Source organism: Sphaerodactylus townsendi, linkage group LG15, assembly GCF_021028975.2.
Source record: "Sphaerodactylus townsendi isolate TG3544 linkage group LG15, MPM_Stown_v2.3, whole genome shotgun sequence".
Lineage (NCBI taxonomy): Eukaryota > Metazoa > Chordata > Lepidosauria > Squamata > Sphaerodactylidae > Sphaerodactylus > Sphaerodactylus townsendi.
The window spans coordinates 7,111,223-7,181,611 of record NC_059439.1 but is presented as its reverse complement, the minus strand read 5'-3'; the positions used below and the strand labels follow the sequence as shown (position 1 = coordinate 7,181,611).

Below are 70,389 nucleotides of genomic sequence, written 5' to 3'. Positions count from 1 at the left end.
CTTACAGTACAGAAAAGCGGGGTACAAAAACTAATTCTTATTTTGCCTGACTGAGGACCAAAGTTCCAACAACACAGGAGAGGGATTGTTAAATTGCTTTAAGTGAGGTGCAGACACAGAATGGTGGAGGAAGATGGCTGACTTTGACAGACTTGCGGGCCACCTATTGAGAAATTGGGAGGTCTAAAACCGTGGGGTTGCGGGAATATGTGCCCCCATCCCACCGTTTCTCCAGTGGACACTCACCTCTGCAGACTCCAGGTCCTTATTATAAGACTTTGGAGGGAACCTCATTGCCTAAAAAGAACGGGAAGAGGTGGAAGATAATGAACTGGAGGGAAAAGTCTCACAAGGGCCCTATCAAGAAGCCCAGCCAGCAAATACGCAGCACCAGCAAGGGGTTCCCAGATCCCACAGATCCCCTGGGATATGAGGCTTGTGGGTTTGAGTCCTATCACATTAGTGATAGGACTCAAACCCACAAGCCTCATATCCCAGGATTCCTCTCTTGGAAAAGCCACCAAGATGTCAACCTTTCCCTCCCAGAGTTCCAGTTATCCAGATCCTGCCTATCTAGTTCATTTGTGCCCTAACCCTTCCCTCAAGGAGTTCAGAGCAGCACACATTTCTCCTCTCCTTTCTTATCCTCCCAACAATCCTGGGAAAACACTGCGCAGGAGGCCAATCAGCACTCTTCTTCACAGTGTGGGAACTCAAGCCTGTGTCTCCAAGACATTCAGCACTCGAACCACCAGTCACCTATACCCTGCCTTTGAGTTAACAACATTAATAGTAGTGGTTCAAGTGCTCAGTAACCTTTACAGTAATCTTGCAAGGTGACTATCATTCCCACACTGCAAATAGGGCACTGAGGCTGAGAGAGAGCAGGTGCCCTAAAGCCGTCCTGTGAGTTCATACTGCCTGGGAGATTTGAACTCGGGGCTTCCTCACTTCAGGCCAGTGCTCTAAATGCCTACTTGTTTGCACTCCATGAAGAAACCATGTCCAACCATCCCTTGCTTTAATTGTTGATATCCCTGGTACTTCACCCTCAATCTGGGACAAACTGGCATCATCCCTCTAGGGTGGACCACATTTGAAAGGTAACAGTGCTCCAGTGGCAGGACGCCACTATGGATCCCGGTGGCAGAACTGCCACTGCGAACATGGTGCTTGCAGGATCCCCTGTGGGATCTACATTACCTTGACAGACATGTTGTGAATGTCTAGGCAGAAGGAGATACGCTGGTGGAAGGCCAGCTGGGGTTCCCGTGTTGAGTAGATGTCAGTCATCTCTTTGGACTGGACGTAGCCTTTCTCATGGTTGATGCTGGCTTCTATCACACCGTCCCGGATGGCCTAGGAACCACAGACAAACACAGTTGCCCTCTGACAGTAAGAGCTGAGGCCCACAGGGCAGACAGGCAGTTATTGTTTTACTAGGAACTGGGAGCTTAATTCCGAAAAAGGCACCAGCCTTCCTGAGATGCATGAAGGCAGGTTGGAGTTATTTGGGAAAGGAATTCGATGTACCTTCAATGGTGCTTCATATATTACTAGTCCATACAATCAAGACTGTACACTTCAAGTCAAAGAGGAGGTTCATGAAAAGCCTCGGCCCTCTCCCCTATCACCACAATTGGTCATGCTGGTAGGGGCTGATGGGAATTGTAGTCCATGAACATCTGAAGCACCATAGGTTGGCCACCCCTGGCTTAATGCCATCTCCAAAAGCTGACGTGAGGCTGCCTTCATCAGTATACCTGGAAGCAGGCATGGGATGGAAATGGAAGGCCTTCAGTAAACAGAGCAGGAGAGGGGAGACAGGTGGCAGGTGTGGGGACAAGGCTTCATCCCACAGAACCTGCAGTAATCAAGAGCGGCTCAAAGAAGTCTCGGCTCCAGCTTCATCCCACCAAATCCTGCTCATACACTTGAGAGTTGGGGTGAGAAAATTAGAGGATGGGGACCTGTTATTGGGATTAAGGTGCTTCAGATCCTGGTTTTCCACAGCTTTTGAGATGCAACTAAGGATAAGCTCCCCAACAGATAAAGAGCGTTTTAAGAGCCAGATGATCGCTGTGCGTTATCAACTTTGAAAAATGAGAGCACAGGACTGGGGGATTCCCATTCGCCCCCCCCCCCCACCCTTCCCACAGCTCACCTTGGCGACAATGAACTCAGCATCTTCTGGACTATCCAGCTGCAACTTCTGGGCGATGTCAGCCAAGGAGATGCGCGAGTATGAAAGACTGATCATGCGAACCCCTGCACAAGAGCCAGAAAAGTTCAGATAACAAAGGGCTGTGGGGGTGTTCATGTATGCACTCAAGGTTATCTACCAGACATATACAAGTTTTCTTTCTGCTTAGGGGGAAGCTTTATACCCATGCCCTCAAAGGCCTTAAAAAGGAAAAGGGAAACAGATGCTTGGCTGAGCCAGGAGTTTGAATTGCAAGGCCAGGTCCAATCCTCCTTGCTGAAACAGGTGAAGGACACCTGGAGGGGATTTCTGGTTACTCACCTGTCTTAATCACATTGTGCCTCAGCCGGATAATAAGGGTATAGGTCCCGTCAGCCTGGAACTTGTCAGCAAACTGATCCAGGACCTGGTTGAATTTGGCCAGGTTTCCTGTCCGAACAGCTGTTGGAACAAAAATGGTGAGTGAGGACAGACAGGGATAGAGACGGTATCTGGAAAGGGAAAGCTTACAGCTTGGGAATTCTCTTGCACTCTGTTGTCAGGCTATGTTATTCCAAAAACAGAAAAAGGGGAAAGTGGCCCCAATATAAAAGCAAGCAAGAAAAAAACTACACAATTGAGAACTCTCCAAGATGCAAACAAAAGAACCACACACAAGAATATATGTGCATATATTCATGAGACACAAAAATCCAGAAGTGTGTATCAAATATTTTATGTCCCATCAACACTTCAAAAATGTAATCTATGGCTGCTGTATGCAGCATGTGATGGTATCAACTTACTTATGCAAATTATATATTATTAAGATTCATTTAACCTTAAAGTGTGTATTTAAATGGTATTTTTAATATGTCACATTACTCTCCATGCAATTCAATTCTAGTAAGAGAACCTGTATTTTCACTGGTGGTTTTTATTTTGTTCCAGACCACTTTGGGAGTGCTGTGTGTATAGAGGCACATAAAAGTCTTTTAAACAAATGCTTTGGACTGACGTGTTAGTGTGAGATCTGTGCTTTCACAACATGATAGGCTGTTACATTAGCAACACATGTGGTCTTTCCCAAAGACATGCAGTCATGCTGGTGTAAACATTTAGCTGGAGATGATCTGCAGAATTTACACTGTACACAAGTCAGGGGGTTTGCTTTTCTGAATGGTTCTTCCCATGGAAGAAAATAATTTGAACTTTCTCAAAGACATAATTATGGAATTCCGCAAAATGAACAGTGGGGTTTTTTTTACAATGTTTGTGTGCCACATTTTTGTGGTACAGTCTACACTTCACAGCAGGTGTACTCTAATCTGGAGGAACCGGGGTTGATTCCCCACTCTACCGCTTGAGCTGGGGAGGCTTATCTGGGGAATTCATATTAGACTGTACACTCCAACACACGCCAGCTGGGTGACCTTGAGCTAGTCACAGTTCTTCTGAGCTCTCTCAGCCCCACCTACCTCACAGGGTGTTTGTTGTGAGGGGGGAAGGGAAAGGAGTTTGTAAGCCCCTTTTGAGTCTCCTTACAGGAGAGAAAGGGGGAATATAAATCCAACTCTTCTTCTTCATGGATGCAGCAGATGACATCTCTGCTTTTTTATTCTTTGCCTCTAGACACTGCAACCACACCCTCTGGTGGAATGCATTCCATTACTGAGAGCGCCAAGGTGTTGCAATATTGTGAGCACACTCCCCAGTCTCAGAAAGCAAGTCTGGAAAGTAGTACATTGTGTAGAGAAAAAAACCACACCTGACGCCTAACATTTGGGTGAAACTTTTCACGATTCCCAGACAAAATGTCCCCCTTGAGTCTTCTTACAGGAGAGAAAGGGGGGATATAAATCTAACTCTTCTTCTTTAAAGTAGTCCACTGTAAAAGCACAAGTCATTACTGACCCATGGGGTGGCGTGACATTGTGATGTTTACTAGACAGACTTTGCTGTTTATGAGGTAGTTTGCCACTGCCTTCCCCAACTATCTACACTTTACTCCCAGCAAGCTGGGTACGCATTTTATGGACCACGGAAGGATAGAAGGCTGAGTCAACCTTGAGTCGGCTACCTGAAACCGACTTCCATCAGCATCAAACTCAGGATGTGAGCAGAGCTTTGACTGAAGAACTGCATCTTACCACACTGTGCAACAGGCTGACTACACCCTATATACATGTATGTATTTACATCTTTTGAACAGACTGCTAGCTGTAAGAACATGGAAACATAAGTTTCCAATAGATGGTTCTGTAGGAGAAAATTCTGAAACAGTTCTTACGAAAGACCATTTGGATAGGCTGCATTCTGGCTTAGAACTCCTAGCGCTGGAGTTGCACTGGCCACCATCTTGCAGGAGCTGTTAAGAAGGACCCTTAGCTGCATTGCTTACCCTGCGTCAAGAGGAAGTAGGGCATCAGTGACCTCTTCAAAGATGGCTGGCGAAACTGCAGTCTATCCGGAATCTCACCCAGGAGAAGCTCCACCACAATCAGCAGTTTATGGACCTATGGCACCAAAGGGGCGAGGGAATCCCCACACCCATTTGCCATGTTACTGTCAGAAGACTGCCAATCAGTTCGGCGCAAAAGGCAGATTTGCTCCCATCACCAACCAATACCAGCCCTTGGAGAAGCCCCCCTCCAGCTCACTTACTGTCTGCTTGAAGCCAACTGCTGTGTGCTGTGGTGCTTTCCGAAGGGCGTTCGTCATGGTTCTGCGGGCTTCAGAATATTCCAGCTGGATGGCCTTGATGCGGCCTGGAAGAGAAGAGGAGCTCAGAAGAGTTGGTGGGACATAACCAGCTGAGACTGCAACTAATAGGCAGGTTTCACTATGAACCACTGCAGGTTTAAGTGTTCCACGGGAAACCAGAAGGGAAGAGGCCTCAAAGAAAGAGCAGCTTCAGGAAGCAGGATTATGCGTTGAAGTCACTCTTGGGTTCTGTGCCACCTGAGCTGCTCCTGTCTCTGGCCCACACACAGCCTGCGGATGTCAGGTATGCTGTGTCTACAGAGACATACCTGCATTCCTCCTGCCTGGGCGACCCTAAAAAGCAGTTCATGAGATTACAGGTGGACGATCTGTAACCCAGTGGAGCCCAGCCCAGCTCATTCACAGATGGCCAATGGCAGGGCTGGCTCAAGAGTTTGTGTTCCCCCCAGATAAATTAAACAGCAGTCAAGAGGTAATGACTGTTATTACCTGTCAATTACCTGTTATTACCTGTCACACTGTCAAGAGGTAGTGACTATTATTACTTTACTGTCTCCCTTTAACAATGTCACCCATGCCCTGAAACAGCGCAGTCCTGCAAAATTGTCTCTGCAGTTATTATTGATGCAAGAATGACAGATTAATACTTTACAGCAAAGCACGAGTGAAGCTTCTACTTCTCAGAACTACGTACTGCATCCCCATGGACTGCAGGCCGGAATATCAGCATCACCTTCATCTGTGAGTTTTTTTAAAAAATAACTTTTACAGCTGCCTTTAGCAATACAGCCTTCCCAGTAAACATGAAGGTAGGACAAATCTTTTTGGGCGTAGCAGTGGCGTAGTGGTTAAGAGCAGGTGCATTCTAATCTGGAGGAACCGGGTTTGATTCCCCACTCTGCTGCTTGAGTTGTGGAGGCTTATCTGGGGACTTCAGATTAGCCTGTGCACTCCAACACATGCCAGCTGGTGACTTTGGGGTAGTCACAGTTCTTCTGAGCTCTCTCAGTCCCACCTACCTCACAGGTTGTTGTGAGAGGGGTAGGGAAAGGAGTTTGTAAGCCCCTTTGAGTCTCCTACAGGAGAGAAAGGGGGAATATAAATCCTCCTCCTCCTCCTCTCCTCTCCTCATTAAATGGATGGGCCGACAAAGAAATTAATCCACAGCAACAAGGTTTGCCTTTTGACCACTTAACCCAAAAAATTTATTTATATAAAAAATATAATTATTTTTATATAAAATCATATATAATTTTTAAGTGTTTGCTTTGCTCTTTTGTTTTATCATTGCTTGTTTTAAATCTGTCATGATCAAGAAACAGCAGAATACATGCTTAAAAATAAATCATATGTGCCTGCAGATATCTTCTTCAGCCATCGACACAGAGAAAGGAGTGGGTGGCTAAGAAACAAAAATTCCTCATATGATACCATTAAACCTAATCAAGGGTGCTCAGAAGAGCTGGATATGAACTTTGAAGAGTAACTTTGAAGGGTAACATGAAAGCTTCCACAATGTTACATACTACTGAGCTGGTTCTAATAAAGATATTACATGATTGGTGTTATTGGTTTTCACTTTTGAAACCAACACAACTGTAAACAATAGGCAACTGTGGAATTTGGTATTTCTTAACGCAATTTCTTAACGCAATTTCTTAACGCAAAACCCTAGCTTCTCGTCCTCAAGGGCAATGCTTAGGAGATCATGGAAGTTAGAGTGGCAGTGACCAGAAGTTGCAAAATGAAGAGAGAAGAGTTGATTCTCTCTGGTTGGAAAAATGGTTCCTTCCTCATGGCCAGTAGCAGCAGAGGAAAAAGAGAGAGGCTAATTTCATAAAACATTCAGATCACACGGTGCTTTCCTGGAATAAAAACAGCCCACATAAAGCAGAAAAGATGATTCGGCTCATGTTTTCAGCCTCCCGTTGAAAACGATTCTATCTGAGATTCCCAACCACAGGTCGGAGCGATATAAAGTAGCTTCTAAGATTGCTGCTTCTCACCTGTGTAGTAGAGGTACCTGGCCCACTCGTTGTTGTTCGCCTGTTCAGGAAACACTGATTTGGAGACCAGCTTTTCTGCCTGGTCGTAGAGGTCATAGTGAAGGTAATTCCTCAGCAGCAGATTCAAGAGGGTAGCTTGGCCGTCTGCATCGTGGCGGAGGGTAGCTGTCCTTAAACGAGCATGAAGGAAGCTTTGGGGGGGGGGGGGGGAAAGAAGGGAAAGAGTCAGCAAGAAATTTGGAAGAATAGTGTACAGAGAACACAAATGCTGGTGGACTTACCTCCGGACCACATCAAGTTTGTTCAAAAACTCATAGATGCGTGAATGGTAATAGTAACACTTGGCCACTACTAGATCCAGGGCTCGGCGGTTCTGGGGACTCGTCTTTTGCATAAGATCATCTGATACTTTCTGGGCCTGGAAAATTGGAGATGTACTTTAAGCAGAGAACTTGGGTTCTGAATGCAGATATGCAGGGCTTGCAGACAACATTTTTTTGCAGCAGTTTAGCCTATATCTCAAATCCTGGAAGTTCTACCTGGGCTGCTACAATTCTCTGGGTCAAGGCCAAAAAAAGCCCACTGGGTCAGACACAGAGTATGCGTGCGTGTGCATGACTGTATCCCATCACTTACCTCAGCAAGTTTCAGAGGGCAGTCATGTTGATCTACAGTAGAATTGCCAAATTTGGGGTACAGGCTTTCAAGATTCAAAACTCCTGCTGTCACATCTGATGGCAATGTGATTTACAGGCCCAACTCTTCCAGCAAGTTTCCATGGTAGAGTAGAGTTTTGAAATTGGGTCTCCCAGATCTTAGTCCAAAACTCTAACCCAGGGGTGGCCAACCTTTGGTGCTCCAGATGTTCATGGACTACAATTCCCATCCACCCGCCAGCAAGGCCAATTTGGTCACCCTCTGAAAAGCACCACTAGTGTCCATGGGTTTAAAATTCTCCACCCCTTTACAGGGGTTCTTGTCATGTGGAGAAAGGATACGCAATCGCCAGCATCAATTCAGTCTCTGCTCTCACTCTCAGCTATGATTGTGTCAACTTCCCCTATGAATATACCGTGCGTGCGTGTGTGCGTGAGAGAGAGTGAGTGTCAGGAACATTAGTGGGTTGAAAATTGGGAAAAAGCTGAAGCAGATTTTGCTCCACTCTGATTCATCACCTTTTTATCCTACTCTTTCCCCCACAAAGACCGGTTTCTGTTCCTCATTTTATCCCTACAGCAACCCTGAGAGACAGTCACCTGCTGAGCTTCATGGCCAAGTGGGGATTTGAAGGTAAATTTCTTTCGACCATGAGGTACTTCACCACAATGACTTACAAACTAGCAACTGGTTTCAGATGCCATTTGTTCCTGTCCTGGGGTATATTCCCATGTGCCCCCATTTTAAAATCTGTTAAACTGCAGAACTACAAAATGTTGAAACTGCCCTGAGCCTAAAAGGTGACCGTCTGCACCAGTGTAGCTACGCAGCTGCAAGCCGCAAAATCAAAAAAAGGAAAAGGGGCCTCTCGGCAATGGCGGGCAGCTTCTCCCTCACCGTGGAGAACGGGGTGGAAGGGAAGGAAACAAAGTGCCTCTTGCCTGGCTGTCCACTTGAGAGTGGCTCCAACCCAGGATTTTTCAAAACAATCACTTTAGTGATTGTTTTAAAAAACCAGGTTGGGGGAAATAAAATGGGGCAGCCTCATTTAGGGGCAGGACCTGTGCGAAGTACCCCTCACCAAACAGGTTACATAGCGTCCCACACCTGTGTTTCTTGGCCTGTGTGGAATGTGCCTGTTTTTTGTTTTTATTCACAGCCACAACTTGTATCCTCTAGTGGGGTGTGTGGAAAGGGAAGGGATTAAGAACAGTGACTAATGCTGCTGTTTGTTTTTGCTGAACATTCTCCCCTGGTCAACTCCTAGCAGTTCTCTGCTTTCAGTAGGGGCTGAGACACGGGACAGGTGGCACCACGTTACCTCCTGGTAGCGTTTGCTATTCATCAGGTAGATGACTAGGAGCAGCTGGAGATATGCTTCGACTTCTGGAAGGAGAGGAGTGGCAGCTGCCTTTCCTGTGCGGGGCCGGAACTGCAGATCAGCTTCTGTGTCCATAGGCTACAAATAGATGGGAAAGAGAAGCACATCAGGACAATGGGAGGCTATAGCCATCTCCTCACCCCTACCCCACCCCCGGCGCAGATTCATCATCAAGAAGAAGAAGAAGAGTTTGGATTTCTATCCCCCCTTTCTCTCCTGCAGGGGCTTACAATCTCCTTGCCCTTCCCCCCTCACAACAAACACCCTGTGAGGTAGATGGGGCTGAGAGAGCTCCAAGAAGCTGTGACTAGCCCAAGGTCACCCAGCTGGCGTGTGTGGGAGTGTATGGGCTAATCTGAATTCCCCAGATAAGCCTCCACAGCTCAGGCGGCAGAGCTGGGAATCAAACCCGGTTCCTCCAGATTAGATACACGAGCTCTTAACCTCCTACATCACTGCTGCTCCTGAAGACCAGAGCATTAGGGATTACAGCTAATGATGACAGATTTAATCATAGGGGATAACTGAGTGTTGTTGCCCAGTTTAACTGGATGATGAAGAGCCACTTCACACAGACATTTTCTCAATCAGGTACCCAGTGTAGGGTGACAGTACACAGCTTCTGCCAAGCAATCACATTTTTGTCCTATGTTCCCTCCAAAGGAGTTCAGAGCTTCTTCCCAACTCAATTTTTGTCCTCTCAACAACCCAAAGCGGTGAGGGAGGCTGAGAAACCAAGACTGTCCCAAGATCCTCGGTGAGCTCCCTGGCTGATCTGACCCACCCCACCCAGCCCGAGTCCAACACTCTAACTGCTATGTAACGTTTAGCCTCACTGAATTCCTTTTGGACTTGCCTCCTCCAGGAAATTGATGAGGAAGTCTCGCACAGCACTGTTGGATGTGAAAAAACCATTGATGGCTTTCTGAAGCACATTGGGATTGAGACGGCGGGAGGTGGAGGGCAGTGCTCTCAGGGCCCGAAGGACGTAACGAGGCTCCTTCCCAGAGACGGCTTTCTCCAGCTGCTTCACGTGCTCTTTGATATCTGCAGCGGCCAAGGAGAAAGGCAAAACCGTTAGAGCTCCACAGATGGACAGACCGGGTCACAGGGGTGTGTAGATGACTGGACACTGAATCAGCAGATCAACCAAAAACACTGGGACTTAATTAAACTGAACCTGCAGCACCCAAGGAACCCTTGCAGTTTTCCCAGGCCGCCTCTGGACTCTAAAACAGTCCCCACCACATGTCCTCTGGACAATGGTGAAAGTAAGTTGTACTTATATGGGAACCGATAGCTTATAAAAGTCAGCATGCAGTCTGGGTTGTGTAACTTAGCTTAACAACAACATGGTAATGGAACTCATTTTGTCATTGGGAACAGCATGTCTATATCACTTATTTTGATTAACAGCCAACTGGTGAGATGCTAACAGAATCTAATGGCAAAATGAAAAACATTCGGAACAGTTGCTCCTTGAAGGATTCTCCATAGTAGGGAGCGTCAAGACTCTCCAGTTCCAAAAGACCAAAGTCCACATCAGTGTCACAACTAAATTTCATTGTACGCAAGAATGAGGGCCACATGATACAAACTACATGACAAAACAAAAGAATATTCCAAGCATAACAGTATGCAGTTAGAAAAGGTGTAATTTTTCAAAATAATTCCTCTTTTTTATTTCATTCATTATATTTGTTTTCTATTGCTTTCAATGGCATGAATAAGATAAATAAAATGAAGTTTTCAGTGGTGATATCCCTTAACCAAGAGATTCTTCTTGCTAATTTCAGAGGATCATAATTTCACAGGTCATTAAGTGTTTGGAACCTTCAGAACACAGAACTGGGACCTGCTATTCTTTTGATGTGCTTCTCTGGAATTCTACTATTTTCAACCAAAATCTGTGCTTGAGTCAATTACCAAGATAAAGTACTGCTACAGCACAGAATTTTTTAGACAGAATTGCATGGCAGAAAGATGCATGGATTTGGCCCAAGGAGGCATGATGGGGAAAAAGATAGTTTCATTTGGCAACAGAATACACACCACGATGAAGTGCACATGTCTGAGCAGAAAAGAAAAAGAACACACACTACGATGAGATGCACACATCTTAGTAGAAAAGAAAAAGCTAGAAAAAGAACCATTTGAGAGGCAGCAAGCTCCACCACATGTTCCAGCAGCTGTTTGACAAAACTACAGCAGAAAAAGGTGGCTAGACTGGGATTTTATCAGAATAGTTATGGGCATGTTCTGTAAGGGTCCATGTTCTGTAGAAATAAAAAGTCAAAAATCAATCTGGTACTTTAGACACCAGTTAGCGTAAGTCCTTATTCTGGGCTGCATGTTTCAGATCACTTGACTTCAACCAGTTATTTCTTTATAGCCTTTAGCTTGCTTTGTTGTACATGTACGGTGGACAATATAAATTATCCCCCACTATTTTTGGTGGGGGATATCAATCCATCTTAGTAATGACATGGTCACTGGAAATGAACGGAATGCCAAAAATGTAACACCACGCATGATCTGCAGTCAGTTCTGAGTTGATTTCATCAATGTATTGTCGAAGGCTTTCATGGCTGGATTCAACTGGTTCTAATGGGTTTTCTGGGCTGTGTGGCCGTGGTCTGGTGGATACCGTTCTGTGTGGCCGTTCTCTGTGATGAACCTCTGAAGATGCCAGCCACAAATGCAGGCGAAACCTTAGGAACAAAATCCACCAGACCACAGCCACACACCCCGGAAAACCCACCAGAACCAGTTGATTTCATCCGTTTGTTGAAACAGGTGGTCTGTCTCAAACAAAAACTCTTGCCACGGGGGTGGGGAGGGAATGAGATGGTGCTGTACTTCTGATCCAAAAATAGGAGGCTCATCTGCTGTGGGTTTCTTCATTACAAGTGCCCTGACACACGGCCTGCCTCCTCACTGATCCTCCACAGCAATAAAGAGCAACTCATGATGCGAGTCCTCCTCCAAATTCCAGCCTCCTCTATCTTGAAAATATATAGAAAGACACTGTGTTATTTTTATATTCTTTACAGCTGGGAGGGGCCAAAGACAGATCTGCTGGCCAATTTCGTGTGGACTATCTAACATTTGCAAACAACATTGGTAGACCTCAGCTGGACCGAGTAAGACATTCTAATATTCATAAACAACAGACTAAGAAGTAGATGAGTTATCCTTCGACATTTTAAAAGTATGTAAGTATTTTGTCGCATATGGTCACGTGGGGGACTGCGCTTTTTTCAGGGAAAGCAGATCAATATACACAGGCCTAAAAAAAGAATGAAACCATCCCTATAAATAAATGCTATGAAACCAGCAACAGCAGCCAAAAACTCATGTAAACAGAATACCTTTTAAAGAATGCAAGGTTTTACTCTGGCAGCTCACCTTTGGAAATGAATTCCTGGGCTGCAATGCCGTATTAAGATGTTTTGCTCCACATACTCGCTAACATAGATTTACAGGTAAACGGAACCTGTAGCAGAATATTGCTGGTTGATCTTAATGAGTTTTGTTCCTGTTCATTGTTCCACCAAGAACCTGACACCGCTATCTGGTATATAAACTCAATTAGATGATTTCAGGAAAGCAGAAAAATGACTGAGTGAACACATCTAAGCGAGCATTCCTACCCATACTTGCCTTGGAAGAACCATGGGAAGTTGCAAACGCACCATTAGTCCAAAGTTTCTTTCCAGGGCAGGCTGGAGATTTTAACATAGCCTTCCAGACCCTAATCTGACACTCTAACAATCACACCATGTGGGAGGACTACAAGCAATCAGGAGGAAGCTGAGACAGGCAGACTCGATATCTCCAGGGAGGTGTTAACAATCAAATCCACCCCTGCCTGCTGTAAAAAAAACCATACAATGTAGCAGCATCTGACCTGACACCTGTTTCACATATGAAAGAACATTTTAACCACAGTAGCAATTCCAGAATAAGCTGTACTAAAAAAGTAAAAAAATAAGGAGTTAAACAGCATCTTAAAAACAAACAAGATTCCGCTGTGCTATAACCTGGGCTCTAGTCCCCAAGCTACTAATAAAAACCTTATTAGTCATTAAAGAGCCACTGGGCCTTAACTTGAACCCCGATTTCTTCACCCCAGCCAAACTTCCTATAACCCCCGAAGGGAGCACTGATGTGCCCCACCCACTGGATAACCCCGCCCCTCATCACTTGGGATGAGACAGGAGCCCCGCCCATAAGGGGTGTGTGACAGCAATGTAGCTCCACCCCTTTAACCACTCCTCTCCAGTTTGGCCCCACCCGTAGTCCTAACCTTAGAGCACGCCCCGCCCCGTATTTACCGCTATCCAATGCGCTGCTGCGGAGAGCGTCCGATCCTCCCTACCGCCTGCTTAGCCCCGCCCCTTCAGCCGATGCGCGCCGCTCCCTTACCTGGCCTTCGGGAGGCGGGCCATTGAGGAGGTGACTGTGGCCCCGCCCCCTCGCGGTCCAGCGCGCACCCGGGCCCCGCCTTTTCCTCACAGGCTGTGTGAGGGTCTCTTTTCCCGCTCCTCCCGGCCCCTCCCGGGCGTCTCTTTTCTCACCTTCCAGCGTGACGGCGTCCAACTCGCGCTGCGACTTCTCCCCCGAAACGGGGTCGGCGGACGCGGCCTCCTCGTGCATCTCGACGTCGGCGGGCGGAGGGGGAGGCTGAGTGGGCTCGGCGGGCGGGGGCTTGGCCTTCTCGGCCCCGGCGCGGCGGCGAGAGCCGCCTTCCTGCTTCATGGCTTCACCTTCTTGAGACCGGCTACGGCCGTGACAGAGCAACAATCGCAAAGGACGACGGGAAAACTGGGGCAGGCCCGATTAGCCGAGCGCCGAGCCACGAGCCCAAAAGAGGCGGGCGTAGAGGGCGGATGGGTGGGGTTTTCCCCTCTCCCGAGAACGCAGGCTGGCTCCTCGGGATGGCCCTTCGGGAGTTTTCGGAAACGGTCGGGGATCTTCGGCTTATGATTCGTGCATTTCCGCCTTCACCCTTTCCGCTCGGGTGATTCCGTGACCATTGGAAGATTTTCATCGTCGCCCTCTCTTTCCCGCTTTTTCCCCCGGTTAATATTTGTGAGGAGAATGCGCTTGGCAAGATGCTTGTGGGAAAGAAACAAAAAACGGCCACTTTTGCCTCAACAGAGGGTCTGAGGTGTTCGGGTTATTTATATCCTTAAAATATTTTTATGAGGAAATAATATGAGGAAATTTCTCCAGATATAAGACAGATAGCATAACCACGGGCCTCCATTTTAAATCATTGTATGATTGTAGGTATAAAGTGCTGCTGACTTATAACAGCCCAGTAGGGTTTCAAGGCGGGAGCCGTCCAGAGGTGCTTTGGTGTGGACTGCCTCTGGCATTTCTTGGTGGTCTAACCCTGTCACGCCCCTGGCATTTCTTGGTGGTCTCCCAGCCAAATACTAGCCCACGCTGACCCTGGTTAGCCTCTAAGGTCTAATGAGACCGCCAGGCTAGCTGGGGCCGTCTAGGTCAAGGTCAGGGGTTGGCAACCTTTAACACCCAAAGAGCCATTTAGACCCCTTTTCCATGGAAAAGAAAACACTTGGAGCCGCAAATACTTTTTGACATTTAAAATGAAGATAACAATGTATATATTGTTTTTTTACCTTTACGTTTTGTATAAACACATCCTCTTCTTTACTGTCTGTCTGCCCCTTCTCCCTCACTTTCACTCCTCCCACCTGCGCTGGTACCTCTTTCAAGGGCCATGGTCCCGAAGGGGGGAGGAGGTACTCAGTTTGCTCTCCAACAGGGAGGGAGGGAGGGAGGGAAGGGAACCCTTCTCTCGTCCCAGGCCCCGTCCCACATTACAGTGCTCCCTACAGTTTTAACGTCCACTCGTTGCTGATCTGCCCTCCGCCTCCCCTTCCAACATCTTGTTCCCCACAAATGTTCCCAAGCAGGTGAGATAGACAGTGACAGTGACGCCCATGATGGCAAGTTGCACTTGGGACATGGTGAGCACACCTCCTTCCTTCCTCCCTTCCTCCCTCCGGTGTTCTTTCCCCTCTTTCCCAGGTGGAGCCACAGTACAAGGATGAAAGCTGCAGGTTGCAGACCCCTGGTCAAGGGTGTGTTATGATTACTATAAAATAAAACAATTATTACTAGACATAAATTAGAATAATAGAAATTACTGCATCTGTACAATAATGTGCAGCACAAGCAAACATCTTCATAACTTTCTGTCTCTTCCATGCCTTTGAACAAGGAAGATGAGTTGAGCATGCTTTGCGAGGTACAATCCAGTAGCGCCAGAGCTGACAAAGTTTTCAAGCATGAGTTTCCGAGAGTCAAAACTTCCTGCAGACCAAAATGGCTAACCTCTGAAATTTGCGTTGCAAAGTGATTGAATATGAATACACATACATTTCCTTGGAGGACCTGCTAATGCTAACAGAGCAGGAGGTCTATGGGGCTATCAAGAAGAGACTTTTTGACAGAGAGTTTCAACAGATGCTAGAGGAAGCTAATAAAACCTGTTCCCCGATCTCTCTGGGAATACCTATGGATAGACTAATTGCAGCCCAGTACCTTTATCTCCTGGTTGAGGCCCGCTGGCATAGAGCAATCACCTTAGCTAGGTGTAATGCCCTGCCTTCTTCCTTTAGCCTTGGACGCCCCACCTTGGAATCCTACATAAAGAAAGGAAATGGCCGCGTGGCATGGGTCTCTAGGAAACAGCATCTCATATGCTGTTGGATTGTCCTTTTTATGAGATAGGTAGGAAGAAGCACATAATCCCCTTCCTGCATGGAAGTGAAGGCATTACAGATAAACAGAAGGTTATATATCTTTTAAACAGCCACAACTACGAGCTGTTGGAAGCGGTGGCTAAATTTTTAAATGGTGTTATTTTAACTCGTCAGAAATTGTAAAGTTGTAAAGGCTGTTATTATCTTGCTAAGCTAATCTTAAACAATTTATATGCCATTAAAGGTATTCGAAATCGAATCGAATACACATACATATCCCGTGCCTGACTCAGTCTTGATTTGGAGGACTCTGGAAGCCCAAGCAGAAAGTGCAGGATTTGAAATGAAGGCTAAACTGGTGCAAATAGATGTTTTCTACAAGTCCTGCATGTCAGCATTCAGAACCCAAGTTCTCTGCTTAAAGCTTGTCTCCCTTTTTCACAGGCCCAGAAAGTATCAGAGGATCTTACACAAAAGACAAATCAGACTTTCAAGTCCTGGAGCTAATGTTACCACTCAAACATTTGCGAGTTTTTGAACAAGCTAGATGTGGTCCGGAGGTAAGTCCCCCAGCATTTGTGCCCCTGTATGCTATTCTTCCAAATTTCTTGCTGACTTGTCTTCTTTCCCTTTCCTCTTCCCCCGCCCCAAAGCTTCCTTCACGATCGTTTAAGGACAGTTACCTTCTGCCATGATGCAGATGCTCAAGCTCCCTTTTGAATCTGTTGAATCTACCTTCACTATAACATCTATGACCAGGCAGAAAAGCTGGTCTCTAAATCAGTGTTTCTTGAACAGGTGAATAAAAATAAGTAGACCAAGAAGTAGACTGGTGAGACGAGGGACTCTTAGAAATTACTTTATATAGCTCCAATCTTAGATAGAATGAGTTTCAGCAGGAGACTGAAAACAAGAGCTGTCTCATATTTTCTGCTTTATGTGAACTTTTTATCCAAGGGAAGAACTATGGATCTGATCTGAACAATGTGATTTGAATCGTTTAGTCCTTCTTCTTTCTCTACTGCTATTGGTCATGATAGGAATATATGCGTGTGTATTAAGGCAAGCCATTTTATTATGTGTATTGTTATAAGCATTAGAGAAATGTAAGATTTAAGCAAAACACTGGCTCTTGCAAGAAGCTGTAAATTCACTGATAGCTAAGGGTAAAGGAATGCAAAATTAAAGCCAAAAAGAGATAACAGGGGAAAAACAGGCTTCGTTAATATAGAAACCAAAATCCTAGTACGGGCAAGGTGACATAAAGAGTATGCCCAAATATAGAAAGCAAAGGTGGGCTATGGGAGGGGGAACAGATTAAGAGCATGACAGGCACTCTACGTCTTCACAGCCCAACCAATGGATAATGTTGCAAGAGTTGCTTGGGAGGGTCTAATGGAAAAGATATAAGTCATGTCTGCGAACAATAGAGCTCTGAGACTCCTCCCTGAACCCACAGGAGATTTCCCAGAGATGCAGCTTTGAACAAATAATAAAACTTTGAAACTGAGAAATCTTTATTTAAACCTGACAGAGCAAGCTTTGCTTTGTCCATATCAGCCATGAGGAAGGAACCATTTTTCTACTCAGAGTGAAACAATGATATTCTCTTAATTTTGTAACTCCTGGCCACTGCCACTCCAACTTCTATGATCTCCCAAGCATTGCCCTTAAGGGCAGGAAGCGCTGCGGGTTTGGCTGCACCTATTCTGCTGTTAGTCAAGGCAAGTGATTCCCCTGTTGGGATAAGGAATTTTATTGTGCAAAAAGATGGAAATGAAAAGCTGTCTATCCTGGGACACAGACCGCCATGGCCACATGGCAGTTTGGCGTTCTTGTCTCCACTGTCTTCCTCAGTACATTCGTCACTGTAAAAGTTGACTCCCTCTTCTAAAGTCATTTGAGCATTTTCTTAAATGCCTCACGGCCTCCTAAACAAGGCTGCGCGTTGATTTTCACAGGCTTATACAAACATAAGAAATGGCTTTATCCTGAGCCATACGGTTGTCCACATAGTTCGTTGTTGTCGGCTTTGCCAGTAGTTCTCCAAGAAACGATCTTACCCAATCATTTGACATGAGACGACCGGGACACTACCTGTGACCTTCTACATGCCAACAATGTGTTCCAGAACACTGAGGAAAGCTGAGGGGCAGCCCAATCCGGGCTGGTGCGGTGGGTGAAAGGAGTGGCAGAAACAGGGTGGGCCTGTGCTGGCTTGTTTGCCCACCACATAGCCTGCTTGCTGGGAGTGGGCTATGGGTGTTCCGGGAAAGGAGCCAATTCCAGTTCACTCCCAAAGACCTTTTGGCTAGGATTATGCCCCCAATGCAAACATGTGGCATAGGTCACTTTTTCAAATGGAGTTTCCAGGCAGTAGCTAGGGGTTTTCCCCTCGCTGCTGGCTGAGCTGTCCCCAGTTGCTACAGAGCTCCCCCCACCCCCAAAAATCTGGATCTGTAATCTGTGCTTAAGTTGCTATGAAAGCTTTCCACAGTGTCAACACCAGAGGGCATGCAATTAAATTGTGTGGGTTTTTTTTACAGGGAGCATCTTTTGATGGGGAGGAAAAAGCTGCATGGTATGTAGCCCAATCTTGGAAGCTGTGTTAGTTCTTGGAAGGAAAACCAGCAAGGAAAAATCCACAGGAAAGTAATAGCAAATCATACTTGTCTTGAAAGCTTCTTGTTGGGGTTGCCATAAATTGTCTGAGACTTGACAGTGCTTTACACATGCACATTTTTTTGGTGTTTGAGGCGAGTGAGAAGCAGAGGTGGTTTGCCGTTTGCCTTCCTCTGCTGTATCTGCCTTGGTTGTGTACCATCCAAAACTCAAGTTGCCTAGCTTCTGAGATCTGATGAGATTAGGCTATGCTATGTCACCTTTCCTCCTGTTCTTATAACTGTGTAATTAAAATTCCAATATCAAGTGTACTTTGTAACTTGATTGGTGCTGGGGATCGTTTCAAGAAATGAACTCATTATGGTTCATTCTGCACTGAGTATGCAAAATGTCACAGTTTCATTCACAATGCCTGGTGCGCACATGTTATTGTCAGTATTCGGAACGTGGTTCACTGTGACATGCATTTTCTACCAATCTAGGGGACCCACACAGCCTCTTACAATTTTGGGGAACAATTGTAAGGAGTCTCAAAATGACTTAGAAACTCCTTCCCCTCCCCAAAACAAGCCCCTTGTGAGATGGGTGGGGCTCAGAGTGTTTGGAGAGAACTGTGACTAGCCGAAGGTCTCCCAGCAGGCTTCACATGTGGGAGTGGGGAAACAAACCTAGTTCATCCAATTAGAGTCCACTGCTCATGTGGAGGAGTGGGGAATCAAATTTGGTTAGACTAGGATACATCCTTAGCTACTACAGCATGTTGGTTCTCCCCCTCAGTTACAAGATGTTCTTAGGCTCAGGACCCTTAGAGCCCTCAGGGGATGGGGCGGTATATAAATATGATAATAAATAAATAAAATAAATAAATAAGGACAGCAAACATAAAGGCTTGGGGTTTGCTGATGTGAGTTAAATTTCATGGTGAGCAAGAACACAGAGATCACTGAGGCACAGGGTGTAGGCAATACCAAAGATGTATTTACTAACAAGTTTTAAAGAACACATTGTAGCCAACCTGACCTGTAGCAGGGGGGACAGTCTTTCTCCCGGAATGCTACCCTGGCAGACCTAGCAACACAGTGCCCTGAAATGTAGGAGTCTCTTTTAATTCAGAAACTCCATATTCGGACTGTGTCTGACCTTGTGGGCAAGAATGCCTCAAGGACTCCTCTCTCTCTTGCTCCCCCCCCCCCCCCCAATGCCTGGCCCATACTCAGGAGACAGCTTTTGTCTCTATGATGAAAGCAAGCCTAGGAGAGCCAATGCTTGTTTCAGTAAAGACCTGGGTCCTTTTCTCCAATAACTCCAACCAGCTGAGTTCTCAACGATTTATTGTAAAAGTTCAAAGCAAAGAAATAAAACATAAATGCAGTTAGAGATTGCTCAGTTGAATACAGTCTTATTTGGAAGTTCTTTGTCCCCATTCCGGGAACCCATAGTCCAGAGATCCTTCTCTGACCCCGTCTCAATATCGAATCTAAAATCCTTTGCTTTCCCCCTCTCAGGAAAACTCTGTTCCGGCCACGAGATAATTTAGGCCTTTGAAGTTGCATCCCAGCACCTCTACATCAGGTTTCCTGTCACAGTTCAAAACAGTCATATGTGACTTCCCTTTGCTGTAATCAACTCAAGAGTCTCCCTCTGACTCATCTCCTTGTGACCATCTTATGTTGCAACACCCATTAAGGGTCCTTACTTGTTTTTTCCAACACCTGGCAAAAACCCATAAAAGATAATGGGTCAGCCATCAGCTCAATGATCTGATACTCAAGATCATTACCTCACCTGTAACAGCAGGAAAAAATCCTTTCTGAAAAGGATTTCATTTGCCCAAGACATGCTTTTCCCTATAAAAGCATGTCTCAGATGGTGGTCAGTAATATTGTTCCATCAGCTTTGATCATCCAGAGCCTAGCCATTAGGTCTCTGTTTCCTGGACATCCACTACAAGACTGGTAAATATAAATCTTTGATATCCCATCCCTTCTCTCTGTGTATCCAAAACCTGTCTTTCATCTCTAAATTATATCCTAGGGAAACCTTGTATGTGTGTGTTTTTACCCCAGTAATTGAGTGACTGTGAGTGAGAATTTGTTTTATTCCATTTGTTATTTTCCCCAATAAAACAATTGAAAAGAATTTATTTACTCTGCTGGTTTTTCATAGTGAGCTGAAACCCGTATACATAGGCCAGGGGTAGGGAACCTGCGGCTCTCCAGATGTTCAGAAACTACAATTCCCATCAGCCCCTACCAGCATGGCCAATTGGCCATGCTGACAGAGGCTGATGGGAATTGTAGTTCCTGAACATCTGGAGAGCCGCAGGTTCCCTACCCCTGACATAGGCTATCTATCTATATATATAGTGATCAAGTTACCCAACGCTCTTCAAGCGACTCTAAGCGACCATGTGCTCTGTAGCTAATTTCCCCAACCAAAAAGGGTCGTTGCATCCCACAATTTTGGGTAGCAACATCATCAGCACAAGTCTTTAGGCAGTCAAAGGAGAAGCCTGGCTGAGGCACATAAATGTAAACTTCAGAGTGTGGTTTGAATTCAGTGCTTTCAGGTACAAGTAGGTTTTCATCAACCAGCCACTAAGATGGAGTCTTTTACACAAACAGAATTTCATCTTCACCAGTCTCTCATTACTAATATCCCTGATCTTAATTTTGTGGTCAGTGGAATGCTATGCTGTATATTTATGTGGGTTTCAAGATGCATTTTGTATCAGATAGGGTTCCCCTACCATGTTGGGGCTGGAGATCTCTTGGAAATGCAGGGCTCAGTTGCCATGGAGAAAATGACTGATTTAGAGGGTGGAGTGGTTATATCCTACTGAGCTCCTTCCCCAAACCATGCTTCCCTCCACTCTGCCCCTAAATATCCAGGAATTTCCCAGGTCAAGTAGACTCTGAGTTAGGAGGTCTGTAACAACTGATAAGTTTCTGAAATAGTTTGTGCCCCATAATATTCTTGCAAGTAAGCTAGTGAAATGTGGACTAGACAATGCTACTATTAGTTGGATTTGTAATTGGTTGATAGACTGAACTCAAAGGGTTCTCATTAATGGCTCTTCATCCTGGAGAGAAGTGGCTAGTGGGGTGTCACAGGGTTCTGTCCTGGGCCCAGTGCTATTCAATATTTTTATCAATTACTTGGATGATGGAATAGAGAGCATGTTAATCAAATTTGCAGATGACCCCAAATTAGGAGGGGTAGCTAATACCCCAGAGGACAGAGTCAGAATTCAAAATGACCCGGACAGATTAGAGAGCTGGGCCGAAACAAACAAAATGAATTTCAACAGAGAGGAATGTAAGATACTACACTTAGGCAGAAAAAATGAAATGCACAGATATAGGATGGGTGACACCTGGTTTGACAACACTATATGTGAAAGGGATCTGGGAGTCTTAGTAGAGCACAAACTGAACATGAGTCAGCAGTGTGCTGCAGTGGCCAAGAAAGCCAATGCAAATTTGGCCCGTATCAATAGGAGTATAGTGTCAAAAATAAGGGATGTAATTGTACCTCTCTATTCTGCATTGGTGAGACCTTACCTGGAATATTGTTCCCAGTTCTGGTCACCACAATTCAAGAAGGATATTAACAAGCTGGAATGTATCTAGAGGAGGGCAACCAATATGGTAAAAGGTCTGGGTGAATGAGCTACTAAATGGCAATGCAAGCATAAAGTCAAGCACTTTGGGGCAAAAATCTAAAGCACATTCACATGGATTTGGATACTAATAAAATGTGTTTTGTGGTACATGTTCAAGTGAAATATTCCATGCTGTCATTTGGAGAGAAGACTCAGCACATACAGAGCAACATACAATGAACCGAGGGCCAAAAAAGCATCAGGGGTTCCAGTCACAGCAAGACTAGCTCCATTTCTTTGGACTGTTGCTCCACTTAACTTGATCATAGCTTCAGTAATATCCAGCTCATCTTCAATGAAAGAAGAGACTTTCTGGGCATCTATAAGTCTTCCTTTTTTGTGGCTGAAACCATTTTCTAGAATGTGTTGTACCTTTGCAGACAAGAAAGAAGCAAAATCAGAACAACTTCATCTGTAATATCAGCAAAATCAGAACTTCTTGGTCTGTAATATGAACAATGGAATTCGTACATCTGAAAGAAACTGGCATCAGATGTATGAGATCTGTGACATACGTTTTGCTAACTTACCTTCAACACATGCCTCTTTTTATGTTTGGTGGTGGACAGGAAGCAAATCCTCAAAAATACAGCAGGATATTGTCCAGTAAGAGTGTACATACTATACAGAGCCTAACTAAAGGGTATAAATGTTTACTAGGAGTCTTGTTGGAAGGCCCTCAGTTACATTAGAAGGTACAAAAACGAGGTGTGAACATTGAAGATAGTGGACATGTCAAAACTGTAGTTATGGCATTCTGACTTTCTTGAAAATCTTCAGCAAGCATACATTCTGTATTTTTTAAATCAAACCATGCCCATTGAAGAGTACAGAGCTTGTTTGAATGGAAATCTCTCTTACCAGTGCAGTTTGCTTGGGCACAATTTTCCTCTCCACAGATTCCTCCAGAAGCAACATCTCAGATCTTGGCAATTCTGGGGAAGGAAAGAAAAAGAACACTTGTTTAAGGAAAACATTCCATTATAGTAAAGCAGAAAGCAAACAGAGAGCAGGCAAGCCTAATTAACTGCAGTAGTAACCATAATTTGCAGATCGTTGGAACTCAAAAACTTACATCCTGAAGCTATTGTTTGTCTCTAAGGTGTTACTGAACTCAAGTCTGACCCAAAAAACATGAGTGCCATTCTGTGTACAATTACAGCTAATAACTGAATAGTTGGAATTCCCCAAGCTGTGGGCTCCTCAAAATACCAATTCAATCATGCCATATTTATGAACATCTGGTGAAGATAGTCTCTTGAGCAGCGTCACTCCATGAACTTAGGTGTCTCTGAAATGGATGTGGTTTTCCTGTTTTTCTCCTGATGGGATGGCCTGCGTAGAGACCATTCACATTGCTTTGCAATTCCAGCCTTGCTTATTGATAAATTCATATATTTATCGATTCCCACCCTCAATATCTTCTTTCCAATCATTACTGTTAAAGATTTCTCTTGGTCTGCAGTTTTACTTGCCTAGCCCAAACACTGGGAATGTGGGTCCGTTTGGTTATTAAGCATGCTAAGACACAGACTACAGTTTTCAAATATGATTGAGCTGGTGCAATACACCGGCATGGATTCTAAGCAAATCGTTCTAAGAAGAGCTTGTGCAACAGAAGCAACTGCTAGTTTCCCATAGAACCTTCTGTCTTCCTGAAAATCCTGTTCCAGGGGATCAAAAGATACACAGGGACAACACTAGAGAAATTGTTGGGGGTCTCTGGTGGAAGGTGAAATCTACAAAAGTCTTGTGCAAGTGGAACTAAGCGTAAATCCCAATCCAATGTTATAAAAACTAAGAAAACTCTGGAGCTGTTTTTTGAAGCTCAAAATATGTCAAAAAATCTCTCTCAGTAGAAGAATTTGGGAGTTATGAATTGGAGCTAAGTCAGTGCTGGGACATTCAGGTGTTGACAAAGCTGGAGTAAATACCATAGCGAGGCAAGCTTTTGTAGGGATTGCTCACTGGTTGTGTTTGCCAGAAGTAGTTTTTTCTGCTTGTTTTAACTCAGGAATGAAAGGCATTTCAAGTCATTCCGAGGTTAACTTGCAGCTACCTTGAAGCTAATGAACCCTTTAGTGAAATACTTGTATCCCAGCGGTTACTGCATTTGAAAGCAATATTCCTCACCATCCAGAGCTTGAAGAAAGTACAGGACAGGTTCAGCGATGTCTTGGCAAATGGCTCCAGTGGAATCTTGTAAGTTGTCCACTAATTCTTGCAGCTCTGGCCTGCCAGTCCCCCCCCCCCACCCCCCCCCCCCCCCACCCCCCCCCCCCCCCACCCCCCCCCCCCCCCACCCCCCCCCCCCCCCACCCCCCCCCCCCCCCACCCCCCCCCCCCCCCACCCCCCCCCCCCCCCACCCCCCCCCCCCCCCACCCCCCCCCCCCCCCACCCCCCCCCCCCCCCACCCCCCCCCCCCCCCACCCCCCCCCCCCCCCACCCCCCCCCCCCCCCACCCCCCCCCCCCCCCACCCCCCCCCCCCCCCACCCCCCCCCCCCCCCACCCCCCCCCCCCCCCACCCCCCCCCCCCCCCACCCCCCCCCCCCCCCACCCCCCCCCCCCCCCACCCCCCCCCCCCCCCACCCCCCCCCCCCCCCACCCCCCCCCCCCCCCACCCCCCCCCCCCCCCACCCCCCCCCCCCCCCACCCCCCCCCCCCCCCACCCCCCCCCCCCCCCACCCCCCCCCCCCCCCACCCCCCCCCCCCCCCACCCCCCCCCCCCCCCACCCCCCCCCCCCCCCACCCCCCCCCCCCCCCACCCCCCCCCCCCCCCACCCCCCCCCCCCCCCACCCCCCCCCCCCCCCACCCCCCCCCCCCCCCACCCCCCCCCCCCCCCACCCCCCCCCCCCCCCACCCCCCCCCCCCCCCACCCCCCCCCCCCCCCACCCCCCCCCCCCCCCACCCCCCCCCCCCCCCACCCCCCCCCCCCCCCACCCCCCCCCCCCCCCACCCCCCCCCCCCCCCACCCCCCCCCCCCCCCACCCCCCCCCCCCCCCACCCCCCCCCCCCCCCACCCCCCCCCCCCCCCACCCCCCCCCCCCCCCACCCCCCCCCCCCCCCACCCCCCCCCCCCCCCACCCCCCCCCCCCCCCACCCCCCCCCCCCCCCACCCCCCCCCCCCCCCACCCCCCCCCCCCCCCACCCCCCCCCCCCCCCACCCCCCCCCCCCCCCACCCCCCCCCCCCCCCACCCCCCCCCCCCCCCACCCCCCCCCCCCCCCACCCCCCCCCCCCCCCACCCCCCCCCCCCCCCACCCCCCCCCCCCCCCACCCCCCCCCCCCCCCACCCCCCCCCCCCCCCACCCCCCCCCCCCCCCACCCCCCCCCCCCCCCACCCCCCCCCCCCCCCACCCCCCCCCCCCCCCACCCCCCCCCCCCCCCACCCCCCCCCCCCCCCACCCCCCCCCCCCCCCACCCCCCCCCCCCCCCACCCCCCCCCCCCCCCACCCCCCCCCCCCCCCACCCCCCCCCCCCCCCACCCCCCCCCCCCCCCACCCCCCCCCCCCCCCACCCCCCCCCCCCCCCACCCCCCCCCCCCCCCACCCCCCCCCCCCCCCACCCCCCCCCCCCCCCACCCCCCCCCCCCCCCACCCCCCCCCCCCCCCACCCCCCCCCCCCCCCACCCCCCCCCCCCCCCACCCCCCCCCCCCCCCACCCCCCCCCCCCCCCACCCCCCCCCCCCCCCACCCCCCCCCCCCCCCACCCCCCCCCCCCCCCACCCCCCCCCCCCCCCACCCCCCCCCCCCCCCACCCCCCCCCCCCCCCACCCCCCCCCCCCCCCACCCCCCCCCCCCCCCACCCCCCCCCCCCCCCACCCCCCCCCCCCCCCACCCCCCCCCCCCCCCACCCCCCCCCCCCCCCACCCCCCCCCCCCCCCACCCCCCCCCCCCCCCACCCCCCCCCCCCCCCACCCCCCCCCCCCCCCACCCCCCCCCCCCCCCACCCCCCCCCCCCCCCACCCCCCCCCCCCCCCACCCCCCCCCCCCCCCACCCCCCCCCCCCCCCACCCCCCCCCCCCCCCACCCCCCCCCCCCCCCACCCCCCCCCCCCCCCACCCCCCCCCCCCCCCACCCCCCCCCCCCCCCACCCCCCCCCCCCCCCACCCCCCCCCCCCCCCACCCCCCCCCCCCCCCACCCCCCCCCCCCCCCACCCCCCCCCCCCCCCACCCCCCCCCCCCCCCACCCCCCCCCCCCCCCACCCCCCCCCCCCCCCACCCCCCCCCCCCCCCACCCCCCCCCCCCCCCACCCCCCCCCCCCCCCACCCCCCCCCCCCCCCACCCCCCCCCCCCCCCACCCCCCCCCCCCCCCACCCCCCCCCCCCCCCACCCCCCCCCCCCCCCACCCCCCCCCCCCCCCACCCCCCCCCCCCCCCACCCCCCCCCCCCCCCACCCCCCCCCCCCCCCACCCCCCCCCCCCCCCACCCCCCCCCCCCCCCACCCCCCCCCCCCCCCACCCCCCCCCCCCCCCACCCCCCCCCCCCCCCACCCCCCCCCCCCCCCACCCCCCCCCCCCCCCACCCCCCCCCCCCCCCACCCCCCCCCCCCCCCACCCCCCCCCCCCCCCACCCCCCCCCCCCCCCACCCCCCCCCCCCCCCACCCCCCCCCCCCCCCACCCCCCCCCCCCCCCACCCCCCCCCCCCCCCACCCCCCCCCCCCCCCACCCCCCCCCCCCCCCACCCCCCCCCCCCCCCACCCCCCCCCCCCCCCACCCCCCCCCCCCCCCACCCCCCCCCCCCCCCACCCCCCCCCCCCCCCACCCCCCCCCCCCCCCACCCCCCCCCCCCCCCACCCCCCCCCCCCCCCACCCCCCCCCCCCCCCACCCCCCCCCCCCCCCACCCCCCCCCCCCCCCACCCCCCCCCCCCCCCACCCCCCCCCCCCCCCACCCCCCCCCCCCCCCACCCCCCCCCCCCCCCACCCCCCCCCCCCCCCACCCCCCCCCCCCCCCACCCCCCCCCCCCCCCACCCCCCCCCCCCCCCACCCCCCCCCCCCCCCACCCCCCCCCCCCCCCACCCCCCCCCCCCCCCACCCCCCCCCCCCCCCACCCCCCCCCCCCCCCACCCCCCCCCCCCCCCACCCCCCCCCCCCCCCACCCCCCCCCCCCCCCACCCCCCCCCCCCCCCACCCCCCCCCCCCCCCACCCCCCCCCCCCCCCACCCCCCCCCCCCCCCACCCCCCCCCCCCCCCACCCCCCCCCCCCCCCACCCCCCCCCCCCCCCACCCCCCCCCCCCCCCACCCCCCCCCCCCCCCACCCCCCCCCCCCCCCACCCCCCCCCCCCCCCACCCCCCCCCCCCCCCACCCCCCCCCCCCCCCACCCCCCCCCCCCCCCACCCCCCCCCCCCCCCACCCCCCCCCCCCCCCACCCCCCCCCCCCCCCACCCCCCCCCCCCCCCACCCCCCCCCCCCCCCACCCCCCCCCCCCCCCACCCCCCCCCCCCCCCACCCCCCCCCCCCCCCACCCCCCCCCCCCCCCACCCCCCCCCCCCCCCACCCCCCCCCCCCCCCACCCCCCCCCCCCCCCACCCCCCCCCCCCCCCACCCCCCCCCCCCCCCACCCCCCCCCCCCCCCACCCCCCCCCCCCCCCACCCCCCCCCCCCCCCACCCCCCCCCCCCCCCACCCCCCCCCCCCCCCACCCCCCCCCCCCCCCACCCCCCCCCCCCCCCACCCCCCCCCCCCCCCACCCCCCCCCCCCCCCACCCCCCCCCCCCCCCACCCCCCCCCCCCCCCACCCCCCCCCCCCCCCACCCCCCCCCCCCCCCACCCCCCCCCCCCCCCACCCCCCCCCCCCCCCACCCCCCCCCCCCCCCACCCCCCCCCCCCCCCACCCCCCCCCCCCCCCACCCCCCCCCCCCCCCACCCCCCCCCCCCCCCACCCCCCCCCCCCCCCACCCCCCCCCCCCCCCACCCCCCCCCCCCCCCACCCCCCCCCCCCCCCACCCCCCCCCCCCCCCACCCCCCCCCCCCCCCACCCCCCCCCCCCCCCACCCCCCCCCCCCCCCACCCCCCCCCCCCCCCACCCCCCCCCCCCCCCACCCCCCCCCCCCCCCACCCCCCCCCCCCCCCACCCCCCCCCCCCCCCACCCCCCCCCCCCCCCACCCCCCCCCCCCCCCACCCCCCCCCCCCCCCACCCCCCCCCCCCCCCACCCCCCCCCCCCCCCACCCCCCCCCCCCCCCACCCCCCCCCCCCCCCACCCCCCCCCCCCCCCACCCCCCCCCCCCCCCACCCCCCCCCCCCCCCACCCCCCCCCCCCCCCACCCCCCCCCCCCCCCACCCCCCCCCCCCCCCACCCCCCCCCCCCCCCACCCCCCCCCCCCCCCACCCCCCCCCCCCCCCACCCCCCCCCCCCCCCACCCCCCCCCCCCCCCACCCCCCCCCCCCCCCACCCCCCCCCCCCCCCACCCCCCCCCCCCCCCACCCCCCCCCCCCCCCACCCCCCCCCCCCCCCACCCCCCCCCCCCCCCACCCCCCCCCCCCCCCACCCCCCCCCCCCCCCACCCCCCCCCCCCCCCACCCCCCCCCCCCCCCACCCCCCCCCCCCCCCACCCCCCCCCCCCCCCACCCCCCCCCCCCCCCACCCCCCCCCCCCCCCACCCCCCCCCCCCCCCACCCCCCCCCCCCCCCACCCCCCCCCCCCCCCACCCCCCCCCCCCCCCACCCCCCCCCCCCCCCACCCCCCCCCCCCCCCACCCCCCCCCCCCCCCACCCCCCCCCCCCCCCACCCCCCCCCCCCCCCACCCCCCCCCCCCCCCACCCCCCCCCCCCCCCACCCCCCCCCCCCCCCACCCCCCCCCCCCCCCACCCCCCCCCCCCCCCACCCCCCCCCCCCCCCACCCCCCCCCCCCCCCACCCCCCCCCCCCCCCACCCCCCCCCCCCCCCACCCCCCCCCCCCCCCACCCCCCCCCCCCCCCACCCCCCCCCCCCCCCACCCCCCCCCCCCCCCACCCCCCCCCCCCCCCACCCCCCCCCCCCCCCACCCCCCCCCCCCCCCACCCCCCCCCCCCCCCACCCCCCCCCCCCCCCACCCCCCCCCCCCCCCACCCCCCCCCCCCCCCACCCCCCCCCCCCCCCACCCCCCCCCCCCCCCACCCCCCCCCCCCCCCACCCCCCCCCCCCCCCACCCCCCCCCCCCCCCACCCCCCCCCCCCCCCACCCCCCCCCCCCCCCACCCCCCCCCCCCCCCACCCCCCCCCCCCCCCACCCCCCCCCCCCCCCACCCCCCCCCCCAGGGGGGGGGGGGTCCTTAGCCTTGGACAATGATAATGGCAGAGCCATCTGTGACCTTGGTATGGATGTGCGAGCTGCCAGGCCAAGCATGGTACAGGCCTGACAATAATACCACTACTGTGAATGATCTGTCACATGTCTGGGATTGTCTACTTTATTTCATGCTATTGCTGTATTTTGTTCTATTTTAAAGAAAACATAAAGATCTAAGTGCCCAGACATTTTTCAGAAAAGGGGGGAGCTTAAATTCATTAGCTGAAAGATAAATAATATACAGGCGGGGAACTCTTTTTACGTTAAATGTTTATGGATAGTGGCGTGGGTAGTAGTCTGCCCCCCCTAACGGCACCCAGCAAACTTTGGAAATCCTTGCAAATTTAGGGGCAGCCTCTTGAATTGTTTTCTTTTTATGTAAGAATTTTGCTTGTCAACTGTTTTTGACAGAGATTGGGGATTATTGGAAGTTTACACACTTAGTTTACACTAAATGTGAACGTTCTAAATAATCCCAGTTATGAAAATAAATTTAATTCCAAACATGAGGTACTGCAAGCTGGAAAAGCCCTGTCTCCGGGCTCCTCCAATCTCAACTCTGCAGGAAAGGGGATAAAGAAATGGGCATCAGAAGAAGATCTTAACTGGCATGGTGGATGACGTGGTACTTTAAGTCCCCAAACCTAAGCCATTTTGGGTCTGAAAGATAAGAATGAGCGCTAAAGGGGTATCTGAAATGATAAGGGGTCCAGTGAAGATCTTTTAACCTGAGGAAGATATAATCCCTGTATCCAGCCCCTGAGAACAACTTGGCAGTCAGTACATTTTAGACCAACTGAAGTGGTGTGTTTTCAGCTTACCCTTGCCTTTCTCTTATATTTAACAGACCTGTGAATAGTTTGAACAATTTAGACTGGACAGAAACTGAGTATTTTTTTATTCTTCTTACTTTAAGCATATTGTTACACAATCTGAACTCATCTTTCCTATACTCTTACTCTCAGAGCCACATTCAAGTCATTTAAACCTTCTTTACCTTAGCTCATTTATCAGTGTGCAAGCTTGCCCTTCCCATGTGCTGGGTATAATATAGGATATCAGCCAGCACTCCAATCAACAGATGAGTTGAGGGTCAAGGGGGTGCTGGTGCTAGGCCCCCAAGGAGACAGGGTCAGAAGATGCCATTGCTCAGAAGGCCTTAGAACCTACTGCAGCCAAATGCACCTTTGCAAAAACAGGCTGAATACCATATACCTGCTCGTGAATATCATAATAATGCATACTTGGTATCATTTTCAATGAGTTAATTTAGATATTCAGGCTTTAAAGTTGTACCAGTATTTTGAATTGATTGTGACAGTATAACTGCTGTAGCATTCCTGAAAACGAGTTCTGTTAATTGCTTCTTGCACTGAAGAGCGGAGTCAGCCCAGCTTGTTCTAACATCCTTGCACTGGCAGGAATTTCTGCCTTTTTACCATCTCTGGCAATTAACATCCATGCATAAGTATGAACAAAACTACTTACGAAAAGTTTCTCTTGTGTCTTCTGGAAAGAGTGCACTGGCTGTGGGAAGAGAAAGAGTAGAAAGAAGTAATAATACTATTAAGTAACTTGCCAATCGTTTTTAATTTGGAAGAAGAAGAAGAAGAGTTTGGATTTATACCCCACCTTTCTCTAAGGAAATTCAAGATGGCTTCCAAGCTCCTTTCCCCCCACAACAGACACCTTGTGAGGTAGATGGGACTGAGAGAGTTCAGAGAGAACTGTGACTAGCCCAAGGTCACCCAGCAGGAATGTAGGAGTGTTGAAACACATCTGGTTCACCAGATAAGCCTCTGTCACTCAGGTGGACGAGTGGGGAATCAAACCCGGTTCTCCAGGTTGAACACCTGCTCTTAACCACTACACCACGCTGGAAAAATCTCCTGAGTATAGTTCAGAGTAAGTAAAGCATATTTTAGTGTCTGATGTACTTATATATATACCATGCCCCATGTCAGACTCTTGAACGTGGAAATAAAAGAGACGGTAGAAAAGTCCAAAAGCAGTTTATTCCAGGTGATACGAAGAGTAACAAAGTAAAGCAGGATCTGAGGTAGAGAGCTCAGATCCAGGACCTATATCCTTTAAACCCCCCCCCCCCGTTTCGCCCCACACCAAATGTCCACTACAGTTTCTACAACTGTTGCACTACCGAGCTTCAAAGAACCTGGGAACCTTTCACACCTCTTTGAAGATGGGCTGACGCCAGGAGATTGCCAGGAAGGGAAGAGGGAAACAGGGAAACATTTGCAATTCACGCACAGCAAGACACCTAGGTACTGTCAGGCATGGTCCTGACATCCTATACCCACAGTGGCTCAACAAGGGATGTGAGGTGTAAAGTATTCTCTTCCAGGAATAAAATAAAGAAGGATCAGAAATAGTATGTGAATAGGCCTCATTCTTCCCCATCACTACTACCCCCACATACCATGTCTCAATTCTGCAACAACTCTAGATCCTTGAGCCTCACAGCAGCAGTGGCATAGTGGTTAAGAGCAGGTGTACTCTAATCTGGAGGAACCAGGTTTGATTCCCCGCTCTGCTGCCTGAGCTGTGGAGGCTTATCTGGTGAACTAGATTAGCTTGTGCACTTCAACACACATGCCAACTGGGGGACCTTGGGCTAGTCACAGTTCTTTTGGGCTCTCAGCCCCACCTACCTCACAGGTTGTTTTTTGTGAGGGGGGAAGGGAAAGGAGATTATAAGATCCTTTCAGTCTCTTACAGGAGAGAAAGGTAGGGTATAGATCCAAACTCTTCTTCTTCTTCAAATGTTGACTGGCGCAAATGAATTCTCACTGCATCATGGTAGCTAATGGCAGTGGGCTATAGATTTCAAAGTTATCTTACCTAAGGATCCTTCTCTGATTAGTAGCCGTTTTACTCTGAATGCCAGGGTGCAGTCCTTTGGGATGATTACTGCTTTCTTGCTGTCATGGATACCCTAGAATGAAATTGAGTTTGGTCAATATGTTACTCAATATATTGCTCAATATGTTGTTCCTTTTGCCAGTCCAAGCATAAGGTGTAGTCAGTCATGATCTATTTTGACTGTGGTTATTTTGTGAAACTGAAATCGGCTCAGTCACTCACATCCTGCTTTGCTGTTTTCCCCATCTTCACTCTGATCAAGAATCTTTGTAGCTAGAGAATATGCGAGGGAGGCACAAGGGGGAAAGCCAGGGTTATGCCAAGGGGGTCTGTGTTCAATCAACACAGAGCATACTTAAGATTGTGGTTATTAAACCAACTTCAAACCATTGTTTCAGAACCTGGTTTGATGGATCCTAACTAACCTTACTGGGATGGTCTGCATTCAGACAATCACACTAACTGCAATTGGTCTAACCACAGTTGGTTTAATTAACTTAGAGCTTTGCATTATGTCTGAACCTTTCTCTCCAATTCCTGTGTACAAACACAAATCTGACCGTAAATTTCATTTTGACACGGAGTTCAGCGAGGATGTTGCCTTCTGTTTTGTTGGATTCCCTAAACTCAGTTGCTTCCGTAGCTTCGATAGTCTCAGTGATCAAATACAGATTCTTTTGGAACTTCTCTGATTGCTTAATAAGCGCATGGTTCAAGTTGATTTTACTGTAGAAAAAGATAGGAATCCAATGTCTAAGAATGGATCGTTTATATATAAACACTAAAAGTAACATTTTTAACAGCATTTATATGAACACCAAGGCGTCGCTTCAAGACGTTAGTTAGGGCAGCTTCCACCTTCTGGCAAGAATTCTGTCAAGGGCGTGGAGGTCGGGAGGCCGCTTCGTGATGCAGGTGGCATGGACGGCCTCTGGAGGATCGGTATGCAGGCGGCTCCGCATGGAGTCGTTTCCCTTTCCTTTTCTCGTGCCGCCGTCCTGCGGGCCACTCAGTTTCGCCCATCGCCTGCCCTCCCACCTCCAGGGGTCGGAGGACAGCCAGGGAGGGACTTAGGGAGGCCAGCAGGACGGCGACACGAAAGAGGTAAATGGGACAGGGAAGGGGAAACAGCGCGTTCCCGGCCTCGCGCGTTCGCGACCGGCGACCGGCTGGAAGACGCCTTCAACAAATCGAACCCTTTAAAGGGTTGTTGTTTAAGCGGCCTGACGCCACTCTGGGGGAGGGGAGCGAAGTCAGGTCGGCGCTAAGCTGCCGCAAGCAGTGCAGCAGCCCCGCCTGTGCGAATGGCGGCCTGGGGGCGGCGTTTTTACCGCCCCCAGGCCGTCGTTTTTGGCCCATGCGGAAAGAGCCCAAGAGTACTAATTTTTCTAACAATCTGCTACAAGACTGGGTAGAAAGTGATGCTTCATTCTTCAAGCAACTAATGCTGCAATCATACATGGAGTTCATTTACTCCAGACTAAATCTAGTGATTTCAAGTTACTCTGTTCAGGATTCTACTGTAAAAATAGCTTTTCTTCTCTTCCAGTGCAGCTATAATCACTTTCTTATTCTTAGCTTTAAGTCTATCACATAGGCTTGCCCAGTGGCATAGCTGGATCATCTGGAGCCCAGGGCGGAGTCCAAATTTTCCGCACCCCATGGCCTGCCTCCCCCCGCACTCCCCACTTATCTAGAAGCTGGTCGATGGGAGCAGGCCTCCCTCGTCCTGGGCTTGGCCACGGTGCAACGTTGCACCAAGGCCCAGCCATTTCCAGGAAGGAGAAGGGGTGTGGCTGGGCCTCAGTGTGACATTTGGATGTCACACCAAGGCCCAGCCACGCCCCTCCTTCCCGGAAGTGTGGGTGTGATTTTTCCGCCCCCCTCACGTGACTCACACGGGGCGCCCTGGGTGTTTGTCCCTAGATGTCCCCGTGGCAGATACGCCACTTGGGTTGCCAATTTTCAGGTAGTATCTGAAGCTCTCTCACTATTACAATTGATCTCTAGATGAGTATGCTCAGTTTCCCTGGAGAAAATAGCTGCTTTGTACTTAAAGAAACGCAAAAAGATATTGAAAAAAACAACTGTGGAAAAAACTGAAGTTTTTAAAAAATTGGGACTGTTGCTAGATGTTATCCCAAATCAATACAGACTGCTTTTCATGTATCTCTCTACTGCTGCAAGGACAGTGTACGTGCAGAAATGGAGAGATAATAAAATACCAACAAAGACTGTATATTGAAAGTCACAGAATACTCAGAAATAGCAAAATTGACAACTTCATTAAGAGACAGTAATACAGAGAAGTTTTCAGAAAACTGGAAACGTTTTACAGATTATCTATTGAAAACATATGGTAGTAGAGAAATAATTGCAGGATTTGAGATCTAAAAGAAAACAGGAGAATGAATTAGAATAGTAATGATATAGTGTGTATTTGATAAATGTTTCATTTTAAATTCAGCGGAACCTTGGGTTTCATTGCCTTCAGTTTTCATCTGTTTCAGGTTTCATTGATTTGCCTTGGTTTTCATCGATTTGCAGAAAGGTGCAAGGGTTTGTGGAGAAAAATCACACAGACAAAAGCTGTTGCAGGCCGTGTCTGCAACTTGTTTAATTACAATTTCTTCCCCCATTTCAGACAAATCTTAAAGAGGCATCAGAAACAGACCTCTTTGGACAGCTTTCTGGTGCGACATTGGTTCCTATGGAAAAGTTTGCCTCTGTTTTCATCGGTTTTGGTTTTCATCGATTCTTTTTGGACGGATTACCAACAAAAAACGAGGTTCCACTGTATATGCACAAACCTTGAATGGATTAGAATTCAACAATGAGATTGCGGGAAGTCATTATATGGTTTTATGGTGTTCAGTTTAGTTATAATAGGTTGTGTTCAGATATTGTAAAATTTGTGTTTTAATTTTTCCTCTGTACTTTTTTTGTATTTTTAATTTTTATTCTGTACTAATGTATTTATTATTTATTTATTTATTTGGATTTCATAGACCGCCTCATTCCCGAAGGGCTCTAGGTGGTTTACAACAATAGCGCCCAATAATCAGTAGTTAAAACAACATTTAAAATCCTTAAAATTCAATAAGCAGCGTACCAATCTCTAAACAGAGACAGCTTAATAATACCATGTAATGGTAGATATGGGAGTATATAGCAGTATATGTTTTTATGTTGGGAAAATAAAAATGTATCATTAAAAATAGCTACTTTGGAGGGTGAATTCCAGGGCTGGAGCGAGAGGGAACGGAGCCCGGGGCAAGGGTGCACACACCTTCCCCAGGCTCACACTCGGTGCATCATGCACCCTTCCCCCCCGCTCCCTTGACGCTATGCCACTTGTGAACTCTATGGAATTATACGCTGCAGAAGTTCCCCCCACCAAGCCCTGCCCTCTCCAGGCTCTGTTTTCCCAAATCTCCAGGTATTTCCCAACCCAGGCCTAACAGTTCTACTACCCAATCAGCATGTCTCCTCTTCACATTTTTGGGTGGAGTAGGTGCATACACCTTTGCTCTGCCTGGAATACGACAGCGTCAGTACCATTTCCTATCCACTTCTCTATAGAGGAAAGGAGCACATTATCCATTCTTTTCTCCTACACCAACGGTGCCATTTGTTTCTTCCAAGGAAAACAGCAGTGACTGCTTATTCTTCCTCTGAAACAAGTTGCAAGGAAGTGGGGATGAAAATGGCTTCAGTCCAGTGGCAACTTTTAGACCAACAAAGTGTTATTCTTGGTATAAGCTTTCATGTGCATGCACTCAGTGATGTTCAACCGGCCGTTCGCTTGGCTGTGGCTGTGAGGCGCATTGAAACAAAAGAATCGCACATAGTGTAATTCTCGAAAAACCCAGGTTTGGGGAGGGGGGAAATGTGGAAAACACATTAGGAGCGGGATCCATGCAACATTCCGCCCCGGATTTTATCCTGTCCTTAACCCGTGTTTATTGGCCTGGGCAGAAAGGGCCATAGAGGTGCAGAATTTCTTGTTTCCCCCCTGTTTTGTGCTTTGGGATTAGTGGGGAGGACCTCAGAGCATCATTTTCCCATGTTCCTCCCTGGTGGGGAATGAGTAGGGCTCTCTTGGAGACCTCAGAAACAGAATGAATGAAAGTGGTGGTGAGAGAATTTTCAGATGTCTTCAGGTTTTAGTTCTGGTCGGGTCTTGGAGGTGGATACCCATATAGCTGCTCTTTTCCAGCTTACCTGCTTCCATCTAGAGAATCGAGAACTTGAGAACTGACGTGCCTCTTTTTCACTTTCACAGTTCTTGCATGAGACGTGCTGGCACTGCTTGTCAGTTTCAAGGTTCCCAAGTCAGTAGCCACACCCACATCCCCCTCCAATTTTCCATCCACGTGGTCCATGATGGTGAATGTATCTGAATCGCAGATATCTAAGGACAGAAGGAGAGAAAAGCTGTGATAAGGAAAAAGGTAATCCTAGAGAAAACTGTTAAGGGTAGAGAAAGAGCATATCCAGGCAGCGGAATAGGAAAAGCATTGATAAAGAATCCAATTCATTACAGAACAGAAAACAGCAGAGGAAAAGGGCCTGAGCAGGTTGCGCTCATTGTGGAGGAACACAAAACCTGGGGAAGCAAACTCTTGCAAAGTTTGAACAAAACTGATGACCAGCGTAGCTGGGCCAAACTGTGCCTGGGATGGACTCTGTGTTTTCTCCCCCCTCCCCATGGCCCCTCTGCCCCCCATGCCCTCCTCCCATGCCCCCCCCCCACTTACCTTAGTTCAGCCTGAAAAAGTTCAGGCTGAAAAGCAGCCTGTTTAGCTCAGGCTGAAAAGTGCCCTGAGGAACTGCACTACCCAGGAGATCTTGGGGCTCACAAGGTCTCCTGGGTAGTGCAGTTCCTACCAGGGCCCTCCTTGAACCAAGGAAGAGGGCCAGTAAGATTTTACTAGGGAGTATAACAAACAAAATAAAAAAGGCTTCATTTTCTTGGGGCAAACAATGACAGAGGGAGGCAGATGAATCTCAGTGCCATGGCCAAAAAGTTCTCCATTGCCACCCATCTAGCTTCAAATGGCTGAGGAACCTAGAGGAAGCCCTCCAAAGATGACCAGAGTAGATAAGTAGGTTCATATGGAAGAAAGCAATCGTTTAAGGTATGCTGGTGCCAAGCTGTATAGACCTTTAAAGATCAATACCAGCACATTGAATTGGAAACAACTGGAAGGCAGTGTAAGTGGAACAAGACTGGAGTAATATGGTCCCATGACCCACTCCAGTCAACACTATGGCTGCAGCATTCCATACCAACTGTGGCTTCTGCACAGTCTTCAAGGGCAACTCCACATAGCACGTACCACAGTACTCTAATTTAGATGTTACCAGGGCATGCATTACAGTGGCAAGATCTTTCCTGCCCAGGAAAGGCTGCAAGTCCAACCAGCTGGAGTTGGCCTGGCCAGCATTCCTACCTGTGTATCCAAAAGGAGGCCAAGCTCCAGCAGAACCAGGCTGAACCTATGAAGCGTCTTCTTTAGGGTGAGTGCAACCCTGCTGTCACACACCAAGTTTCAGAGGAACTGGTTTTTGAGAAAGCTTGCACAATATCCTTGTTGTGCAATTTCTTTGGAACTTGGTGTTATTTATTTTGGTTAATGAAAGAGGCAAGCACTCTGAAGCCCTGTCCCACCCACTGAAAATATTCAACTTCCCCTCTGCCTCTTTTCTCTACCTTTATGGAGTCTCAAAGTGGCTTACAAACTCCTTCCCCACCCCACAACTGACACCTTGTGAGGTAGGTGGGGCTGAGAGAACTCAGAGTTTATTGTGACTAAATTAAGGTCACATATGAGGCTTCATGTTGAAGAGGAGGAGGAGGAGAAGAAGACGAAGAAGAAGAAGAAGAGGAGGAGGAGGAGGAGGAGGAGGAGGAGTTTGGATTGATATCCCCCTTGCTCTCCTATAGGAGACTCAAAGGGGCTTACATTCTCATTTCCCTTCCCCCCCAACAAACACCCTGTGAGGTGGGTGGGGATGAGATAGCCCAGAAGAACTGTGACTAGCCCAAGGTCACCCAGCTGGTGTGTGTTGGAGTGCACAGGCTAATGTAGTTCCCCTGATAAGCCTCCACAGAGTGGGGAATCAAACCCAGTTCTCCAGATTAGAGTGTACCTGCTTTTAACCACTATCCCACTGCTGCTCCTGTTGAAACCACCATGCCACTGTTGAAAGCTTTCAGCAAAATCCTACAAATGGACCTTGAGCTTGTTTGGAGGTTCTAGCAGGGGAGCGCAGCTATCGTATACCCTTGACCGAAGAACGGTACACTCCTTCTATCTGGGATGGTCGTCCTCTTCCACCGAGCGCGCAGCTTCGGGAGGGACGCACATGGAGCGGTGAGGGAGGTAGGGGACACCCGCCTAGCCAGCCAGATCAGCCGAATCAACCCTGGCGATCAATGGGGTGACAGATGTCGCAGCCAGATCGCCCTCACATCCTTTCAGCAAAATCAAGAAACTGAATTTTGCAGCTGGTTCTGCATTTTTGTGGGTTCCAAAATTCACAGATCTGTGAATATTGCAGACAGGGGACCCAATCTTGGAAATTACCTAGTTTTGCAGTGTGCTGCCCTGGCAAGAGTACATCGCTTAGCTTGTAATCAGTTTTATAGTAATGGTTCTTCCGCCACCATGGGGTCTTGCTGTTCCTTTGGACCAGGTACAGAACTCTGAAATGTTTGTGGTCTGCAGGGCAGCGGACTGGGATGAAGTCTTCTTCTGGACCCATTTGTTTAATCAATGATTTTGTAGCCTCGTGGAACATCCTGTCTGGGACCTTTGTAGTGTGACCTTAAACAGTAAGAAAATAAACAATATTGTGACTTGTAACTGACTGTGTAGATTGTCCTTATTCAGCTTAACCTTCAGTGCTCAGATCATGGACAGCAAGGCAGATCAGACCTTTATGCATCTATTAACCCCAAATCCTATCTCTCCTCAATTTTAGCCCTTCCTACTGGTCCTTTTATAAGTGACATCCCAAGTTCTTTCCTATGGGCTGCTGTGCAAATTATTTGTATAGAATACATTCTATTTTTTTTTAAAGGAGCAGTGTATTTACCACCAAGAATATGTCGTCTCCTTTGATCTCATTATGCTCATGGAAAGCGGAATCCAGATATGTAAATTTCCCATCCCTCATTCTGAGCTCATTAGAAAATCTCCTAAATCGATTCATACATTATAAAATCTTAACATTCTGTCAAATGTCAAGCTGACAAACATGATCTGGAATTTTCCGGGCTGTGTGGCCGTGATCTGGTAGATCGTCTTCCTAACATTTCGCCTGCATCTGTGGCCAGCATCTTCAGAGGTGTATCACAGTGTACACCTCTGAAGATGCCGGCCACAGATGCAAGCAAAATGTTAGGAACAAGATCTACCAGACCACGGCCACACAACCTGGAAAACCCACCAGAACCAGTTGAATCCAGCCATGAAAACCTTGGACAATACAATTATCTGGGAGTTCACTGCCTGGAAATCAATTCCCATGAGTTCTCATGCCCATTTCATATGTGGCAAGAAGGAGCTTCATGCCCACCATTTTCCTGAGCTAAAACAGGCCTGTTGGGAAAGCTTATACATAACCATCAGCACACGTTAGGTTTCCCCAGTGGAACACAGTGTAGCTCTCTGGGATCATTTCAGGTCAGAGGGGGAAGCTTGAAGCCTCTAATCCCATGTGCCATAGTCCAGATTCAATTTGGGGCCCTTTGGAACTCAGTTACAAAGACAGAACATTGGCACACATCTGATCAAAAGTCTTCATGGTGGCCACGAGAACTTTATAACGGGAAAGTTTGCAGTATCACCAGAGGTTCCAAAAGAAGTGATATCAGCAACACAGAGATGTATCGGGGGGGGGGGGAGGGGATGGTGCCTGGAGACAACTCCTTCTCAGGGCGCCCCTGCACCCCCTGTGCTAGCAGGCAGGGCTTGGGGTGGGGCCACGCTCCAAGCCCCATTTGTCCCAGCCTTTGTGCAGGCCGGCTTTTGCCCCCAAACTGGCCTGCATGGAGGCCAGGGGAGGGAGGGGCTTGGTGGCGTGTGGCTGGGGCGCACGCCGTTTGGTCACGGAGGGAGGCACCATTGTAGTCATCCCCGCAGGGTCGTCGCTAAGGAATAGGCGAGACGCGGAGGAGGTTTCATCTGGCGGAGAGCGTCAGCAACAGGAAGCGCGGGATTTCGTGATCCTGACAACTCTCCCGTGTGCTGGTCTCTCGCACCTTTTATTAGGGTTTTCTTGTGGGCGTGTAAAGGAGGTGGGTAGGGAGATGAGCGGGAGACCGGGAGACCTGAGATCATCATGTGATGCATGATCTCACCTGGCTGCTAGCGCAAGTAAGGAGAGGTGGAGCATCAGCGCCTGGGTCTTAATTCTCACCCGGGGGGCAGGGGCCCATTGTCCCCTTTGTCTGAGACACACCTAGTGACTGTGAGCCAGATAGGTTCATGACCCGCGACTCATAGGGTGATGAGGAGTGGGGTGCGTGCGCACCAGAAGCGCCGTGAAGTCCTGGGCTTGGTGAAAGCCAACGTTTCTACCACGGTGCTGCTGGGTCAGCAGTGCATTACTACATCTCCTCCTTTTTTACGCTTTTAGAAGGAAGGCCTAAATGCTAGGGGCGCATGCATTAAAAGGACGCTTTGTCCCTCTCCTCACCGCTTGGGTCAAGCTGACCGAAGCGCCGTTGTGCAACATTAGAACTTGGTTAAGTAGGTAAAGGGAAAGTCGAGGGGCCTCTTTACATAGGTTACAGGCAATATTAGACATACATTGAACGTAAAACAAGATCCGGATAATGAGGCATACAATTAAAACCAATGCAGAGCTGTACAATAGCATCTTAACTATCTCTCCCGCAGCCAGCTCCCATAGAGGGCTGACCACCATTGGGGCAAAAAACATCATACTTCAGATTAGATATAACTTCCTGCAATTCAAGCGCGACTTCTTTCATATGAATCAATCTGGGAATTCATCAGGAGAGATTAAAGCAACACATATTAACGCATATTTTCACAACCTTGGTGATGCAACAACAATAAGTAATCAATAGCTGCACGCATTATCTAAGGTCGCTGATCGTAAAAGTTCCTGCTGCTCGGAGGCCAGGGCATCCAGATGCGTGGAGGTAGAGTTGATAGACTTCAAGAAGGGCACAGAAAGGCCAGAACGGGCCGATAGTCTTAGTGTTACATGAAACAAGGTCCGGGACTCCTGGCACAAGGGGAGTCGCAAGGGAAACATATCACTCCGGCCATTAGAGCCGCTACGCCCGCAAAAGGGGTCGAGGGAGGGCTGAGCGCACGGGTGCTTGGGCTCCCCGAGGTGAAGCCTGATGCAAAACAATGGTGAGACGGGCAGTAGAGAGTCCCGCAGGCAGATAGGCGGAATGCAACAACAGCAAATAATGATAACTTCTAAAATTAAGGCATGCAGTAACTTCAACAATCAGTCGGGTCATAGTATCACCACAATTCCCTTTGGAGGTCGGGCCCAATGGGCATAAAGGGCAAGCAAGGCATCAGACATTAAGCGCTATAGGGCAACAATATATACAAGACATGCATGTTTGTAGATAGATGGCTACATCATATAAATGAAAACAATAAACATAGCTAAAACAGTACATAAGCAGGCTAGATGTAAAGAAGGAAGGCAAACTCCTGGTTGCATTAATTGTCCAATGCATGGCTCTTGCTGTTTGACTACCAAAGCCACAGAGCCGACATGGCGAGGAGTCCATGGGTTTCTCAAGAGCGTAGGGAGAGCTACTGATAGTCTTTAGCATTGTAGGGTTCAGTGACTCTCAATGAGCAAGGTTGTGAGAGAAGGCGCGGTTCCAAACAATTATTCAAGCTGCTGAAAACAGCGGAGAGTCTCCAAGGGTTAATCTATCAGGGAATGTTCCTGGCTGCAATTCCCAAGTTTCAGCCAGGGGCGTGCAGGAGAGGGAGAGAGGAATGTATGCGGCACATGTAGGATTTCGAGGAGCAGCCACACACAGCGCAATCAACCCTTTGAGCCATATGCTGGGCCCAGGGGCTGCCATTCCCCTGGGGGGGGGCAGCTGCAGGGCGCATCTCCGTGGAAGAATACCGGGTGTAATTGGTTCCAGAGAGGTCCCTCCCATCTCTTGGGCCCAGGCTGGGGGTGATCGGGCTCTCTCAACAGGGCGTAAGCGGGATCGGATCCTCCAGGGAGGCCCCCGCCCATCTCCTCCGGGATGGGGCTGGCTCCTGGCATGGCGAAGCTGGGACTCCTGTATGTGAAGAGAAAACAAGCCGACGCCTCTTTTCCCAGGGGTTTTATGCGTTGGCTGAAAGTTAGTTCTTTATAGGATGACAATGGGAAAGCCCTAGCCCTGAGTGGGGCGGCAATTTTGATAGAGAATAGAGAAGAGCACCTTGCACATGGCCTCCTGGATGAGACCTTTGATTGGGTCAATAGGGGGGGAACTACTCCCCTTCAGCTTGTTTTGGCCAAGCTTTCCTTAGGTGCAGTTGGGCCCATTCCCGACAACTTATCACTCTGCAACACCTAAGGCGCATACACAAGGCAGCACAATAATTGCCGTCCGAAGGCTTCAGGAGTAGAGAAGGGAGAGGTCACAACCAGGTCGGGTGTGGTTTTTTTTTTTTTTGCAAAGCAACTTCTAAACAATTCACAATTATAGTCATATCGTAATATAGCATTCATAGGAAAGATTTAGAGAAAGATGCAAAGAAAACAGTTCCTGGGCTTGAGGTTTGATCACACGAGCAATTTGAGAGGGGTTTGCAAGAAAAACCTTTTTCCAGATCCTAGATCTAGAGGTGGGTGTAAAAGCGCCAGCCCATGAGAGAGAAGCGAGAGTGTGCAGAAAAGAAGAAGGGGGGGGGGGGGAAGGGTTTGGAAGTCACCTCTACCTTCCCCTCCTGTAAGGGAGACTCTTTGGCCGGTCAAGTTTGAGTCAGCCTTCTACCTTCACAGCTGGGGCTGTGTAAGATAGGTGTGGTTGAGAGATCCCCCCCTGGCACTGTGTGGCTAGCCAGGGGCCTGGCAGGGTGAAATTGTGGGAGCATTGAAAATAATTCTGGCTTCACATGTAGACTTGCGCCACGCCAATGTGGCAGTGTAGGCTCAGATAGACAAAGGAAAAGGTTCTCAAGAAAAGGCTTGAAGAAGAATTTTGAGGGTTAAAACTAAAATGGAGGTGGCTTGAGGCAGAATGGGTGACACCTTTCAAGGCTATTGGCACATATAATCAAAAGAAGAGAGAAACTTTTAAATTGAAGCATAAGGTTAGCATAGCTTAGAGGCAATGGGGAAAAAATTCTCCCTCATGAGGGGAAATAGAAACCTTAGGGGTCCCTTTGAAAGCGGGCAAGACCCACAGAACATATACATAAGCTATTGCTTTATGAGCATATATAATGTAATGAAGAGGATTGCAACTTTGACTCCAAGACCTTGCTCTCTCTCTCTCTCTGGGCTGAAGATGGTTTTCTTGTGAGAGCATTTCTAAAACAAGGCTTACTCTAATCATAGTTGGGATTTCTGTGGAGAGCATTTGTATCAATATAAGCGGGGGGGTGAAAAAGGGGAAGTGGGGTTAGTCCCTTGTTCTAATTCCATATGAAGTAAGTTTCCAAACTGGATCATTTTTTTTTATTGAACAGACAATTGGAAGACAAACCTAAGAGGAAATAACATGAGTTTAAGCATCCAGGACCCCCCCGTGGTAGGGGAGAGGGTCGGCAGTTCCTCGTGTTGCTGTGAAGAAGAAAAGATTTAGGGTGGGGGTCGATGGGGGAATTGGCGCGGAAGCTCCTTTGTCCCTCTATGGCGTGGTTCCAAACTGGCTCAAACAGGGTCCTAGAGGCAGTGCACGTGTTGAATCTCTATGAGAAATGGCTGCACCCAAACTCGGTGAAGCCCACCATCTGGGTCTTGTAGGGTTGCTCCTCCGCAGGCTGGGATCCTGTCTTCTGAGGTAACTGACGATTTTGCTGGTTACTGGGTGCTTTGGAGCTTAGGGCCCTGCACGCGCTCAGAGGCTATGAAATCTGGCTTGAACCTTACGGCTGGAGGAGGGGGCCAAGGGGCTTTACATGAAGGACTCTAGGCTTAAGGCCATCGCGGCGCAGCATCTTCCCTCTCCATGCCTCTTTTTGTCTCTGTAGAAGATCGGCTTTAGGACGCTCTTGAGGAGGGTTGGTTCAAAACGGCAGTCCTCTCTTGGTTAGTGGGATGGACTGGGCATAGCCGCTTCGAGAATATTGGCGCTTTTCCCACAAGCATTTCTTCCGCTGCAAATCAGTGGTTACGCGACTTTGCAGGATTTTGAAATGCCGCCATTCTGTGGCAGGTAACTGGACGGAGGCATGGGTGGACTTCCAGAAATAGAAGGAACGAAAGCAGAGCTGGGAATGGAAACGCAGAGGAGGGCAGGCAACGAGATTTTCTCAGGATCAGCTGGAGCTAGATTAGATTCAAGTGAAGCGCATAGAGGCAGGAGGATCGGAGGAAAGGCAGGCATCGGACACCGCGGAGGAGGGTAGGCATCATCTTCCATCCGCCAGGGTTTTCCCTTCCTCCCAAGCAGATCGTGGGTTACACGCGCCTGCCAGAGTTTTAGAAACCCGCCGCCATTGATGCGCGTGGGCGCTTCGATGTGGGGTGCGGTGGGCTTCCAGAAAATGAGGGAGGAAGCGGGCGGAAGGGAGGAGGCGTCGGCCGCTGGTCACGAGAGCGCGAGCGGGAGAGTTTGGAGGAGGCGCAGGGAAGCAAGTGGAGGGTGAAGGAGGACATGGGCGCCCACCATTTAGTGGATAGAGAAAATTCGTGGCAAAATTGAAGGTGAAAGATCGAAAGCGAGGCGGCCTACAGCAAGGGAGCCATAGGGTCTGCGGCAGGCTGATGGCCACATAACATTGTCTCCACGCCAGTAGCAGTGACACCGGGCGCTTACAGGCTCCTGTGCGAAGAGTGCGCCTCCGATGTTTTCCCCTAACTCCTTAAGATTCTACCAATGTCCTCGGGCAAATACCATGGACACTGAGCTTCAATCTCCTTCCTCAACCAATTTGGCGCTAGCCCTCCTCTTTATGGAGATCTCTGCTCGTGATTTCGCTAACGCTTTTAGTCTTCGCTAATCCGCTTGTCATAAGGCCCTGCTTTTGCAAGCTCCCCATACTCACCGGGTGTTCCGGCCGTGGACGAGAGTGTCCTAGGATCGCCGAAAGCCTGGATGGACGCGTCGGATCCAGAGGACAGGCGATACACAAACGGTGGTCCCTGGATGCGCTCGATCCAGCAGACTTCGGGTACCGCTGCCCTTTCCCCAGGTAATGCACGGTGAGCAGCGGCGGTGGAGGGTTCGAGGATTCCCGTGGGTTTCGCACCAGCTTGTAGTCATCTCCCGCAGGGTCGCCGCTAAGGAATAGGCTGCAGACGCTGGAGGAGGTTTTCATCTGGCCTGAGAGCCGCCAGCAACAGGAAGCGCCGGGATTTCGTGGATCCTGACAACTCTCCCGTGCAGCTGGTCTCTTGCACCTTTATTAGGGCTTTCTTGTATGCAGTAAAGGAGGTGGGTGGTGTAGATGAGCTGGTAGACCGGAGACCTTCTGGAGATCATCATGTGATGCATGATCTCACCCGGCTGCTACGCAGCGGAGAGGAGCATCAGCTGCCTGGGTCTTAATTTCTCACTCTGGGGGCAGGGGCCCATTGTCCCTTTGTATTCCTGGATTCACACCTTCAGTGCGACTGGGTGAGCTTCAGATAGTTCATGACCCCGTGGACTCATAGGGGGATGAGGAGTGGGGAAGCGCGTGGTAACACTTCAGAAGGCCACGTAGGGTCCCTGGTGTGCCAACGTTCTACCACGGTGCTGCTGGGTCAGCAGTGCATTACTACACACCATGTGACCAAAAGGCGTGCACCCAGGGACATGAGTGACCCCATGTCCCTAAAGGCCATACGCCTCTGCAGTGACACAAGGTGACACTCAAGTGCAGGGGATGATGACTTCTGCTAACCAACCCCCTTTAGATAGAGAAATGTTTACATTAGTCTCTGTCTGCTCCACATTCTGAGAAATAAATGTTCACTGTTGTCCTGGGCCAGACCATCTTTCCTGCCACCCCTTTAATTCATTGACTTCATTTCCTGTTCTGGGTCTCCACAATTCTTCATGGTGGCCACTAGAACTTTATAACAGGTGAAACAGTTTGCAGTATCATCAGAGGCTCCCAGAGAAGGGATATCAGTGACACAAGGTGATGATGCCTTTCACTAACCAAACCCCCTTTAGGTAGAGAAATGTTTACATTAGTCTCTGCTTCACATTCTGAGAAACAAATGTTCACTGTTGTCCTGGGCCAGAGCATCTTTCCTGGCCACCCCTTTAATTTATTGACTTCATTTCCTGTTCTGGATCTCCACAAAGGAATATGACTGGCTGAGCTTCTGCATTCCTGTGCTTCTCTGTTCTCCAGTCCCAAAAGGCAGATTGCAAGCCTTTGTCTGTGTAGTTCTGAGTGTTTCAAAGTGTATTATTCTGTTTTTATTTTCAAACACTCTCAGTCTTTGAACTATCTTTAAACTTTATGGTAACACAGTTCCCTCAGTCTTGACTCTACTTTGTTTTTGCTTTGGGTCCCGAATCTGAGGAGAAGTGGGTGTTACAATTGCCTAATCCTGGCTTCTCCCAGGAATGTAAACAGTTTTCTCGTATTGCTACACTAAGGGAAATTGAAGTTTGACTCAGCACTGCCAACCTTTCCTTTCACATTTGAAAGCATTTGTGAAAGTGCAGCCTGTTTTGCACAGGCAACACAAACGGGTTAAATGAACTCGTGTTGCCTAGTTCTTCACTGGCTTCTTACATCTGTGGCTTAGGGCTTATCTGGGATCCTGGCGTCAGGTTGAGGCATGGTTTGCACAGAAAATGCTGTGTTCCCCTGCAAATTGTGCATCTGGGATTCCCCCATTTAAGAATCCCCCCACCTGAAAATCCCCCCAAAGTAACCCCCTTACTAGCATAAAATGGTGGCTACCTAGAGAATCCACTTTAATGGCGGCCGCCTGGAGAATCCACCAGAATGGTGGATTTGTGGGAGGGGGGGAATGCTTCCTGCTTGCTGTAGTTTATGCAGGTAATTAGGAAGCGCATGAAACCCCTGTTAAAGGGGAAAAGTCACTAATTTAGCAACTTTCATTTAACCCAGGTTCAGCCAAATATAATAGCTTAGAAGCAGTATGTATGAAGCACCAATCGTGGACGGGGGCGCTGCTGATGCCCCCCGGGCATGCGCCAGTTTGGGGGTGCTCCGGGGCAGGAGCAGGCAGGAGTGTGGCAGGGACGTGCCTGTGCCCTGGGTGCAGTTCTCCCTTGCTCCAGACCTGGTTAGAAGCATTTGGGGAATGAGTTCTGTGGGAACTTTCCCCCATAACGCTTTTTTACATCCCTGAACCTGCTATATTATAGAATCACCTCATGTTCTTTGGGTATCCTCTGGTTCTTGATCTAATGATTTGAATGTAGCCCATTGTATAAGCCTGCCACCATCTCAAGTAGGTACAGGGATAGTGTTAGCTGAGAATGAAATTTCTCTCTTGCCCAAATAATTCACCTTTCTGGCATTCCAATGCAGAGCTGGGTAATGTATAGCTCATGATCTTTTTGAAGGAATGCTTTGAGCAGCTAAGGCTTCTTTGCCAGCTGTGCATGCTCCTTAAAAGTGCTAATCTGGTCTCAGTCATTCATGTCTTGCAATATCTACCCAGCACACAATAACAACAACAACAATAGTAGTAGTAGTAGTAGTTGTTATTATTATTAAATTTAGTATACCGCCCTATCCCCGAAGGGCTCAGGGCGGTGTACAGATAAAACATCAGCCAAAAACATACATATATAATGTAAAAAAAAAAACAACAGTAGTATCTTAGAACACGCTTCAGCCATGCCTTCTTATTTCAAACTCCCTTTCCTAAAGCTTAAATAATGGGTCCTGATGGTATTAGGGGCCCATGGGGTAAAGAGGAGGGAGCAGGGGCACCTCAGCTGGTCGGGTGTCTTTCTCCAAAGCGTCCGTGGAACAATCCTTCAGTCTTACAGGCCCCCCCAAGTGGAAATCCCCTGTCTCAAGAACCCGCGAGGGCCCGGACAGCTGGAGGGAGAATGTTCCACCAGGAAGGGCGCCAGAGCCGTGAAGGCCCTGGCTCGAGTGTATCATGATCATGCTGTAGCAGTTATTTACAACTGGATTTCCTTGCATGGACAAGGCACCAACATTGCAAACGGCTGCAGGACTGCAGACACTTGGATATTGGTGACTTCCAGTTTACCTTACTGCAAACATGTGGCACATGGGCCTATGTTTTTTTAAAAAAATGTTCAGATGGTCTTAAATGTGATCACAGCTTCAAAGTGGAATCTGCAATAGAGACAGTGCTATCGTAGGCCTATGTTAACAGCCAGTGTGCTTCTGGGGGAGTATAAATCCAAGCTCTTCTTCTTATAATTTAATCATTAACTGTCCTTCAGATTTTGCTTGTTTGCCAACTCTTTGAATAAGCATTTACCATATTTGAGGTTGTTTAAAGAAGTTGAAGTTGTTTAAAGAAATCTGCAAGGAAGCAGACTTCAAAGAAAGAGGACTCTGTAACAGGAAAGGTGTAATGATCCTGAAGTCCTTCAGGGAGACAATTAGAGTAAATATTTCATTTGAGTATGAAAGGAAATACTTCTAGGGAGAATCCCAAGAGCTTTCTAGATACCAGGTGGAGGTTGGCAGTCCTATGAGCAACAGATAAGGATCTGTGAGTTACCTTTCTTTAATTGCCTTGGGGAGGGGAGAGGGCTTTACAGAAAGGTAACAAAAGGTGATAGCATCCAGTAGGGTCAAGAGAAGGGCTAGCAAGGTACAGGCTTCTTTTTATAAACAGTTCATTAATTTATTGTTCGGTAGGTTGTAGGTGTTTTACATGCTATACTTGGGTGTTTTATTGTGTTTTTAACAGGTTCTTAGTTGTTTTTAACTGTTGTATCCTGTTGTAACCTGTTGTAGGGCAGGATAAAAATATGAAATAAATAAATAAATACACGAGGCAGGTTTTTAGCTGAGGAGACATTCAGGCAAGGTTATGAAAAGGAGATCAAACTTGCCCAGCTGTTTAATAGCAATTAGATTTTGAACTCTACTTGCATTTGCTGATAAAATTGTGCTGGTGAATGGCTTTGCAAAAACCCCTACTGATGCGTAGGCATGTGGTTGTCCCACCAGTGAATCAATCTCCCACCCAAGGTTCTGATCACCCAGTAGCATAGCTCAAAGGGAAACCTGATCTCGCTGTTTCCAAAAGAAATCATCCCTGACTCTTACATGGATTTCTTTGAAGATTGCATTATCAATTGGCAGTCCCCACCATCTCTTATCTGTCAAAAACAAACGGAACCAGGCAACCAGCCCCTATGAACTTGCTAAGTTTTTTTCCCATTTTAACGTTTATTAATTCAGTTTTGAAAGGCGAAATTACAAAACAGATAAAATACTAAAATGATTTGCTGCATATACATTTTCTAGTGGGATTCAATAGTTTCTAAAATGATTACATCAATCTCTATCAGGCATATCACAGTACAATATTCCATTTTTGTTTTATTAAAAATTACATTTTTCCTAATATTTAACATATAACCTAATAATTTGTTAAACATATATCAATCTTATCCTAAATTATCTTATCATCGTTTATGGTTAACCAGTCTTTGCTACTGTATCTAAATTTTTCTAAACATCATCCTACAGACAAATCTTAAATACTTTCTGTACTACTAGCTTAATGTTTCATAACTTCTGTTCTTAATTCACTTAATATTCAAGTTGTTAGGCAGAGGACTGACGAACTTGAGAACTTGACAGTCTGAGCAGATGCATGAAACCATTTAACCCCCCCACCCCTTGGCCCAGCATGTATTCCACTATGTCTTCCGGAGTTTGTTATTAAGTTGCTTTGACAATCCAGCAGCTCAAAAATCTGCTTTAACTCTTCCACCCATCATCACGTTAAAGAAGTCTTTTAATGGAAATAGCTTCTTACCTCCACCAGCAATGGTCTCTTTCAAAACTTTAACCGAAGACGCCTCCTTTCCTTCGCAAGCTCTTTTCTTTCTGCAGTTACTGGCAGCAATCTCAACCTCTCTTCCTATTGTACCAGAAGAGTACTAGATCTTGTTTCGTTTTCCTTTCATGCAGATGACTCAGTGAGTGACGTATTCTCTCCCCCCCCCCCCCTTCCCAGAGTTGCTGCCAATGCTAAATTCCATTCCCTATGCTAACTAATTCTATCTTTATTTCACTATCGGTCTTTTTGGAAGATTTGATATTTGGCCAGTCCTGGAATTACGTCTGCTCTCAGATTGTAGAGATCACTTTGACTAAAGAAAATGGGAACTTTGGAGGCTGGACTCTGTGCAACCACGTGGATTCTTAGTACCCTTCAGGAATTTCCTGGAATTTCCCAAATTAGAATTGGGGTCCCCTACAACAAATGAAAATATTATTGTCCTTCCTCATGTCTGCAGGGCAATGTAGACTGAAAAGCAGTGTATGTCTAGTTCAGGGATGTCCAACTCTGGCGCCCTAGATGTTCATGGACTACGATTCCCATCAGTCCCTGCCAAAGAAATGAAAGCAATCCTATTGCTCTGAGTTCAACTGAAAATCCCTGGATGAGAGAAATATAGTGGGACAAACCCACTTTAGGCCCAGGAACTGGGTGAACCTCTTGGCCAAACCAGGATATTTCCCTTGCTCAACCTGGGATATTTGAAACAACCTAACAACTTAATTTTGACTGACAGCAGCTATCCAAGCTGAGAAAGGTCTTTCTGAGTCGCTGCTGCAGTGAGAAATTGAACTGGGGGCCTTTTGCATGAAAATCAGGGGCTCTAACCATTAAGCACTACTCCCAATCACATCTCTGTTGTAGAACAAGATCAGCCTCTGTTGGTGCCTTATGCAGAGTAAGATCATTATTCTCTGTTGGGTCAGAAATATGTATTTCCCAGTGCCTGAGACTGTTTAACTGGGGAAGAAACTGGGGATCTTCTGCACATATTCTGCCACTGAACCACAGTGTTCCGCGATCCTGTGGCGCAAACTTCTACAATTGCAATGGGCCAAAACATGTGTGTGTGGGAGGGTAATATTTAAAAACAAATTGGCAGAGACAATTCGTAGCCTGATGGCCCAACTTCTCTGTGGTGCCCCATACATTACTCCTCTTAATTGGGAGTGGAAATAAAGAACCACCTAAACCCTCCTCTATTTTGTCAAGTAAAGAAGCAACTTTACCCAACTTTTTAAGCCTTTTTCCTTCGCAAACCATCTGAGTTGGGAGGGAACTTGCCTATAGACTATTCTTAGCTTATCAGTTGCTTCAGTTTTTCAACTAGTCTCTCTCACTTTACTCGGGCACCATTCATATATGTTCCCAGGTGCATCTCCAAGGGGTAGGGGCACTTTTGAGATGCATCCGGTGCATCACGCCTGCAGGGGTGGCATGTAATCTTTGGGCTGGTGGGGCGCCCGGGTGGGGGCGGAGGACGCACCAGTGCACCGGGCGCTTTCCCCCCTTGCTACGCTTCTGCTCATCTGTCTAAAGCCTTATTAAGATGGCTACCCAACTGGGCATACGTTTTCTCTTGATTTCTCTAAAGGCTTTCCTGCTTTGTTCACCAGTCAACCCAAAGCATACCCTCACTTTCTCTTTAAAGAGTGAATAATTTGAGGTTTCCTGTTCCCTCAAGTCTGCAATGTTCTTGGTGACCCCACTCTCTATGTACGAGCCTAGTTGATGCGAAAGTTAAATTCTGCCAGAGCAAGAACACAGAGATCACTGAGGCACAGGTTGTAGGCATACCAAAGATGTATTTACTAACAAGTTTTAAAGAACACACATCATCAGCAATAAGTCTCTTAGGCAGTCAAAGCGGTAAGTCTGGCTTGAGGGCACAAGACATTTAAACTCAGTCATGGCAAGTCAGAGTGTGCAATGAACCACCGCGAGGGGTACAAGGGCTTTTCATCAATCCATGGACAGGGATCCAGGATGTTCAGGGAACCAGCACCATCAGTTTGGTCAGTATGGGCCAATGGGCCATGCCGGGTGGGATGTAACATAAAGCGGCAGTTCCTGGAACATCCGAGAGTCGCAGGGTTCTCTACCCCTGAATCCAGCCACCTAAGCTTTGGATTCCTTTTCTCACACACAGAATTTCATCCACAATTCAGGCTCTCATTAATAATATTCCCATCTTGATTTTGGTGGTGTCAGGTGAAATACTGGGTGCCTGTGGCACAAGTGGGCTTCAAGATGCATTTCTGTAATGCATATGGGTTGCCAACCTGCCAGCAACACCAGGAAGGGGCTGGAGATCTCTTTGGGAAAGTGAGGCCTCAGCGTCTTTGGGAGGTACCACTGGATTAGGAGGGTGGAGAAGCCAGAGCCCCGCGAGCTCCTCCTTCCCCAACTCCATGATTTGCCCTTGCCCCCCCCCTAAATATCCTGGTGGAATTTCCCAGGCTAGAAGCCCTGGAGTAGACTCTGAGTTAGGTGTATAGGGAGGTCTCAATGATTGGATAAGTTTCTTTGATAGTTTTGGTCCAATTGATGCTAATTTTGCTCCTCTTGGAGATATAGAGCTGCAACAGAAGTCTGGCCGAGCGCTTCAAAGGTTCTCTTGCTGTTTGAAGAGCAAGAGTCAGGCTTTTAGGAAACAAAGTTCATGAGGCTCCAGGATTTAAAAGCTCGATCCAGGCCTAAATAGTGGCTTATCAAACTATCTTGGTACGCCATGGATTTTTAAAAAAGAAAAAAAACCTCTAAGTAGCTAATTCAACTTTCATGGCAATAGCTCCCCTACACTTTGTCACATGCATAGCTTACACATACACAGATATTGGTGTAATGAAGCATTTAGGAGGCATCTAGGAAACATTGATTCCCATTTTGCAAGTAAGACGAAAGGCAAAAAAAGCTTTCTTTTAAGGTTAGGAAATACCTGAGAATCCAAAAGAGAGAACTGGAATACCAAAGAATTTATGTTTCTATCTTGGGCCTAGCCAATCTTCAGCAATATTTAATACAGCAGAGTTACACCCTTTCTTAGTCGGTTAACCCGAATGTACTTTAGAAGGGTGCAAACTCTGTTTACCACCCTAATGGCAGTGGCGAGGGTCGGAAAAATGGCCAGCAAAATGGCGCCCACTCCTACCCCCCAATTCTGACCTTTAGTTCAGCACCAACCTTGGGCAGTCACTACATACATACATCTTTTTTATTTTGAATAGTGGGTGATCTGGTAATGAGGCAGGCTTACCAGTGAAAATACTGCAAACTGGAATCCCACTGCAATAAATGCACGATTACATGCCTTTTGCAGCATCTGACATAAACTAAATGTGAACTTAGTCTGCATTTCCACATAGCAAAAAATTGTTCTCAAAAAAAAAGGGCATTTGGTACATATACAAACTGTGTGTACCTGAACTCCGCGTTGTTTATAGGGACAGATTGCGTCCCTGGCCTGTGGGTCTTTCCGGATTTCACAACTAAATCAAATACACGATAAGTACATATGGTGTCATCCGAAGCAAATGTGGGACAGTACCACAGTAAGCGACATTTCTCATGCTGCAAAGAAGGAAGTAACCATGTGGCTTCCTCTCCACCTAAACATCAGGCACTTCCTGACAAGTGCCGCTCTTATGAGTGGAATCACTCTCACCTCGGAGTGTGGCGGAGCCTCTAGTAGGCTTCTTTCGCAGCGAGCTGGACGGCCATCTGTCAGGAGTGCTTTTGATTGCGTGTTCCTTGCATTGTATGGGTTGGACATAATGTGTCCTTTAGGGTCTCTTCCACCACATCTGGCTATGATTTGAAATTGACACACCGGGTGTACGGTTTATTCGTTTCATAAGTAACTTGGAGCTGAGTTTTGCGGATATGTCTACTTGATTGCACCAAATGCAATGAGAGTGTTGGAAAATCCAATTGGACTGTAAAAAACTTCCCTGAAGGGACATCCCTAAACTAAGAATGAGCTACCAACGGCAAAGTAAAGATCAATATGTATATAAAGTCAACATAAAGCATATATTAAAGCATCTACATGGATCTGAACAGGATAATTTAAAATGTGTTTTGTGGTATTACGTTCAAGCGAAATATTCCATGCTGTCATTTGAGAGAGAAGATCACTCCATGCACATGTACAGAGCAACAACATACAATGAAACCAGCCGAAAATAAAAAAGCATCAGGGTTTCCGAATAACAGAAATATCACGCTCCAATTCTTGGAATGTAAATACCCACTTAATCCTTGATCATTGCTTCCAGTAATAATCCAGCTTTCCTATTCGATGAGAGAATATACTGGGCACCTCTATAAGTGTTCCTTTCCTTGGCCGCTAAAACGCTGTTCTTAGGAATGTGGTTGAAATTGAAAACAAAGCAAGCAAACTGCAGAACCCTTTGGCCCGTAATGACGGAACAAATGGAATCTGGTTATCTGAAAGAAACGACACTCAGTATTTCATGAGATTCTGTGACAGGGCGTTTTACTACCGCATGGAGCTGCCGTATTTCTGGTAAAATACATACGCCTTTTTATGCCATGGTGGTGGTCAGGAAGAAAAATCCTCAAGAACACAGCAGGATATTTGTCCAGTGTGTACCATGGAGCTCTTGGCTAGAGGCGCACGCGTTTACTAGGGAGCCCAGGTGGTAGGCCCCAGTAACATTAGAAGGTAAAAAAATGAGGTGTGCGGGCATTGAAGCATAGTGGGTATCGTTCAAACCGAGGTGTGATATTGTGACTTTCTTCAAAATCTTCAGCAAGCATTAATGCCTTATTTTTTCTAAAACCAAAACATGCCCATTGGGAAGAGTACAGGGCTGGTAGGTTGTAGGGTTTTCTGGTTAGAGCTCATCTGGTGTTCCAGCAGCATTTTCTTCTGCATTCGTGACTGGCATCAAAGATTTGGCAGGCTTAAAAGCTTCACGAGAGAGAATGCTACTGGAACACGGCCATACAACCCAGAAAACCCATCATACCTTAGTGATTTCGGCTTGAAAGCCTTTGACAGTACAGGTCTTGTTTGAATGGAAATCTTTCTTACCAGTGCAGTTTGCTTGGGCACAATTTTCCTCTCCACAGATTCCTCCAGAAGCAACATCTCAGATCTTGGCAATTCTGAGGAAGGAAAGGGAAAGTACATTTGTTTAAGGAAAACATTCCATTCAAATAAAGCAGAAAGCAAACAAAGAGCAGGCAAGCATAATTAACTGCAATAGTTACTACAATATGTTTGCAGATTGTTGGAACTGAAAAACTGACATCCTGAAACTCTTGTTTGTCTCTAAGGTGTTACTGAACTCAAATCTAACCAAAAAAAATGTGAGTGCCATTCAGTGTACAATTACAGCTAATAACTGAATAGATGGAATTCCCCAAGCTGTGGGCTCCTCAAAATGCCAGTTCAATCATGCCGTATTTGTGAACATCTGGTGAAGATAGTCTCTTGAGCAGCGTCACTCCATGAACTTAGGCGTCTCTAAAATGGATGTGGTTTTCCTGTTTTTCTCCTGATGGGATGGCCTGCGTAGAGACCATTTACATTGCTTTGCAATTCCAGCCTTGCTTATTGATAAATTCATATATTTATCGATTCCCACCCTCAATATCTTCTTTCTGATTGTTACTGTTAAAGATTTCTCTTGGTCTGCGCTTTTACTTGTCTAGCCCAAACACTGGGAATGTGGGTCCGTTTGGTTATCAAGCATGCTAAGACACAGACTACAGTTTTCAAATATGATTGAGCTGGTGCAATACACCGGCATGGATTCTAAGCAAATCATTCTAAGAAGAGCTTGTGCAACAGAAGCAACTGCTAGTTTCCCATAGAACTTTCTGTCTTCCTGAAAATCCTGTTCCAGGGGATCAAAAGATACACAGGGACAACACTAGAGAAATTGTTGGGGGTCTCCAGCCTCTGTCAGCATGGCCAATTGGCCATGCTGGTAGGGGCTGATGGGAAATGTAGTTCCTGAACATCTGGAGAGCCGCAGGTTCCCTACCCCTGAACTAGCCACTAAGCTGGATTCTTTCTCACACACAGAATTTCATCCACACCAGGCTCTCATTACTAATATTCCTGATCTTGATTTTGTGGTGTCAGTGAAATACTGTACTGTATATTTAAGTGGGTTTCAAGATGCATTTTGTATCAGATATGGTTGCCAACTTGCCAGCACCAGGAAGGGGCTGGAGATCTCTTGGAAAAGTAGGGCTCAGTTGCCTTGGAGAAAATTACTGATTTAGAGGGTGGAGCAGTTATATCCTGCTGAGCTCCTTCCCCAACCCATGATTTCCCCGGTTCTGCCCCTAAATATCCAGGAATTTCCCAGGCCAGGTCGGAGTAGACTCTGAGTTAGGAGTTAGGAGGTCTGTAATGATTGATAAGTTTCTTTGATAGTTTGTCCACTGATGCTAATTTTGCTCCTTGAGATATAGAGCTGCAACAGAAGCCTGGCTGAGTGTTTGGGGTGTTCTGCTGTTTGGAAGAGCAAGAGTCAGGCTTTTAGAAACAAACATGAGGCCCAGATTTAAAAGCCTGATCCAGGCCTAAATAGTGGCTTATCAAACTATCTTGGTATGTTATGGATTTTTAAAAAAGAAAAAAACCTCGAGTAGCTAATTCAATCTCATGGCAATAGCTCCCTACACTTTGTCACATGTATAGCTTACACATACACAGATATTATGTAATGAAGCATTTAGGAGGCATCTAGGAAACATTTTCCCATTTTGCAAGTAAGACGAAAGGCAAAAAAAAGCTTTCTTTTAAGGTTAGGAAATACTGAGACCAAAAGAGAGAACTGAATACCAGTGAATTTATGTTTTGTCTTGGGCCTAGCCAATCTCAGCAATATTTAAATACAGCAGAGTTACACCCTTCTTAGTCGGTTAACCTGAATGTACTTAGAAGGGTGCAACTCTGTTTACCCTAATGGCAGTGGCGTAGGTCGGGAAAATGGCGCCTGGGGCAAAATGGTGCCCACTCCCCACCCCCAATTTACCTTAGTTCAGCACTGAACTTGGGCAGTTACCATACATACATCTTTTATTTTGAATAAGTGGGTGATCTGGTAAGGAGGCAGGCTTACCAGTGAAAATACTGCAAACTGGAATCTGCACTGCAATAAAAGCAATGCACGCACACATGCTTTTGCAGCATCTGGACATAAACTAAATGTGAACTTAGTCTGCATTTCCATATAGCAAAAATTGTTCTAAAAAAAGGGCATTTGGCATATACAAACTGTGTGTACCTGAACTCATGTTGTTTATAGGACAGATTGCGTCCTGGTCAGGGCTCTTTCTGGATTTCACAACTAAACAAATACTGATAAGAAATATGAAGTCATCGGAAGCAAATGTGGACAGTACCACAGTAAGTGGACATTTCTCATGCTGCAAAGAAGGAAGCAATGATGTGGCCTCTCCACCTAAACATCAGGAAAAACTTCCTGACAAGGCTGTTCGACAGTGGAATCCACTACCTCGGAGTGTGGTGGAGTCTTCATAGGCTTTTAAAGAGGCTGGATGGCCATCTGTCAGGAGTGCTTTGATTGTGTGTTCCTGCATTGCAAGGGGTTGGACATAATGGTCCTTAGGGTCTCTTCCAACTCTATGATTCTAAGGACTTAAATTGACACTGGTATCATTTCATTTGTTTATAAGTAACTTGGAGCTGAGTTTTGGTGGACAGGTCTACGGATTTCACCAAACTACGCAGTGTGTTGAAAATCCAATTGGACTGTAAAAACCTCTGAAGGGACATCCCCAAACTGGGTGAATGAGCTACTAAATGGCAAGCAAAGATCAATATAAGCATAAAGCCAATATAAGCATAAAGCATTCACATGGATCTGAACAGGATACTTAAAAATGTGTTTTGTGGTACATGTTCAAGTGAAATATTCCATGCTGTCATTTGGAGAGAAGACTCAGCACATACAGAGCAACATACAATGAACCGAGGGCCAAAAAAGCATCAGGGTTTCCAGTCACAGAAAGACTAGCTCCAATTCTTTGGAATGTCACTCCACTTAACTTGATCATTGCTTCAGTAATATCCAGCTCGTCTTCGATGAGAGAATATACTTCCTGGGCATCTATAAGTGTTCCTTCTTGGTTGCTAAAATCATGTTCTAGAATGTGTTGTACCTTTGCAAACAAAGAAGCAAAATCAGAACTCTTTGGTCTGTAATATCAACAATGGAATTCACACATCTGAAAGAAACTGACATCAGATTTATGAGATCTGTGACATATGTTTTGCTAACTTGCTGATGTTACTTTAAATACATGCCTCTTTTTATGTATGGTGGTGGTCAGGAAGAAAATCCTCAAGAACACAGCAGGATATTGTCCAGTGTGTACATACCATACAGAGCCTGGCTAGAGGGTACAATGTTTACTAGGAGTCTAGGTGGAAGGCCTCAGTAACATTAGAAGGTAAAAAAATGAGGTGTGTACATTGAAGATAGTGGGCATTTCAAAACTGGAGGTGTGATATTGTGACTTTCTTCAAAATCTTCAGCAAGCATACGTTCTATTTTTCTAAAAACCAAAACATGCCCATTGAAGAGTACAGGGCTTGGGTATTGTGGGTTTTCTGGGTTGTATTCATTCCGGGTGTTCCAGCAGCATTTTCTTCTGCATCTGTGACTGGCATCAAAGATGCAGGCGAAAAGTCACGAGAGAATGCTACTGGAACACGGCCATACAACCCAGAAAACCCATCATACCTTAGTGATTTCGGCTTGAAAGCCTTTGACAGTACAGGTCTTGTTTGAATGGAAATCTTTCTTACCAGTGCAGTTTGCTTGGGCACAATTTTCCTCTCCACAGATTCCTCCAGAAGCAACATCTCAGATCTTGGCAATTCTGAGGAAGGAAAGGGAAAGTACATTTGTTTAAGGAAAACATTCCATTCAAATAAAGCAGAAAGCAAACAAAGAGCAGGCAAGCCCACTAACTGCAGTAGTAACTACTATAATTTGCAGATCGCTAAACTCAAAACTTAAGCATCCCGGGAAGTTTGTTGTTTGTCTCTAAGGTGTTACTGAACTCAAATCTAACCAAAAAAAATGTGAGTGCCATTCAGTGTACAATTACAGCTAATAACTGAATAGATGGAATTCCCCAAGCTGTGGGCTCCTCAAAATGCCAGTTCAATCATGCCGTATTTGTGAACATCTGGTGAAGATAGTCTCTTGAGCAGCGTCACTCCATGAACTTAGGCGTCTCTAAAATGGATGTGGTTTTCCTGTTTTTCTCCTGATGGGATGGAAGCCCCATGCGTAGAGACCTCATCTCACACTGTTTCTGCAATTCCTGCCTTGCTCATTGATAAATCTATATATTTCTATCGGGATTCCCACCCTCAACATCTTCTTTCCAATCATTACTGTTACAAGATTTCTCTTGGCCTGCAGTTTTACTCTGCTCTAGCCTAAACACTGGGAAATACGTATGGTTATACAAGCATGCCAACTTAAGACACAGACTACAGTTTTCAAATATGATTGAGCTATGCAATACACCGGCATGGGATTCTAAGCAAATCGTCTAAGAAGAGTTTTGTGCAACAGAAGTAAATCTCATAGTTTCCTCCATAGAACCTTCTCTGTCTTCCTGAAAATCCTGTTCCAGGGGATCAAAAGATACACAGGGACAACACTAGAGAAATTGTTGGGGGTCTCTGGTGGAAGGTGAAATCTACAAAAGTCTTGTGAAAGCGGAACTAAGCATAAATCCCAAACCAATGTTATAACAATTAAGAAAACCTAAGCTGTTTCAGCTCAAAATATAGTCAAAAATCTCTCCCAGTAGAAGAATTTGGGAGCATGAACTGGGAGCTTAAGTCAGTGCTGGGACATTCAGGTGTTGACAAAGCTGGAGTGAATACCATAGCGAGGCAAAGCTTTTGTAGGGATTTGCTCACTGGTTCAGGCTGCCAGAAGCAGTTTTTTCTGCTTGTTTTAACTCAGGAATGAAAGGCATTTCAAGTCGCCCTGCACTTTGTTGCCTTGAAGCTAATGAACCCTTTAGTGAAATACTTGTATCCCAGCAGTTACTGCATTTGAAAGCAATATTCCTCACCCTCCAGAGCTTGAAGAAAGTACAGGACAGGTTCAGCGATGTCTCGGCAAATGGCTCCAGTAGAATCTTGTAAGTTGTCCACTAATTCTTGCAGCTCTGGCCTGCCAGTCTCCAGCTTCACTGGATTAATCTCATCCAGCGCCTTCTCTAGCTAAGAGTTCAGGGCAAAGAGGACAAGATGTTAATGCCAACTTGTTACATTATACCCAGGATGAGGGAACTACTGATCTGAAAGGATGGACTGCTAGAAGAACAGGTTTGAGTATCAGATTATTTGTCTTAGTAAGATCAGCAATTTGGGCTAATTTGATAGCTTAATAATAGTCAATGGCTACAAAGCTGTGCTGGGCACCATAAAGTGGAAACAAGAAATGTTAGGGAAATGGGGAATGATATTATGATGTTGTTACTCCTAACCTGGTACCATTAAATGTTTTATAATGTCTGAGGAAGATGGCTGAGTATTCATGCAAACGCCATTGGCAGCCTGTGTTCCCCACCCCAGCCTTCTACAGACTGAATTTCACAGGCCGCTTCCGCACGGCCTCCTTCCGCCCCCACGCCGCCAAGAGTGCGGGCGGCGTGGGGGCGGAAGCCCGCAGCGGCGACTGTGCGAACAGCGGCCTGGGGGCGCCTTTTTTGGCGCCCCCAGGCCGTCATACATGGGCCGTGCGGAAGCAGCCACAGTGTTTGATGATGCATGGTTTTTCTCCGGCAAGATGGATACTTTAAAAAGGTATAGGTAGTCTGTGCTAGCAAAGGGTCAACTTTTTATTTACTGGATGGATTGCCATTGCCTCCTCCAGTCACCTGCAGTTTACCCCAAAAAAGCTGGGTATTCAATTTACTGACTGCAGAAGGATGGAAGGCTGAGTCAACCTTGAGCTAGGTATCTGAAACCGACTTTCGTCAGGATTGAACTCAGGTTGTGAGCAGAGTTCAGACTGCGGTAGTACAGTTTACCACTCTGTATCCCAGGGCTCTTCAAGATGGATACTGAGACCCACATCAAAGGAAGATCTCTAGCCAATCTTGGATGATGCAGTTGGAAAACAGTTTTTGAAAACACTCAGCTCCTTGTGCTTTAGACTTCAGCTAGAATGTGACAGAGTTCAAATGCGGATGGAGACCAACAATAACAAGAATGAGGTCAAGAATCACAGGATAATTCCTATTGCTAGAAGAACATGCAGCCATGCACCCCTATGGCAAATTAATGTATTCCAAAGTTCATCAGGATGGTAATGGCCATAGCCAAAGCCAACAAACCCATTTTGAACTGGTACTGACATTCCCAATTCCCTCTGGTTGAACCTGGAATTTAAGTGATCAGAATCAACTCTTTGGGTGTTTTGTCTTTCAACATGAAGATCCCAGGCAATTATTATTACTGGATATGATACACTTGTCCAGGGATGATCTATCATGTGTAAATCCTTTTGCACCATTTTAAACCCTTTTTACGCCGTTTTCACACTGCTGTTTTTGGCCCATGCGGAATCCACCTTTTTGTTAAACCAGGATTCGGGCCACCATCCAATTCTTTCTAAGCAAGGTTTCTAAGGTTTCATTTTTGTCCTTCTTTCTGTTGCCTTGGAGGGTGAAGCCAGAGACTAAGCCAGGATTCAACCAGGACAAAGCAAAGATTCCCTCATTTTTTTCCTGCATTCACGAGTTAGAAGAAATCTATTATTAAACCACATGACTAAATGGAAGAACAGAGAGCAGTCTGTTGAGAATCCTGCTCAAGCCTATTCAGTGGTGCATACTCCCACAAAAATATTTTTAGGAAGGCACAGTTCAATATCTAGCTACATATATTGCTGGAAGTAAAAATAAAGCAAGAAGCGTGGGGTTGTGGAAGACCTTTACCTGGAGTTCTAGGTCCTCCAAAAGGTCATTATTTCTGATAATAGCCAAGAAGCCATGTAAAAATGTTTCCGTCAGATCTGTGGACAGTGAAAGGAGGGACGTGCATGCCTCCTCAATTTCCATCTGCTCAGTTCCCATCATTTTCTCGATTACCACAGGTACAGATCCTATAGAAAGAGAAAGAGAAAGGTTTACTGCTCAATTCCAGTCTATAAAGGGGCAAATTATAGGTCTTAAAAATCTGATGTATGTATTCAGCATAAATGAAAATAATCTACTCAGATCACTGTTTGTACTCCAATATAAAAGGCTGCCAGCACAAAGGCTAAGTATAATAAGAGGATCCGTAAAATTAAGTATGTAGTTATTTTTGCTGCGGTAAAATTCCAGAGTGGATGAATGAGACTTGCATGAATGAGACTTGGGCTCATAAGCTTCCTTCCCCACTCCCTTGCATGTAGTATCTATATTAGGGTTGGCCAACCTATGGCGTTCGAGATGTTCATGGAATACAATTCCCATCACCCCCTTCCAGCATGGCCAATTGGCCATTCTGGCAGGGGCTGATGGGAATTGTAGTCCATGAACATCTGGCACACCATAGGCTGGCCACCTCTGATCTATATATTCCAGTCGTCATTACATCTGAATCATGAGCTATGGTTTGCTGTCTTCCCTACAAACCAGCAAGCCACTATTTCCTGTTCCATGTAAACTATGCCAGATGTCAAGTACTTGTCACTTGATTCAAAGTCTCAATTTCCTTACGTTGTTTTTCCCCCCTCCACCTCAACTCCAACAGACGACATAGAATTTACTTATACTTGCTACCTTGAATACTTTTTCCAGCTTGTATTGATCCTTATTGGTAAAACAAGAAAAAACAAAGAGTGGGACAAACATATGATAAACATTAAAACAAGTAAAATCCAGTTTGGGGTTCTGACCCACTGGTAGAAGACCAATGAGCAACTTGACATCCACAGAACTTTCCCAAATGTCTTGCTTTAAACTTTCTAATGATTTCAAACTTAAAGCAAGGGAAAATATACTCATAAATAACGAAATCTGTCATTGGTACACAAAATTACTGTTTGGAAGATAAAAAGCTTTGTGGCTTTACGGGAAAAAAACTACATTAGACTAGATATATAATTCACCTAACAAAAAGGTCATCAGTAAAATCTATAAACTAATCCTACAGCTAAAAACTGAAACAGAATTAATTATGAAAAACATGATCCACTGGGCACAAAATTTGAAAAAAAAAATCCATCTAAAACATGGGAAACCTTTGGGAAAAATAACAGGGAATTAACTCTATCTACTGGAATAAAAGAGGATAATATTAAGATGTTTTATAGATGGTATTTAACACCGTTATCCCTATCAAAAATCAATAAAACATACTCACCTTCATCTTGGAAGTCTGGAAACAAAGAGGGCATCTTTATCCACTGTTGGTCATATAAGAAATTAGAGAATTATTGGAAGAGTGCATAACACTATTGAAAATATAATAAATTATAAATTTGAGAAACTCCCAGCAACTTTTTGTAATATGGCTCTGTGGCAATATAAACCTTCAAAAATAGTTGCTAGGCATTTGAAAAGCAAAGACTTACCTCGATGGCATCAGCAGGAATACTGTATGGCACACCAACAAGCAGCGCTGTTTAATAAAGAAAATTCAAACTCTTACATAGACATTTGGGAACCACTAATACAGCATTTATATAAGAACGATCCTGTTAACAGGACAATATTAGTAATATCTTAAGAATTACTGGAATAATGAATTAATTAAATGATTTTGTTCTCCTGATCGACAAATTTAGATAAACAGACATCTGTTCTTATTTGAATTGTTAATTACATGTGTGCTAATGTAACAAAGGAGAAGTTTTTCTTTTTACTTCTTTATATTGTAATAATGTAAACACTGTTTTTTAAATTTCTTTCAATAACGCATTTAATTGTGTTTTTTAATGTTGACTCTGCCCCCAGCCACACCTCCGGAACACCCTTGCAACATCCGTGCAGGCAGCACAGGCATGGAAGCTTCTGGCAACGAATCTGGCTGTTTTGGTGGGCTATAGTGGCTGTCTGCCTATATCTAGCCCCTGAGAACAACTTGGCTGTCACAATTTAGACCAACTGAAGTGGTGTGTTTTCAAGTTACCCTTGCCTTGCTCTTATATTTAGCAGACCTGTGAGTAGTTTGAACAATTTAGACTGGACAGAATCTGAGTATTTTTTATTCTTCTTACTTTAAGCATATTGTTACACAATCTGAACTAATTTTCCTATATTTCTGAACCATGTTTCAAGTCATTTAACCTTTTTTACGTTAGTCATTTATCAGTGTGCAAGCTTGCCCTTCCCATGTGCTGGGCATAATGTTTGGTATATTCTGGAGTTTATGCCTAATAAAGGTTTTTGGAATTGGAAATTGGACATAATAAAGGATATCAGCCAGCACCCCAATCATCAGATGAGTTGAGGGTCAAAGGGGTGCTGGTCTAGGGCCCCAAGGAGACAGGGTCAGAAGATGCCGTTGCTCAGAAGGCCTTAGAACCTACTGCAGCCAAATACACCTTTGCAAAAACAGGCTGAATACCATATACCTGCTTGTGAATATCATAACCATGCATACTCGGTATCATCTTGAATGAGATAATTTAGATATTCAGGCTTTAAAGTTGTACCAGTATTTTGAATTGATTGTGACAGTATAACTGCTGTAGCTTTCCTGAAAACGGGATCTGTTAATTGCTTCTTGTACTGAAGAGCAGAGTCAGCCCAGCTTGTTCTAACATCCCTGCATTGGCAGGAATTTCTGCCTTTTTACCATCTCTAGCAATTAACATTCATGCATAAGTATTAAATAAAACTACTTAAACATGCTTACGAAAAGTTGGTGTTCTGTCATCTTGTAAGAGTGCAATGGCTGTGGGAAGAGAATGAGTAGAAAGAAGTAATAATACTATTAAGTAACTTGACAATCATTTTTAATTTGGAAGAAGAAGAGTTTGGATTTATACCCCACCTTTCTCTCCTTTAAGGAAACTCAAGGTGGCTTACAAGCTCCTTTCCCTTCCTCTCCCCACAACAGACACCTTGTGAGGTAGGTAGGGCTGAAAGAGTTCAGAGAGAACTGTGACTAGTCCAAGGTCACCCAGCAGGAACGTAAGAGTGGGGAAACACATCTGGTTCACCAGATAAGCCTCTGTCACTCAGTTGGACGAGTGGGAAATCAAACCCGGTTCTCCAGGTTAAACTCCACCTGCTCTTAATCACTACATCATGCTGGAAAGATCTCCTGAACATAGTTCAGAGTAAGAACATAAGAACATAAGAACAAGCCAGCTGGATCAGACCAGAGTCCATCTAGTCCAGCTCTCTGCTACTCGCAGTGGCCCACCAGGTGCCTTTGGGAGCTCACATGCAGGATGTGAAAGCAATGGCCTTCTGCGGCTGTTGCTCCCGAGCACCTGGACTGTTAAGGCATTTTCAATCTCAGATCAAAGAGGATCAAGATTGGTAGCCATAGATTGACTTCTCCTCCATAAATCTGTCCAAGCCCCTTTTAAAGCTATCCAGGTTAGTGGCCATCACCACCTCCTGTGGCAGCATATTCCAAACACCAATCACACGTTGCGTGAAGAAGTGTTTCCTTTTATTAGTCCTAATTCTTCCCCCCAGCATTTTCAATGTATGCCCCCTGGTTCTAGTATTGTGAGAAAGAGAGAAAAATTTCTCTCTGTCCACATTTTCTACCCCATGCATAATTTTATAGACTTCAATCATATCTCCCCTCAGACGCCTCCTCTCCAAGCTAAAGAGTCCCAAACGCTGCAGCCTCTCCTCATAAGGAAGGTGCTCCAGTCCCTCAATCATCCTCGTTGCCCTTCTCTGCACTTTTTCTATCTCTTCGATATCCTTTTTGAGATGTGGCGACCAGAACTGAACACAGTACTACAAGTGTGGTCGCACCACGGCTTTATATAAGGGCGTGACAATCTTTGCAGTTTTATTCTCAATTCCTTTCCTAATAATCCCCAACATAGAGTTTGCCTTTTTCACAGCTGCCATGCATTGAGTTGACATTCCCATGGAACTATCAACTAAGACGCCCAAATCCCTTTCCTGGTCTGTGACTGATAGCACTGACCCCTGTATGTGAAGTTTGGATTTTTTGCCCCTATGTGCATCACTTTACATTTTGCTATATTGAACTGCATTTGCCATTTCTTAGCCCACTCACCTAATTTATCAAGGTCCGCTTGGAGCTCTTCGCAATCCTTTGCGGTTCTCACCACACTACATAATTTGGTATCATCTGCAAACTTGGCCATCACGCTACCCACCCCTACTTCCAGTAAGTCAGCGGGGGTCACCTAAGACTCTCTGCATCAGTGTTCTCCATCTGTAAAATGGATAAATATTAGGGTTGGGGGTCACCACAACATGAGGAACTGTATTAAAGGGTTGCGGCTTTAGGAAGGTTGAGAACACTGGAGTAAGTGAGGCATATTTTAGTGTCTGATGTACTTATATGCCATGCCCCATACCCACAGTGGCTCAACAAGGGATGGGAGGTGTAAAGTATTCTCTCCCAGGAATAAAATAAAGAAGGATCAGAAATACTATGTGAATAAGCCTCATTCTTCCCCATCACTACTACCCCTGCATACCGTGTCTCGCTTCTGCAACAACTCTAGATCCTTGAGCCTCACAGCAGCAGTGGCGTAGTAGTTAAGAGCAGGTGTACTCTATCTGGAGGAACCGGGTGTGATTCCCTGCTCTGCTGATTGAGCTGTGGAGGCTATCTGGGGAATTCAGATTAGCCTGTGCACTCCAACACATGACAGCTGGGTGACCTTGGGCTAGTCACAGTTCTTCTGAGCTCTCTCAGCCCCACCTACCTCATAGGGTGTTTTTTGTGAGGGGTGAAGGGAAAGGAGATTGTAAGCCCCTTTGAGTTTCTTACAGAAGAGAAGGGGGGGTATAAATCCAAACTCTTCTTCTTCTTCAAATGTTGACGGGTGCAAATGAATTCTCACTGCATCATGGTAGCTAATGGCAGTGGGCTATAGATTTCAAAGTTATCTTACCTAAGGATCCTTCTCTGATTAGTAACCATTTTATTCTGAATGCCAGGGTGCAGTCCTTTGGGATGATTACTGCTTTCTTGCTGTCGTGGATACCCTACAATGAAATTGAGTTTGGTCAATATGTTACTCAATATATCTCTCAATATGTTGTTTCTTTTGCCAGTCCAAGCATAAGGTGTAGTCAGCCATGATTTATTTTAACTGTGGTTAGTTTGTAAAACTGAAATTGGCTCACAGTCACTCACATCCTGCTGTGCTGTTTTCCCCATTTTCACTCTGATCAAGAATCTTTGTAGCTAGAGAATATGCGTGGGAGGCACCAGGGGGAAAGCCAGGGTTGTGTTCAATCAACACAAAGCATACTTGAGATCGTGGTTATTTGACCAACTTCAAACCATTGTTTCAGAACCTGGTTTGATGGACCTAACTAACCTTACTGGGATGGTTTGCGTTCAGACAATCACACTAACTGTAATTGGTCAAACTAATCACAGTTGGTTTAATTAACTTAGAGCAGTGGTTCTCAACCTTCCTAAAGCCTTGACCCTTTAATATAGTTCCTTATGTTGTGGTGACCCCCATGGCCTCTCTAAACTGTTCATGAGTTCATCTGGGGAAGCGTCCCTCCATGAGCCTGCTCTAAAGGCTCTGTTTTCCTGGCTGTTTGAATTGGAGGAAAGAATGGGGGAGGTAGCCCTGCCCACCCAGCTGGGGGTTACTCTGCCCTCCGAACCCGGGGTTGCTCTGCCCTCCAGATCCGGGGTTGCTCTGCCCTCTGGGATTGGGTTGCCGGGGGGGGGGGGGGGGCTGCGCCGCAGTGGCCCAAAAACATGCTTGAAAAACATGGATCTTCATGGATTCACCTGGTTTTAGTGCTAGGTCACCCCAAAATCACCACCACATCACACCTCAACCCCTTTGCCACGTGTCTGAACACAGCAATCACTCCTCCCACGCTCCCTGGTGCCGCAGTGGCCCAAAAACCTGCTTGAAAAACATGGATCCTCATGGATTCGCCTGCTTTTTGCCCTAAGTCACCCCAAAATCACCACCACCCCACACCTCAGCCCCTTTGCCATGTGTCTGAACATAGCAATAACTTCTCCCACACTCTGTGGTGCCACATTGGCTCCAAAACCTGCTTCAAAAACATGGATCCTAATGGATCCGCCTGGTTTTTTCACTTGGTCACCCCAAAATCATCACCACACCACACCTCAACCCCTTTGCCATGTGTCTGAACACAGCAACACAGCTTGGGGGTGTGGAGTCAACAGCATAAGGCAAGAGTCAGTCAGTCCAATTGCTCAGTCCACGCTCCGTGGCACCGTAGTGGCCCAAAAACCTGCTTCAAAAACATGGATCTTCATGGATCCACCTGCTTTTTGCCCTGTCACCCCAAAATCACCACCACACCACACCTCAAACCGATTGCCACATGTCTGAACACAGCAATCGCTCCTGTTCAGACAGATAGGCAACAGCAACAATTCTTACTTGGGAGTAAGCCTCATTAAACTCAGCAAGGCTTACCTCTGAGTAAATACACTTAAGGCTTGCACCAAGAAAATAACACAGGGGAGAAAGAACAGGCTGAAGTTAATTATAAGGAGAGAGAAGGAACAGCGACAAAGAAGGAAAGGGAGATCAAGGAGCAGACAAGAGAAGCACTAGGAAAAATCAGAGAGAGCCATTTCAGACTGGGATGGAGGAGGGGAAAGAAAGTCAAAAGTCCAGAAATTGAGATGGGCAGGGTAGTGACAAAGAACGGGGTGGGGGCAAGAACAGGAGAAAGTGGGAAAGGAAAAACAGAGCAGGGGCGATTAGAAGGGGTGAGCCGATGCCAGTGGTGGGATCCAAAAATGTTAACAACAGGTTCAGATGGTGGTGGGATTCAAACAGTGGTGCCGCTGCACACACACACCTCCAGTCCCTATTGGGCAGGGAGGTTGCTTTAGTAACCCCTTCTCAGCATTCAGAGAAAATTAGTAACCACTTCTAGAGAAGTGGTGAGAACTGGCTGGATCCCACCTCTGGCCGGGGCCATTCTCAAGAAGGCGCTGGGGCAGGAAAGGGGAGGGAAAGTATATGCAAAAGAAAGAGAGGAGAGAGAAGGAACGGTGTGGGGGGAGAAAAGCACAGGAGAGGCTTGATCCCTTCATGCCCGCTCAGAGGTACTTTGCCCCGGGGAGGTGGATCCTTGCCACTCCCGCCTCTCCCCTCACCTGGATGCTAACGTCTTGTGTTCCTCCCTCCAGGGCTGGCTGGATGGCTTCTGGTTCCAGCAGAGGCGAGCTGAGCTGCTGGCGCCGATCCGCAGCTCGATGCCGGCTTGGCCCGGCCAGCAACAGGCTTTTCTTCCCCTACCTCACTCCCTCCACCCACCTTGATGACAGGAGCCTTGGCGACCCCTGTGAAAAGGTTGTTCGACCCCCTGAGGGGTCGCGACCCCCAAGTTGAGAACTGCTGACTTAGAGCTTTGCATTATATCTGAACCTTTCTCTCCAATTTCTGCCGTACAAACACAAATCTGACCGTAAATTTCATTTTGACGCGGAGTTCAGCGAGGATGTTGCCTTCTGTTTTGTTGGATTCCCTAAACCAGTGATGGCGAACCTATGGCACGGGTGCCGGAGGTGGCACTCAGAGCCCTTTCTGTGGGCACACGTGCACAGAGTTCATCATGTGGAGGTGGCAGAAAATCACCCCCCACACACACACACATATCTAGGCTAGCCTGGGCACAATCCTTTACCTGGGAGTAAGCTCGGTTGCTGGCAATGGGCCTTGCTTCTGAGTAAACCCTCCTAGGGTCGTGATTCACCCATTTGAAGTGTTGCACGGTTGCTTCATCAAGCTTACTCCCAAGTAACGCGCACCTCGGAGCCAACCATATTTTCTAAACTAAAACCTCAGTATTCAGGTTAAATTGCCGTGTCGGCCCTTCGCGATAAATAAATGGGTTTTGGGTTGCAATTGGGGCACTCGGTCT

At 48.5% G+C, this 70,389-nt stretch overlaps 3 protein-coding genes across 3 annotated transcripts in view; all 3 read right to left on the bottom strand.

Annotated features, from left to right (window-relative positions):
- PSMD3 (proteasome 26S subunit, non-ATPase 3) overlaps positions 1-13,790 on the bottom strand; it is a 16,156-nt gene extending 2,366 nt beyond the window's left edge. Inside the window, exons 1-11 of the mRNA XM_048517871.1 lie at positions 13,531-13,790; positions 9,807-9,997; positions 8,891-9,028; positions 7,194-7,330; positions 6,913-7,103; positions 4,847-4,950; positions 4,584-4,698; positions 2,525-2,644; positions 2,165-2,268; positions 1,204-1,359; positions 247-297 (exon numbers count right to left, since the gene is read on the bottom strand). Of these exons, the coding sequence (XP_048373828.1) occupies positions 247-297; positions 1,204-1,359; positions 2,165-2,268; positions 2,525-2,644; positions 4,584-4,698; positions 4,847-4,950; positions 6,913-7,103; positions 7,194-7,330; positions 8,891-9,028; positions 9,807-9,997; positions 13,531-13,711 (1,488 nt within the window). The 5' untranslated portion in view covers positions 13,712-13,790. The remainder of the gene's footprint in view (positions 1-246; positions 298-1,203; positions 1,360-2,164; positions 2,269-2,524; positions 2,645-4,583; positions 4,699-4,846; positions 4,951-6,912; positions 7,104-7,193; positions 7,331-8,890; positions 9,029-9,806; positions 9,998-13,530) is intronic.
- An 8,078-nt stretch (positions 13,791-21,868) lies between these two features.
- LOC125444907 (gasdermin-A-like) lies at positions 21,869-50,481 on the bottom strand. Its single transcript, XM_048517661.1, has 9 exons — positions 50,272-50,481; positions 38,724-38,963; positions 36,355-36,544; positions 32,691-32,856; positions 32,110-32,203; positions 30,739-30,777; positions 24,110-24,220; positions 22,838-22,911; positions 21,869-22,348 (listed from the first exon to the last, which is right to left on the bottom strand). The coding sequence occupies exons 2-9, from the start codon at positions 38,935-38,937 to the stop codon at positions 22,112-22,114; spliced, it is 1,125 nt and encodes a 374-aa protein (XP_048373618.1). The 5' UTR covers positions 38,938-38,963; positions 50,272-50,481; the 3' UTR covers positions 21,869-22,111.
- Positions 50,482-56,322: 5,841 nt separating this feature from the next.
- LOC125444607 (gasdermin-A3-like) lies at positions 56,323-69,734 on the bottom strand. The gene is made up of 9 exons (XM_048517112.1): positions 69,623-69,734; positions 67,398-67,491; positions 65,192-65,230; positions 63,906-63,952; positions 63,695-63,737; positions 62,281-62,447; positions 60,409-60,559; positions 59,117-59,190; positions 56,323-58,467 (listed from the first exon to the last, which is right to left on the bottom strand). The coding sequence occupies exons 5-9, from the start codon at positions 63,726-63,728 to the stop codon at positions 58,231-58,233; spliced, it is 663 nt and encodes a 220-aa protein (XP_048373069.1). The 5' UTR covers positions 63,729-63,737; positions 63,906-63,952; positions 65,192-65,230; positions 67,398-67,491; positions 69,623-69,734; the 3' UTR covers positions 56,323-58,230.
- Between the last annotated feature and the right edge of the window lie 655 nt (positions 69,735-70,389).

What these genes read in the sequence shown, in the direction of transcription:
- LOC125444907 (XM_048517661.1), bottom strand. Translation starts at nt 38,937, where the DNA reads ATGTTCCACGAGGCTACAAAATCATTGATTAAACAAATGGGTCCAGAA. An exon ending in AATCAGAGAAGGATCCTTAG is followed by an intron (nt 30,778 to 32,109) that starts GTAAGATAACTT and finishes CTCTTCCCACAG; the next exon opens with CCAGTGCACTCTTTCCAGAA. An exon ending in TGCCCAAGCAAACTGCACTG is followed by an intron (nt 22,349 to 22,837) that starts GTAAGAGAGATT and finishes TTGTCTGCAAAG; the next exon opens with GTACAACACATTCTAGAAAA.
- LOC125444607 (XM_048517112.1), bottom strand. Translation starts at nt 63,728, where the DNA reads ATGCCCTCTTTGTTTCCAGACTTCCAAGATGAAG. An exon ending in TCCAGACTTCCAAGATGAAG is followed by an intron (nt 62,448 to 63,694) that starts GTGAGTATGTTT and finishes CTCTTTCTATAG; the next exon opens with GATCTGTACCTGTGGTAATC. An exon ending in CTTTCTTCAAGCTCTGGAGG is followed by an intron (nt 59,191 to 60,408) that starts GTGAGGAATATT and finishes TTCCTTCCTCAG; the next exon opens with AATTGCCAAGATCTGAGATG.